This window comes from Solanum verrucosum, unplaced genomic scaffold (assembly GCF_900185275.1).
Source record: "Solanum verrucosum unplaced genomic scaffold, falcon-dt-bn FXZP01000051.1, whole genome shotgun sequence".
Taxonomy (NCBI): domain Eukaryota; kingdom Viridiplantae; phylum Streptophyta; class Magnoliopsida; order Solanales; family Solanaceae; genus Solanum; species Solanum verrucosum.
The window spans coordinates 3272507-3344595 of record NW_026020110.1 but is presented as its reverse complement, the minus strand read 5'-3'; the positions used below and the strand labels follow the sequence as shown (position 1 = coordinate 3344595).

The following is a 72089-nucleotide window of genomic DNA, read 5'->3' as shown; positions in this document are numbered from 1 at the left end:
AAGACAAGTCCTTAGTTCTCAAAATCACACCAGGTGAAACTTCAAGTGAAGAGGATGACATGGCCTATCTGACCAAGAGATTTCAGAAAATTGTGAGAAAGTATGGAGGGTTTAGAAAATAAGGGAATCCTCGTAGGATTGCATCTGTTAGTGACCTTTGTCACAAGTGTGGAAAGGCTGGTCATTTCATAAGAGATTGCCCAATGCTTAAAGTTGAAAACATAGAGTATCAAAGACCTAGAGGTGAAAAAGATAAGAGGAGGGACCTGATACCTCAGAAGAATGCAAGAAAAGCTGCAGCTGACTATGTTGTGAAGAAAGCTCTTGCTGTTTGGAGGGACTCCTCAAGTGAGTCAGGAGTGTCAGAATGCCCTGATGACGTATTAATGCTGGCGGTTCAAGATTATGCTAACATGTTTGATGGGTTGTTTGTCCTCATGGCAAAATCAGATGATGAGGATGATGAAGATAAGGTAAATCTTCTCGATATTAAACAAAACTTGAGCTTTTATTATGTTAGAAGGTTGAGAAATCTAGCAAATGTTTTGATTGTGTCTGTCATAGAGTTAACCACTGAAAAGGACTCTATGAACATTAGCCTAGATCTTCTTGGTGAAGAAAAGACAGCAACAACTGTTCACATATCGCTCATTGAGGAACATTTGACAGTTCTAGAAGTTGAAAATCTAGAACTAAAAAATCAATTGAGCATAATGATTGAGAAATCTGGGAAAAGAAAAGGGAAGGCCACTAGTTTGCAAGCAGAGCTAGAAGCAAATTTGAATACTGCTGAGACCAGACTTGCTCTAGCCTTGGAAAGAAACCATCTGATGGAGAGGGACCTGGTCCGTCTTAAAAAAGAACTTCAAACTTCTCTAAAATGGACCAGTTCCACCAAACTGCTTTCTAACATCACCAGTCAAAGCAACTACAACAGAAAGGGATTGGGTAGTTTGAACATTAATCCTCCTTACAATCCTCATAGTAAATATGTATCTATTTCTGACAATTTACTGTGGTTGCAATGGCCATCTGAAACGGGATTGCCCTAGCTGGAAGGCCTCACAAGAAAAATTTCCAGTCTATTCTAGACAGAAAAAGGTTCAAAAAGGGGGTCTTGCTCCCATGTCTAAGTCCTGGAATAAGAAGAAAACCAATCTGCTTCATTGGGCAAGAAACATTCTTATTACGCCCCTATCACCCTTTTGGGAACTCAGATTAAAGTGGGGTCCCAAGTCTAACAAATGATCTCTGTTGCAGATGGGTGAAGAAAGCAGAAGTCAGTGCTGGTTCATGGACAGAGGAAGCTCAAAGCACATGACTGGAAACACCAAAAACTTCATTTCACTCAAGGCACTTCAAGGCAGAGGTGTCTCTTTTGGCGATGGAAAAAGAGGGTATATCCTTGGAGTTGGCAGGGTTGGAAAATCTCTTGAAAGCTCCATTGAAAATGTGTATTATGTGAGTTGGTTAAAGAACAATCTTCATAGTGTTTCTCAGATATGTGATAAGGGAAACAAAGTCAAGTTCACATCAGAAAATTGCATCGTCACCAGTTTGTCTACCAAGAAGGTGATCTTAACGGCCAGAAGGCAGATAAACATGTATGTGGCAGCACTGGAAACAGTTCATGGAGACGATCAGACATGCCTAAGTGCTCAAAGTGCAAATGTCGACTTGTGGCATAAGAGGCTAGGTCATGTGAGCTCGTCTTTACTGAACAAACTGGTTTCTAGGGACCTGGTCCGTGGCTTGCCAAAATTGAAGTTCAGCTATAACATAGTGTGTGATGCATGTGTCAAAGGGAAGCAGACCAGATCCTCATTCAAACCAAAGAAGCAAGTAAGTTCCTCAAGAGTTCTTGAACTGATGCACATGGATCTGTGTGGGCCTGTGAAAATCTAAAGTCGAAATGGAAAGAAGTATATTTTGGTGATAGTGGATGACTACTCAAGATTCACATGGATTATGTTTCTCAAGTCAAAGTCAGAGACATCTGACGTGCTGATTATTTTCTTCAAAATGATCCAAACTAAGCTAAATTGCTAGATTGCAGGGATCAGGTCTGACCATGGAACAAAATTCAAAAATGTTAAGCTTGATGTTTTCTGTGCAAAAAATGGTATTAATCATAACTTCTCAGCACCTAGAACTCCTCAGCAAAATGGTGTAGAGGAAAGAAAGAACATAACTCTGGTTGATATCGCCGATATCGCCAGAACTATGCTTATCGAGTCAAAACTGCCTCAAAACTTCTGGGCTGAAGCAATCAGCACTGCGTATTATGTGACTAACAGGTGCTTGATTAGGTCTCTTCTAAACAAAACACCATATGAATTGCTGAACAACAAGAAACTCAAGCTCAGTTATCTAATGACCTTTGTTTGCAAATGTTTTGTGTTGAACAATGGCAAGGATGATCTGGGAAGGTTTGATCCTAGAAGTGATGAAGGTGTGTTTGTGAGTACTCATCCTCAAGCAAAGCTTACAGGGTTTTCAACAAAAGAACACTGTGTATTGAGGAAAGTGTTCATGTGGTCTTTGATGAAAGTGGTGATTTGAAGAGCTTGGAGATGAAGGACGATGATGATCTTAACGAGCTATTCAAAATCCAGAATAATATAGTTATCTTGGCTGAAGGAAATCAAGATTCCAATAGCACTGATCCTGGTCCATCCGAAAAGATAAATGAAGATGTCCAGCCTACTGAGGGACCTGGTCCGTCTCATGCTGCAAGTCAAGAAGAAACTCATTCTCCTGAGAATGATGACTCTAAAGAAGAAGAAGAACAGACGAATCAGCCCTAACCTTTGGTATCTAAACCTGGATGGAAGCACAGTTCATCTCACCCACTTGAGAATCTCATTTCCCCATTAAACTCTGGAATGCAAACCAGGTCCAAATCAAGAAATCTGGTTGCATTCTCAGCGTTCATCTATTCTATTGAGCCTAAGAATGTGAAAGAGCCCTGAAAGATGCTAACTGGGTCAATTCAATGCAAGAGGAGCTACATCGGTTTGAGCGGAGCAATGTGTGGTACCTGGTCCCCAAACCTGCTGACAGAACTATCATAGGGACCAGGTGGGTTTTCAGAAACAAGGTTGATGAAGGGGGTGTCATAATAAGAAACAAATCTAGACTGGTTGTTCAAGGATACAATCAAGAGGAAGGGATCGACTATGATGAAACATTTGCCCCTGTTGCTCGGATGGAGGCCATCAAAATTCTTATAGCTTTTGCAGCCTTCATGGGATTCAAACTCTTCCAAATAGACGTCAAAAGTGCCTTTTTGAATGGAGACCTGAAGGAGGAGGTGTATGTGAAACAACCACCTGGATTTGAGAATGCTGACTTACCAAATCATGTGTTCAAGCTGAATAATGCCTTATATGGATTGAAACAATCCCCCAGAGCTTGGTATGAAAGGCTGTCCAAATTCCTACTGAAGAATGGTTTTAAAAGGGGGAAGATAGACAACACTTTGTTTCTTATGAAGAGGGAACAAAAACTGCTAATCATCCAAGTGTATGTGGATGATATCATTTTTGGAGCCACCTTTGAACACTTGTGTGATGAATTTCCTACTCTAATGGAGAATGAATTCAAGATGAGCATGATGGGAATGATGAATTTTTTCTTGGGTCTGCAGATCAAGCAAACACCAAGTGGTACTTTTATTTATCAAGAGAAGTACACAAATGAGCTGCTGAAGAAGTTTCACATGGTGGACTCCAAACATATTGATACCCCCATGGGTACAAACTCAAAAATCGGAGCAGTTGAGGCTGATCCATTAGTGAATCAAACCATGTATAGAGGGATTATTGGATCACTGTTGTATCTAACAGCTAGCAGACCTGACATTGTTTTCAGTGTAGGAATGTGTGCACGATTCCAAGCATGTCCTAGGGAATCACATCTTAAGGCAGCGGATTCCGAGGTATCTAAAGAAGACAGGGGACCTGGTCCTCTTTTATCCAGCAGGTGACTCCCTTGAACTGGTAGGGTATGCAGATGCTGATTTTATATGATATCAGGTTAACGGGAAGAGTACCTCTGAATGGCACACTTTCTTGGATCCTCACTTATCTCATGGGGTATCAAGAAACATAATTCAGTGGCTCTTTCAACAGCTGAGGCAAAATATGTAGCTGTTGCATTTTGCTGTGCTCAACTACTATGGATCAAGCAACAACTTGAAGATTTTGGAGTTCATATCCATACTATTCCTCTCATGTGTGACAATACCAGTGCTGTCAACATGGGAAAGAATCTAGTTCAGCACAAAAGAACAAAGCACATTGATGTCAGACATCACTTCTTGAGAGACAATGTTGAAAAAGGAAATATCAACGTGCAGTATTGCAGGACATAAGATCAAATTGCAGATATTTTTACCAAGGCTCTCAGCAAGGATCAATTTGAGAGTAACAGGTTGAAGTTGGGAATGACGAATATGCACTGACCTAATCCCATCCAAAGGCAGCCAATCCCTGTTTTGGCTATGATCTGGAGGGCAGGTATCCTCATTACTCGTAATGTATTGTTTAAGTGAGATCAACTATGTACCTATTGCAGGTATACACTCATGAAAAAATAAAATCACAGAAGCAAAGAATGGTCAGAACCATTCAGGAATCAAATCTCATCTGCAGTTGAGGACTTAGTCCCTCTCAAGGTTAGCATCCTGTACATTTTTCTTAAACTGATTGAATGAGAACCATTGAGATCTCCACTTGTCAGTCATCGGTCTCTCTGACCGTTGTCCTATCGCTTTAAGTCCAAGCGATGTGTCTACTCAAGGACCTGACACATCGTTTCAAGTTCTTTTTATAAGACTTTTCTTCACTCCATCTCTCATCATTTCAAATCTCCTTCTCTCTAAAGCCTTCTGCCAAAAACCCTTATTTCTCTTTCTCTCTCACATTTTTTCTGTCACTCTTCATCTCTCTCTTTAACAAAATTTCTCAATCCCCATCTTCCCCAAAGAAATTTCTAGACTCACTAAATGAAATAGATCCAATTGCATTTTACACATCTCCCGACCTCTCCTTCCAAAATGTCGACCATCTCTCCGGTCAACATTGGTGAAACAAGTCCTCTTAATACCTAGTCTTCCTTAGACCTCAATAACGAACCTGGTCCCTGTTCTGTCATGTTGTCTGACCTCTTATTTGAGGGAGACCTTCCCGAAAATAAATTGTCTGAGTAAAATATTCTTGCAGCCAGTGAAAGCCTAGTCGTCGAGAGTCTAACCCAGATGAAGGGAGGGTTACTAAGTGAAGAAGGAGAATAGTTTGTGGACGATCTGCTTGGGGGTTCTCAACCAGTGTTTGACCAAACTCCTGAGTTTGGTGTGTACCCCTCGTCCGATTCTACTGACACTGACGAGGATAATCGTCCCCTCAGATGGATTGCTCAAAAGAAAATGGTCCTTATATCCTCAAAAGGAAAGGAAAAGGTCATAGAGGAGACACCTAAAATAAGGCCGTTTACTAGATCTGATTCAAAGAAATTGATGGGTGATGCTATGAAATCTAGTATATCAACAACTGTAGAAAGGCGCAAGAAAAGAAAATTGGGTAATGTACTTGTTGAGATACCCGATACTGATGTGGTGGATGTCTCGATTGAAGATTCTGAACATGAAGGTGTGGAAAAAAGTTCTAAAGAAAAGGGGAAAAAACAAGTAAAGAAGCCTAGTACGGGAAAGAGTCAGGGAAAGGAAAAGTCTAAAGCATCTGTGGCAAAAAGAGTTGTGTCCAAAAAGGGAAAGAACAAGAGGAAGAGAGAAACCTCTCCTGTCATCAAACCTGTCTCTGGAACGGGACCTGGTCCCTTGGGAAATGACGATGACCATGGAGAAAGCCAACAGTCAATTGTCAACAATCTACATCTCCAGAAGGTTCTAGGAGGCCGAGTGTTTGACCCTGACATCATCACCAAGCATGGGATTATTCTCTGTATGATCTCGTGGAAATCCAGTCGTGGACTCACTTGTTCCAGACCAAATCACTTGTTTTACATGAGGAAGAGGTACGAGAGTTTTACTATAACATTGAGTTTGAAGAGGACGGTAGCATAAACACCAGAGTAGGGGACAAAAGTTTGCATCTAACTGGACCTGTTGGGGAAAATACTGGAGGTACCAAGAGAAGGGACCAGGTTCGTCGTTGGAAAAACTTGCACTGAGGAGTTTGTCAAAAAATGCTCTAAAATTCCTAACACACGACGTGCTGGGATTCAAAAGAAACTCATGAAATAAGAGTACCAACTGTTATTTGAATTTGTCAACAAGGTGTTTCTTTCTCGAACAGAAAAGCGAACTGTAGCTTCTGCATCTAATCTGTTCATAATGGAGTCGCTTTGCAAGTTTGATCCCATAGATCTTCCAACCCTTATGCTAGAGCACATGTACAAGACTATGGTTGAACGCAAAGGTAAACATGGCATGGGATATGGCTACTTTTTGACCAAGGTGTTTTATCATCTGAGCATACCAGTGGGACCAGGTAAAATTTGAACTGCTAAACAATCCTTCACCCTCAGTACGCTGGTGGAATATGAGTGTATAGAAGGAAACGGAAATCCACTGAGCAAGGTATCTCAATTGATAATGGAACAGGATCAGCTGAAACATGAGTTGGAAGAGATGACTATGTGTGTGAGCAGCAAAGATGTTGAAATTGCTATTCTAAAAGCAGTGTTGCTCAAGGCACAAACAGAGGGACCTGGTACTGCAGAAGTTAGAGAGCTAAGGAAACAGAATGAGGTGCTCCTGGCCAAAATTGCTGCTCTTCAAGAGAAAGCAATCAAGGACAATGATGAAGCAAATACTAGACTCACTCTTATCATCAAGTCCCTTTCCCATCAGCCTCCTTCCTCATAGTCTTCTCCTGTGTTTTTATTTTTGTGTGCACAGTGTCCAGGGTTCTCAAACTCAGTTTAATTTAAATGTATTGAATGCTGATTTTTGTGCTATGATATTGATTCTTATTTTGTTGTGACTAATTTCTATCTCTTTCTGTTTTTTGACTCATGATGTTGTTGCCTTTGGCTGTGATCTTGCTTAACAAACGACTCGTTATGTTGATTTACTGCACTTTTTTTTATGATGCCAAAAGGGGGAATCATTGGTGCTTGTGCTTAGGTTGGTAGAAGGGTCTTGTTGACAGGGGGAAGAAATGAAGAAATTTTAGGCACTGGGTCTTGTTGACAGGGGGAAGAAATGAAGAAGTTGTAGGCACTGTGTGTATAGTTTGTCATCATCAAAAAGGGGGAAAATGTTAGTTCTAGTTTTGATGATTTGACAAACTCCGGGACCTTATAAAGGGACCTGATCCTGATCTGATCCCGGGCGCAAATATACACACAACTGCCTAGCTGGAAAAAGTACAATTGGTTGGTGCACAGTCTCCAACTGTGGTAGAAACCTCAGCCAATGGCATTGCCTCAAAAGTTGTGACTATTCTTCATAAAGATTATGTCCAAAAGTCATAACTCTAGTTTTTGCAACTTGAAAACTCTCAAGAACTCTTGCAAAGGCGAACAAAAGTGAAGAATCATCCTCAAGAACAACAGGGACCTGATAGAGCTGCAAGCTTGGTTGTCTTAGGATTATTTCTTCTGCACGTACGTTGTAAATATGTTCCTAAATCTATAAAGGATTTAGATATTGTTGTTTGTTGAAAAGTCCAAATCGATTAGAGGTAACGGATCGGTGGGCAGCATTGCATTGCTGCTTAGTCAAATTCTAAGTCATCTAGTGTTAGGTGGTTTAGTGGGCAATCAGTGTGTTGCTTAGTTGAAATTCTAAGTTGTCTATTGATAGCTTAGTGGGCAGTGTGACATCTGCTTAGGCTCTTCAAGTAATAGAGTTATTACTTGGTTATGAGATTAATAACTTCTTCTCACTTTGGTTGTAATTGTTGTTCACTTTTGCTTAAGGAAGATTAGTGAAAATAGTTGAAAATCCTATGTGACAGGTCATGGTTTTACTCCCTTGAGCAAGGAGGTTTCCACGTGAACTGCTTGTGTTGTGTTTTCGCTATTATTTATTCTGAGATATCATTCTTGTTGAGTCAAGGGACATGGTCTGTTGACTGATAGTGGACACATCTATTCTATCAACCAATCTTCAGAGCCTATGAAGACTCGACTAGCCACGAGTATGGTAAGTAGGAGCATCAAACCCTACATTAGTGAAACAATGTAGACATAAGTATGGATTAGTATATGAAATGTACCAAGTATGAGGCAATATGCATAAACATAGGCATGATCATATTGAAACGTTTGAAAGCTTTAAAGAAGAGATGACATGAAAATCATGAAAACATAGTCAAGTACATTAACATAAATGACATAAGAAAGTCTTTGAAGAAAACATAATCATTATGTGGGCTATTAACTTTAACCGATAATAAGACCATGGGAGCTATATCATGGAATTCGATATATCCCTCATAACGAAAGAAGGGGAATCTACTTGCCAAGGTAGAATATGTACATATCATCATTTGCTAAAGTGGATTCACTAATTAGGTCATTTAAGATAATCCTACGGGAGCACGTAGTTTGGGACTATAGGTTGCTACTAGAGACTACCCTATTTGAGCCTCCACGTTCAAGCCTTCTCGGTGCCAAGTCTAAATCCCAACGGAATAGATAAAAGTCAAATATCATTTTAACATAGGAAAAACAATGATTCATACCAATCTACACTTTTTAGATCAAAACATAGAATAACTTCTTAAACATAATTCAACACGGATGCGAAAATCTTTCACCAATGTGAATTCATTTATGAGAAATAACTTTCACTATCATGATCATCATACTAAGTGAGAAATTCTTTCATAATAACATTGGTACTTTTATTTTAAAGCATCTCCAAATCATTTATAACTATTTCATAAAAACATGTATATCTTCATAATTCATAATTCATAGTTCATGGGTTCATCATAGGATCATGGTTGAAAAAATAATTTAGGCATGGATAAATGCAATTTCAACTAAATATCATAGATTAACATCAAATAATGCATTAGAAAACTTAATCAAGAATAATCACTTATAATTGGATGAACCCACATTTATTGAATTGGAACAATAATTTGATAAATTGGAAATTGAGTTGGGAAATTGAAATCCTTGGGGACCCCATGGAGGAAAGGACTCCTTGGGTGAATACACACATACATTGATGTTAGAAGCCCAAAAAGAATGAAGGATTGGAGACTTGGATGAACCGTAGCTCTTCTCATTCTTCCTTAGTCTTGAGAGGATTTGGGGAGTGAATTTGGTTGTGTTTTAGGAATTTAAGAGTTTGGGGTTGAAATGGATGTCCAAAAATAAATGAGACTTCAGGATCAAACTTAAAATCAAGAGTCATCAAGTCTACTAGAAGGATCAATAATCCTACTTGTACTATCACATCTACCACTATATATTCTGGCCTTGCAAGCGACCTATTACAACACAAAAATGGTAGGTTGGGGACTTCCCAATTCTGTCTTCTTGTATAGTGATAAATACATCAAATTTGTGCCGACTCCCAAATCACACAAAACATTTACCATCAATTTCAGCTTAATGGTAATGTCAAACAATCTATGATCTTTTACCTTGGTTGACAATCTGATTTTGATTTGCGATGAACATTATTCAGTGATTGCTACTATAGTATTCTTTTCTAATCTTCTCTTATTGGTAACTACATCTTTCTAATACTTTGCGTACTTGGGAATGTCCTGTAACATATCAACAAGAGAAAGGTTAATGTTTACTTGCTCTAGTATATCATTAAATTTATTGAACGATGCCTCTTCATTCAACTTGATTATCCTTTGTGGAATGGCATATGTGGTTTAGCTACTATCAGTGTAAGCTGCTTCACAATGTTTTATTCTGGTTTTACCTCAATACCCTGCTCCTCAAGTGGTTTCACCACTTTCTTTCACAAAGTAATGTTGTATCAATAAAATATTTATCACATCGAGTGGTAATTACATACACATGCTTCAAATTTGGATCTATATATCTTGGCAAACCTTCTTAGGGTCTAGTGTACTGGGATCCAACAACTTGGCCCATTAGTCTTTCCAAATTCCAAATCCCATGTCATTATTTTTTGTACGTCTGTTACTCTCTGTTGTTCATCAATCACCTTCTTAATCATGGACTTGAGTCATCTATTGATTTTGGATGGACTCATCTGCGTTTTGTTGGTAGCCTTGCTTGCATCAACTTTAATTTCTACCCCAAGAGAATCTTGGGTAGAATCAATGAACTGATTTCCCACACTGAATCTCTGCATATCTGTAATGAAGACAAGAACCATCAGTGGATGACTTGCTTTAGACTTCCCGAAACCCTACGCTTAGCTTCGAAGATGTTTAATGGACTCATCAGTGCTCAAATTCAGGTTTACAAGCAGATGATCCATTAAGTTTTTCCGGTTTCTGCTTGTGGTGAGTCCTCCTTGCATTTAGATAACTTCAGTTATGATTCAACAAATTTTAACCTAGTTTAATTATGTTAGTTTTCAGGAAGTTCGGGGTCTTGTTTTGATAGGCTCATTCATTTAAGTTGTTTAGAGGCTTCAATAGACAGTCATTAGTAGGTCTGGCAAAGGGATCGGGATAGCCCGATATCAGCTCGAGACGTGGTTCTTCTAAATCAATGCCTAGAGTTAGATTTAATACAAATGATTCTACTTATGTTGATGATACTTCTTTCACTCCTCATTTTAATATAGATACAAATGTTGAAATTGATCATGAAATTTTAGAACGACGTTATGATAATACTAATTGGATGAAAATTTAGGTGATGAAGTAGAAATTGATTTGGAAGAAGATGAATTAGGTGAAACACCTACCAGTCCGGCGTGGACGCTCCAACTGAAACTACAACTCCAACTGAGAAAAATAGTCAATGTTCCCTCCCCCCTCTTGTACCTCCTACAAGGGGAACAATGAAGTATCAACGCCCTAAAACTTCTGTTGTGTGGTAATTTATGACTTTAGATACTGGAAACTCTCTTGCTATTTGTAATAAGTGTAAAAACACTTTATACATAGATGCGGTGGAGGTCAAGGTGCGATTGGGGGGGGGGGGTTAGATAGATTGTTGCTATCTTGTAGACCGATTGAATATAAGGCCGCCAAAGCTCTAGTATAAAAAAAAAATCAAATTGATGATGTTAATATTAATTCTAATGTTAATCAATCAATAGAGGGTTCTAACATGGTTCAAGGAACATTGGATCCTTCTAACCCCGGTGGTCCAATTACACAACGTAAATATAATAAAGAGAGATCGCGAAAATTTAGCTAAGACGGTTTCTATTTATGGTTTGCCTTTTGATTTTCCTTCACATCCCAATTTTATTAAATATATTCAACAAACTTATAATCCTTCTTTTAAAGGTGTTCCAAGAAATACAATTAAATTTGATGTTTTTCTATATGAAGGTAAACATTGTCAATATCTTCGTTGTTTATTTAGTCTATTAGATTGTAGAGTATCTATAACTTTTGACATGGGTCGTAGTATCAATGGACATGGTTATTTAACTGTTACAGTACATTGAATTGATCATAACTGGAATTTGCAAAAAAGAATCTTAAGTTATAAAGAATGTGTAGAGAAATAATATGGTGCTTATATAGCTTCAATTGTTTTAGGTATTTTAGATTTTTATATGCTTTGTGATAAAGTGCTGAGTGTCTCATTAGATAATGCATCTAATAATACCAACGATGTTACTAAGTTAAAAAACTAGATTGTGTCCAATTGATACTAATGCTTTTCCTATTAGATGTGCTGGACATATATTAAATTTAGTTATACAAGATGATATTTCATTATTTTACTGTGGTTGTATGAAAACAAAATATGTTCTTTTATTGTAACGCTCATAGACCTATTAGAATTAGGGAATTTAACAAGCGTTTTGTACTATGCGATATTACACCACAAAAAGTTCCAAAACATATTAAAACTAGGTGGAATTCTTTTTATGAAATGCTTTAAGTTGTTTATGAATATAAAGGACCCATGCAAATTAGTTTTAATGCCCATAATTCCGACTCAGTAGAAAGAATTTGTAAAGAAGATTGGGAAGAAACTAAAGAACTATTGAATTATTTTAAACTTTTTTATAAGGCTACAATCATGTTTTCTGGAATTTATTATCCTACTATTTCATCAATCTTAGTAAATATTTGTGCTATTTCAATTCAATTTGCTAAATACAAAAAAATTGAAAAATTTAGATCGTCAATTGAAGGTATGATGGAAAAACTTAAAAAAAAATATTTTTTTTTCGATTCCTCAAATTTATTTAACTGCGACTTTACTTAACCCTCAATATAAATTACGAGGTGTACAAGGACTTGTTCAAACTTTTTATGATAATTTAGAAATTTCAGCGAAAGAAGTTCCAAGTTGTGATTTTTGTAATTCTAGCATAAAAGTTCAAGCCAAAATTTTGTATGATAATTATAGAACTATGGAAATTAATGAAGGAGAAGTTGGTCAAACTTCTAATGCTAACAATAATGATGAAATTTATAATTTTATGCGAGGTTTTCTTGGTCTTAATTCTACTAACCGTGATGACTTTGAAGAATATCTTAATTAGTGTTTGTAAACAGTTACCGACGAGCATGACAACATAGAAATATTAGTCTGGTGGAGGAGACGTGGCAATGCATTTCCAATTCTTAGCAAAATGGTTTGTGATGTTCTAACTATTCAAGCTTCATCAGTTGCTTCAGAGGCTGCTTTCAGTGCGACAAAATTTCAAATTGGAGATCATAGTCATTCATTGGCAGAAGTAAGCTTGGAGACATCAGTTTTTTTTAGAGATTGGGTCAACGCCGAGAGGAGAAATTATAATTTGCCAAAGTTAAGCTCCAAACAAGAAGCTTTTATTAATTCAACAATTGAAACTAGTGACAGTGAATTAGAGGCACAAGAATTTCTATCATCATTGTCAACGCTAGAGGATATTACCGTTGATTTGATACTAGAGTTAGAATCGATTTTTATTGGATAATACAAATATTAGATTTACATACGAGAGCTAATTAAAACAGGACTCTTCCTAGAAGGTGGCTGCGTAGATTAATTACTCCTCTAATCTTTGTAACAAATATTAGATCTACATACGAGAACTTATTGAAACAGAACCCTTCCTAGAAGGTGGTTGCATAGTTTAGTTACTTCTCTAATATTTTTAAATTGTAACTTGTAAGTGTTGTAAGTTGCAATTAGATTTTATTTGAATAAATTAAAGGCTTTATTCAAGTCTTTTTATTCAACTATTGTCTTGCATTTAAATTTTAATGCATACATATATACTAAACTTACTTTAGAATTTGAAATTTGAACTTTCAAGATTTAAATTTCAAAGTTTAAATTTGAAACTTGAAATTTGAATTTTTTACTTTGAAATTCAAATATGAACTTTCAATTTTAAATTTCAAAGTTTAAACTTGAATTTTGAAGTTTCAAATTTAAAAGATGAAATTTGAAAATTTCAAAACTTAAGCATTTTTACTTAGCTAAAAAATGTTATTGAAAAAAATAAAAATAAAAATGTTATTAAAAAAACTTTAACTTCAAAACAACTAATAAATAAACAAAAAATTATTAAATTCCGCATTCCGCCCCGTCCCGTCAAACACTGTCCCATTCTGTTAATATACTGGGACGAAATGGGACATAATTTTGTCCTGGGAATCCCGATCTGGTTCATCCCGGGTCCGACTGAATCCCGATCAAATGACGACTCGTCCCGTCCCGTCCTCCTCTGTCCCGTCCCGACTTTCCGTCCCCGTCCCCTTGCCAGCCTTAGTCATTAGTCATAGACACTAGTAGTTTCAGTTTTATTTTACATTGTTGCTCAGATGCTTCAATTTTCGTTTATTTATAAATGACTATTTCAAATTTTAACTGTTATCCATTACTTTTATTCACGACTTCTGCATTATTATTGTACTAGATTTGGGAACGTGCTTTGCACGTTTATCCCAAAATACTTCATATAAATTTTGTATTGCAAAATCCATCATTGTTTCAATAGGAACTACATATATCTTTCTAATTAAAAAAATATACTTTTAACTATAAAATTGACTAAAAGTGCATAAAGTAAAAATAACTAACTATTGCAAAAATTCAATATTCAAATGAGGATACTAAAATACCACACGATAGGCCAATGTATACAAAGCAACAAACCATGGTAAATTCTCAATAATAATAATAACACAACAATAGAAAGTTGTACAATAACAACAAACAAGAAACATAAAGGTTAAACTAAACAAATAAAAAGAGACAAGAGAAGAGAGCATAGAGATTTTCTCATGTTTTTTTTTAATTGGTTTAAGCGGGTATATTATTGTGTCAAATGTCACTATTTATAGGATATCATTGAGGAACACAAAGAGTTGTCATAAATATGATATTAATCCATTTGAGATTATCGATAAGAGATGAGAGTAAAAAACATAATGAATATAATTAGTGGGTGTTACATTCATTTACATAATGATGAGTTAGTGATAATTTATGTATATTAATATGATGATTACTATTTACTATTTAATATTTAATTTATTAAACAATTTATAACATTTAAATGTAATGTTGAAATAAAATTGTAATCTAAGAATAAAATATGTAAAAGAATTCAAATATATTAAATGTGTAATGGAAAATCATTACGACTAATTATTAAAAAAATCATAGTAACTATTATGATTATGAAAAATCATCACTATTACTACGTGGAAGATGTAAAGATTGTTGGTTTTTTCTTGCTAATAATAACTGGCAATTTAATAATGTGTATTGAATTGTAAGTCTTGGAAATAGGAGTATTAATTACCATAATACGAACAGTCAAAGTTTATTGAATCCCAAAATAAATATTAAATGAAAAAAAATATTTATAAAAATTTCAAGAAAATAAATTAATACTTAAAGGGTAATTTCGTAATTCAACTTTTGACTTAGATTCTTCTCACTTTTAGTAATATATGATATATGATGATTTAGTCTTACAACATGCCAGAGTCTAGGAGTGGCAAACTAGCGGGTCAAGTTGAATATGAGTTGATAAAAAATGAGTTAAATAAAAATGGTTAAAATATTCGACCCGACTCATATTCTAAATGGGTAAAAACAAGTTACACAATGAATATTATGGGTATCCATATTTACCCATATTATTATAGGGATCATGTTAAAAGCTTCAAAAGTAAAATCTCTTACCCACTCTTCACCTTCTCACCCCCCACAAAAAAAATATTGAAAAACTTTTTAAATTTAACCTGCCCACCCCCACCCCACTCCCAACTCCAACTCCTCCCCCATCCCCACCCCCAATGCCTCCCCCATCCACCACCCCCAACACCTCAAAAGTTAATTAATTTTTTTTATTTTTTAAAAATTAAATTTATTTTTTACTACTTCAATCCCCTTCCCCCCACCCCCCTCAGCCCCTTCCCAAAAATTGTTGTTCAAAAAATAATTTGATTTTTTTCATATCCCACCAATCCATACCCCGATCACCTATACCTTAAAAAATATTAATGTCACTTTTTTTTCTTTTGTAAATGAGTCTCTTTTACCCATATTATCCATTTAACTATCCACTTTTAAATGGGTAATATGAGTTTGACTCGTTTTTAACCATTTTAAATGAGTTGGGTACCCAACTCACTTAAGATGGATAATTTGAATGGGTACCCATATAAATTACCCATTTTGCCATCACTATGCCAGACTAAGGGTTCACTTGGGACCCATAGTGGTTCTAAGTATTGGCCATACCCAAGGTATAGACTCAAGGCATGACAAATACTATCACATACCTCACAAAACAAGTGCACTTATTGTACTTGTTGAAATCGATTTTGTTCATACACTTAATTCATCAAGAGCTTGTTCATCTGGTTGATGCTATTGTTCATGGTACTGATGTGTGCCTGCATGCTAGTCATCCCATCAAGTTCTGATAGTCGTGCTGCTTTCTTTACTGGACTTCTATTGGACTCTTTCATCCACTCAAGATTTACTGCCAGCTAAGCTATTTAAGAGTTGTACCAATTCCTCATACATATTTTCTAGAGCTTGTCAATCTACAACAGAATATCAAGAAATATTTTAGAATCAATATCTGAACTTTCAATGGAAGTTTTTACTAGGACGTCGTTCGTCTGACGATGATGAGTACTACTATAAAAAAATCCCTTGAAGCAATCCCATGCTTGAGCTAAAGCTTCTACTATTTAAAACAACGATTGAATTTGATAAAGACACTTTTGTTAAAGTAGATACTCCCTCCGTTTCACAAAGAATGACCTCCTTTTCTTTTTAGTCAGTTTAAAAAAAAATGACCTCTTTCCTTTTTTGGTACATTTTACTTTTTGCTTTCCACGTGACATGTTTAAGAGCACAAGATTAAGGGCAATTCTGTACATTTGACATAAATTTAATTTAGCACCACAAGATTCAAAAGTCTTCTTTAATTTCTTAAACTTCGTGCCAAGTCAAACCAGATCAATCTTTTTGAAACGGAGGGAGTATTTATTACAGGAGTTGATAACATAGATTTGAGACCCAGGGCTACGACACTCTACTCATTACAATCTTCTTTAATTATGGTTGTTTAGCATGATTAAAATGTATATTTATTGTTGAATTAGAGGATTGATAATATGATATGATCTTTCGAGCCGTATTATTACATATCCATATTGGCCTCAAACCTCCACTTTAAAGTGTGGATGTGGTAAACTTCTCCGAATGCATGTATATAAGTTTTTGTATTTGACCCAACTAGGAAAAATTAGATACATTTCTGTCCTAGACACTAGTCCATTAGCAGATGAACCATATTCTCCTTAACATACACTTTATCTCGAACTTTTCTGTGTCCAGTTTCACTAGCAATTATTCATTTACTTTATGGATCGCGAAGCCACAAAATAGTAGAGTATAAGATTAAGAAAACAAAATATATATGGTAGAATCCGCTAAACTACTATTTGATCAAGAGAAGATTTTCCTACAATTGCCATAAACATAGGATGAGGGATTTTCTTCATTTATATTTCGATAACTCATAAAAGAATTCAGAAACATTAATGAAACAATAATCTTATGCTAAAGTTTAGAAGAATACTCTAGAATAATGACGATTGTGCTTATCTCTATGCTCCCACAATATTCTTGATTTCAATAGTGTTGAACACATGTTAAAAACATCCAAGGGTGATATTTATAGAATTTAAAAATACCTTGAGGGCACCACCTAGCTAGACTAGGAAAAGGGCATAATTTTCCTTAGTCTGGTTCCTCTCACACTGCAAGGCAAAGAGATTCGCCCTAGCCCTTGCGCTACGAGGCTCTCTACTTTTCCTTGCCCTTTCTCCCGGAAGGGGCTAAATATTCGATGAGGTGTAATTTTGACCCTTTTTCACTTTATACTTCTTTAAGCAAGCTTCTGACTTTGGTTTGGGCTTCCTTTTGAGTTTTGTCCACTTTTTACTCCATACTTGGTCAATTTCACCTACAATGCACAAAATACGCTCCATAAGATCAAAATCATATAATTGAGTGAAAACAAAGAGCATCAAGATAGAAATGACTCAAAACAATATGATCAAACGTAGGCGAAGTATGGCTAAAAAGTGTATATTTACCCAACATCAGTGACTCACTCTAGGCCTCCAACCTATATGGTTGGTCAGTGTACAAATAGTACCTTCTCCTACATAGACTCGCAAGCTAACGCTACTTGATCTAGTCATAAGCATTAATGTAAACATATATAAAGCACATGTTGGATTCAAATTCTTTTTACTTTTCTCTATTGCATGATTCTAGAAGAAGAATGGTAGTCATCCCTAAGTGTGATGTAGTCTCATACCCGCACCCCTAGATTGCTTGTTAACTCATGATTTCATTTCGATTTTAGATTAATTGTGATAATTGATAACCAAAGCTTTATATAAAGTTGGTAGTACCATCCTCCTAATTGTTCTAACTATTAAAAATGAACTACTTTAAAGTCCAAATATTTTGATAAAGAATTCTCTACGATAAACCATTCCATGTAGGATTCGACCTAGAGGCGTATCTAGAGGGGGTTCCGTGGGTTCATGTGAACTCATGCTCCCCTCTCTAAATTATATATAGTAATGTTATATTTTTTAAAAAAATATTTAAAAGTAGAGGTGTGAACCCACGTTAAAAGTAGCATATAGTAATACGATGATGATTGAGTGCACCTCTCTAAACAATGATAGAAATTTAAATCTTATATCTATCTTATTTTTGTTAGTTACATCCCTCCAAGTGGTTATCGGTAATTCTTTTGGCGTTTCAATCAATTCTTCTTTTATTTTTTTGCTTTAATATTTCAAAATTTTCAAGTGTTTGGCATTGGAAATTCCTAAACTAAATTAGCACGGTGAGATTTTTATATAATTAAATCAAATGTGTATATTAAAATTTTAAGCTAGTAGTATATATATGTTGGACCTATAATTTTAAAATTTAACGATTCAGTGTTAAGAACGTAAATATCAAACTGATCAAATTTATATCTTGGATGCATTTTTTCGTAATAGTGCACCCATCCTTCCAAAATCCTGGATACGCCTCTGATTCGACCCCGACTCTTCGTTGGATTTTTTTATATACTAACGATGATTGCTCACTCTTTGAATTGATTTTGGAGGGTGAATTGAGCATTATCAGTAGCCTATATAAACGTTGAGCATTCTCTAAAGAAAGTATTCTCCTTCAATATTTCCTAAAAATTGGTATCAAGCTAGTTTTTTCGTTCTTAATCTGGGTTAGGTGAAGAAAAAATATTGCATCCAAAACAAATGAAGGTGTTGATTCTTTAATTTTTCTTACTCCATTTTTTGATGGAAATGATTTTGAATATTGGAAGATAAGAATGAGAACACATCTGAAAGTTGAAGGTTTGTGGACTATTGTTGCAAATGACTTTGAAGAGCCAAAAAATTGCACAGGAGTCATGAATATTGTAATTAATGAAATGAGAAATCATGGTGATACAACTTCTGACCAACAAGTTATCAAAAAGATTTTAATTAGTGCCATAGAGAAATATGAGTTTATTGTTTCTATCACTGAGGAGACGAAAGATCTTTCAAAGCTTTCCTTCAAAGAGCTAGTTGAATCATTTCGTGTACATGAGAAGCGAAGATTTTTTCATGAAGATTAACCCAAAGAGACGACGTTCCAGTCCAAAACCAATGAGAATTCTCAAAATTTCTTAAAAAATCAACAAAAGAAGAAGTACAATTCAAAAAAAAAAAAAAAAAGTAGGATTGTGATGTTCTTCTAAGAATGTTGAAGAAAAAAGTGAGAAAAGTACTAGTTTTTTTTATAAAATTTGCAAAATGAGTACGTAATCACAATGCAGAAAAATGTTGGCACACAGGCAAGCCTAAATGCTACTTTTGTAAAAAAATTGGCCATATTGAGAAGGATTGCTAGCACAAGCAACAAGAGCAAGCAAAATTTTGTGAAGGCAAGGAGGAAGAAAAGGAAGAAAACATTTTCTTTGATTCTCAATCTGATGCTTCAGCAAAAAAAAATACTGAATGGTATATTAATAGCGGTTGTAGCAATCACATGACTAGAGATGAAAATACTTTCCTCTCAATTAATAGTAGCATCACTACTAACATGAGAATGGAGCCTTAGTTAATGCAAAAGGTAACAATTTCGATCAACATAAAAGGGAACGGTAAGTAAATTCATGATGTTCTTTATGTATCTGACTTGATAGAAAATTTGCTTAGTGTTGGTCAACTCATGGAAAATGTTTATTCACTTGTGTATATAGATAATTATTACAATATTTATGATAAAATTGAGTCAAATCAAGTCATTGCTGAAGTAAGGATGATGAAAAGAAACCTTCCTTTACAATTTCATTACAATGCATTAAAAAATGAAGTGGTAGATGATTCATGGCTTTGGTACAAAAGATTTGGTCACTTAAATTTTCATGGTTTGAAGCTTGTCAAGCAAAAGACATGGTGCAAAGCCTTACTGAGATACATACTGAGGTGGATCCATGTGAAGGTTGTATAATGGGAAAGGAACATAGAAAGTCTTTTTCAAAAGGGATGTCTTAGAGAGCAAGTGTACTTTTGAAACTAATCCATATCAACAATTGCGGACCACTGAAGAATCCAACTCTAGGTGATTAAAGGTATCTCCTTATCTTTATTGATGATTTTTCAAGAATGACTTGGGTTTATTTCTTGAAAAAACAATCAGAAACATTTGCTACGTTCAAGAAATTTAAAGCCTTTGTTGAGAAGCAAAACGACTGTGATATGAGGTCAAAAACGTATATTTTTATCATTATTTACCTCACATTTAATATTTATATTTGTCCCTTTTAAGCATGAATTTTATGGATTGTGCATAATAGTATATTTTATTTGTAGGATCTAAATTGGTGTAAAGATAGAGAAGTTTGGAGCTAAAATACATTAAAGATGGAAGGTTGAAGGTTGAAGAAAGAAATCAAGCAAACAACTTAATGAATTAAATTCAATATAATAATATATAAAATATAAAGTTGCAAAGTTCAAATAGGAAAAGAGGATGCTTCCACATGGCAGCAGTGGAATACACCTTCATATTGTTGAAGTCGTGCAGCACTGAGGCGGTCACAGTTCACGTGTACAATTGGCAAATCCAATTTTGTTCGGTTTTGGGTTCCTAATTTGATTTGGACTCAGTTATTTTATTGAGGATTTTCTACATCTATAAATAGTCTATAAAAATAATAATTATGGAAAGGTACTTTGTATGAAAAAGTTGTCAATACTTTTTAGGGTTCTTTTCTTCTTTCTTTTCTTAGAGATTAGTGATTAAACAACCTAGTTTTGGGGTTGTAGCTATGGATTGATTGTTGAATATTGAAGGTTTTGAATTAATTTTTGGTTATCATTATAAGTTACTTTTATATTCTTGTTTTAGTATTTCATGCTTGATCACCATAGAAATAAATATATTGTCTATTCTTAAAATCAAGAAAGGAGAGGTGTAGATAGGCCAGAGAATATAGAAAGTTCGATCATCCATTGAGTTGATGTGTGTTTAGGAGGGACGGCTGGATGAACAACTTGCTCGGTTACGAAACAGGATGAAATATAAATGCTCGCCAGCTAGACCTGCTATCTGATGAGTCCACAATTTGGACTCATTTAGGGCTTTATTTTGATAGAAATAGTGTCCTCGAATGCTTATTTTGTCTCAATATCTGATGAAAACTCTTAAGTTTCAGGTATTTGAAGTTTTAGTAGAACCATGGACACTGAGGCGCAAAAAGGAACAAAAAGGCTGGAAAGAACGAAGAAGCTGAAGCCTGAGCATCGCCAAACATCTTTGGCGATTTGCTGAAACAACAAACTCCGCCCTTTGTTCCAGTATGTGAATCCCCTAAAGGAAGAGGATCAAGAAGGCGATGAGAGGAGCAGTCGGCGCTTCGCCAAATAGTTCCGCGAAGCAGTACTATACCGCCCAACGGTCCAGAACGTGAAGACGCTGAAGGCAAACAATAAATGGCGATGAGAGAAAAGATGGGCGAGTCGCCGAATCACTCGACTAATTTCACCGAGCTATCCGCCATCACTAATTTCTAATGGCTATAAATACTAAACTTGTTATTAATTTTAGTAGTTCCGAACCATTTTTATATTGTTCACAATAGAATAGTTCTTTTTAGATATTTTTCTCTCAAGTTTGGAGAGGGTTTTGTGGGAGTCTTGAAGAGAGAAGGATTTCATCTTCCCCAAGTTGGAAGTGGGTCTTCTCCATTCTTCTTCCTTTGCTTAAATAAATGTTTAATTTCTTATACCCATTTGATTTTAGTATCATTTTAGGTGTATTTTGTTATTTCTTGATGTGTGGCAAAAAAACCCCATTCTTGGGGTGTGATTTAACAAATATGTGTTGATATTGTTGTTGGGTCTTGCTTGTTGATAGGCTAGATGTATTTTAATGGTGATTTCACCTAGTGATTGTGGTTTAATTCAATGGGTTTGTAGTTGCAAATACAAAATCACCCATGTGTTTTCGGCTTGCCCGAGAGGGAGGTCGCGAAACCAAGACCACTAGACTGATGGCCTAAGGAGTGGGTCGACATGAGGTTCAGCCTGAGAGGGTGAGCCCTAGTCCCATATCCTAACACTCAGCTCGAGAGAGTGAGTGGGGTAAGGCGTAGGCTGGTCTTCATGCGGCAGATGGGTGTCCGAGAGGAACCCATTTGAAATGGGGTAAGTTGCCTGAGAGGGATCTTATTTACATTTAAAGCTTAGCCTAGTCACTATTATTTTGCAAATTTTCTATCGAAAGCATGTACCGAACGATTTATCTCAGCTTGTATTGCAGTCACACCCCAAGAACTTCTCCCCATACTTGATTATCTTGTTATTTTTTTGTTGTTTTTACTACTTGTGACAAAACCCCCATTTGATATTTGACACTTTCGTGTCACCTCCTTTAATTTACTATGTTTTTGTTCGTCAATATCTTTAGCTACGACTAGTTAGAACGTAATTTTATTTTTCTATCAGTTCTCAAAACCACTCCCTTGGGACACGACCCCAACCTTTAGTTGGGTTACTATACTATCGACGATCGTAGACACTCATACTGTAGGTTAGTGTCGTTGGTCACGATAAACATCACTATCCCCGCTCAACGATATAGTTAGACAACTAATTGGAGTAGGCGACTAGAGGTCGAGAGACCCGACTCATACAATTAACCCTGTAAATCAATAACTTGATAACCAAAATTAGTTCATTGCCTGAAATGCGATACATGAAATTCGATATATGTTGTTGCCCTTTAATTTTCTAAATCACTATAAGAAATTTTATTATTTCATTCCTGCATTCTTTTCTTTACAAATAAAATTCAAACTCTTTTGACACTCTTAAATAAATAATAAGAGTAGTATAAATTTAGTAAAAATAATTAATTGACAAGTCATTTGGGTTCGATAATCCAGTTCTTTTAAGTGCCACTATATTACTTGCGTGACCACGTATACTTGCGTGTGCAACTGGGAGCAACAAGCTGCAGCATCAAAACCATTTGCACTAATAGAAGAGGTGAATATACAAAACAAAAATTTGAAGAATATTGCAAAAATGAAGACATTCAGAAGCAACATAGAATGGGGTACACTCCTCAACAAAATGGTGTATCTAAAAGAAGAAATAGAACAATTGTTGAAATAGTCAGAACTATGATGAATGAGAAAGGGCTACCAAAATATTTTTGGGCAGAAGCAGTACATACAACGGTGTACATCCTCAACAGGTGCCTGACAAAGGCATTGAAGCACAAGACACCAGTTGAAGCTTGGAGTGGAATGAAACCTTTTGTTAGTCATTTAAATTTTTTGGGTGTATTTGTTATGCTCATATACCTGCAGAGAAAAAAATTGAATGAAAAAAAGTTAGAAATGTATATTTCTTGGTTATAGTGATGTGACAAAAGGTGATAGGCTTCTCGATATCAAAACTAACAAACTTGTTGTTAGTAGAGATGTCATTTTTGATGAAAAACATAATGAAATTTGAAGAATAAAAAGGTAGAGATCATATCTTTTGATGTGTCAAATCAAGAAAAGGATGAGGAAGAAGAAGATGTCCCTCAAGGGGGAGAAATCTCAGATTCAGATGATGAAGAACTGCCTCCAAGAGGAACAAAAATGTTGAGTAACATTTATCAGAGATGTAACTTTTTCGGTGTTGAGCCAAAAAATTACGAGGCAATAAAGCATGATGTTTGGAAGAAATCCATGACAGAAGAAATTCGAATGATTGAGAAGAATAATACTTCGGAGCTTATTTCTATACCCAAAGAAAGAGAAATTGTAAGTCTAAAATAAATTTACAAAAATCAAACTCAATCAGGAAGGAAATATTGAAAAGCACAAAGCAAGGTTGGTTGCTAGAGGTTTCATGCAAAAACCAGGTATTGATTTTTATGAAACTTTCTCTCCATTTTCTCGTCTTGAAACAATTAGAATTGTGATTGATGTTGTTGCACATAAGAAATTGAAGATTTTTCAACTTGATGTTAAATCTGCATTTCTTAATGGAAAACTTGATGAATAGATTTATGCTGAGCAGCCTCAAGGATTTTTTATTCACAGAGGAGAAGAGAATATGTACAGGCTGAAAAAGCTCTTTATGGGCTGAAATAATCTCCAAGAGCCTGATACAATGAAATTGATTCATGCTTTCTGAAAAATAATTTTCAGAAAAGTAGAGAAGTAAAAACGAAGCTACTTTGTATGTAAAGAAAGAATATGTCAGCATTATCATTGTTTATCTCTATGTGGATGATATACTCTTTAAAGAAAATGATGTGAAGATGATGCAGAAATTCAAGAAAAATATGATGCAAACCTATGAAATAAGTTATCTTGGGTTGCTACATTATTTTTTGGGCATCAAAATTTCTCAAGGAAAGAAGACATTTTTATTTCTCAAAATAAGTATACTAAAAGTATTCTTCAAAAATTTAAAATGATGGATTGTAGGTCTATGGACATACCATTACTAGCAAATGAGAAGTTCATAAAAGATGATGGAGCAAAGAAAACTAATAGCTCACTTTACAGGAGTTTGATTGGAAGCCTGTTATATCTTACTTCAACAAGACATGACATTATGTTTGCTGCTAGTTTATTATCCAGATTCATGCAAGAACCAAGCCAAGTGTATTTTAAAACTGCAAAGCGCAATCTACGCTACTTGCAAGAAACAATGAATTATGGAATAATGTACAAAATTGGTGGAGATTTGGACTTAATTGGTTATTCTGATAGTGAGAGGGCTGAAGTATAGATGACATGAAGAGTACTTCTGGTTATGCTTTTTTATTTGGTTCAAGTATTTGTTCTTGGTTATCCAAAAAGCAAAGTGTTGTTGCTCAATCCATTGTCGAAGTAAAATATATCTCAACAGCTAAAGCTACTTATCAAGCTATTTGCTTAGGAGAATTTTTGAAGACATTGGTGAAAATTAAAAAAAAGAGGGATTGTTTTGTATTGCGATAACAAATCAGCGATTGCCATTGCCAAGAATCCAGTCAACCATGAAAGATTGAAGCGTATTTCCATCAAGTATCATTTTATCCGAGAAGTACAAGACAAAGACGAAATCCAGTTGCATTATTGCTAGACAAGAGAACAACTTGTTGACATCTTCACCAAAGCACTTCCTAGAGAAAAAAATTGCTATCTTCAAGAACGCATTGAGTTGTCAAGCAAATGCATTAAGGTGCAGTCACACCTTTGATTTTTAATCTTCCAATATTGTCTCTTAATTTTTCAAAAAGTCTTTTACGATTTTGTGATACATGTATCTAGTTATTTGTGCAAGATTTTTCATTTTATATTTTGAGTAATATAAATAGAGATGTAGTTGATGATTGTAATCATCTCAAGCAGTTGTAAGTAGCCTATATAAAACTTGAGCATTCTCTAAAGAAAATATTCTCCTTTTATCATATTATCATCATATCATATATTATTATAAGTGGGAAGCTCCAAAGTGGAAAGTTGAATTACCATTTTGCCCCTCTACTAAATTAAAATTTGATTAAATATAAATATTTTAATTACATAATGGTAGAATTTGAAGTCCTTAAGCCCTTTAATAATTAAATTATCAGTTTCTTGATAAATGAACAATTGATATTGCTTTTAATCGTAATCATAAATCTCTTAATGGAAGAATTTGAAAAGTTATGATATGGAAAGTCATTTATCACCTTAATGTAGAAATCAATTTCAAAATTAAAATTTGAATTTAAAGGGTCATTTCCTAATGATATTTAAAAACCAACTTACAAAGATGGAAGCTCACAATAGGAAATCGAATTAAGGAAATTGCACAATTCAACATGAGAAGATAAGAGAGTAAGAACTTGCAAGTGAGGATAACCAAAAAAAATGCTGAAAATTGATAATCAAGAAGAAAAAATAGCAGCAGAAAAAAAGAGAATAAATTTTATACATATGTAGTATTAAATAGTGAATAGTCTTATGTTGATATATTCTCTCTAACAATAACAAAGTTTTCTTTTTAGAGTATGAGGACTTTCTTTGCAATATTCTCAACTTTTGTTCTTGCTTTCGTTCTCCATTATAGAATTTTTCTTCCATGAAGCATTTAAAATTGTATGGGTGGTTGGACTTGAAGTATAGATATCAATTTAAGGTATATGTAGAAATTTTCTTATTGTGCATTTAAATGAGAACCATTAATCATTTTTGGTATTCATTTTTGCACATACTAATATATCATATGTTTGGACCTAATAACATAAAAATGTAACTCATTATTTTAATTACCAAACTAAATTTTGCAGGTTCATCAAATGTCTAATCATTTGACATACAATAAAGAAGTTATTTGAATACATTGATTGTTCATCGATTTTAAATTATATTTTTTGTTTGAATAGCTTGTGATACTGATTAAAATGTGATTTTGACAGTAATTCATACGTTTCACTGGCGTCCAGGACTAGTATTTCTTATAAGGCCAGAGTTGTTTCAATTGTACTTGGTGCCTAATTTTCTGAGTAAAAGGAACAAATTGTGGTTCAATTTCAAAAGGCAGATGCTCTTCCTGAACCAGAGGATATGCCTTGAATAAAACAAGAAAAATATCAGTCAATTTGGAAGGTTGTAGAAAGATATTTTCCCTCCAAGCTTCTTATCCCACCAAGCTTCTTGTCTAAAAATCAAGCTATAGCAATGGCATCCACTTTTTCTTCTTTACAAACCATTAATTCTTCAATAACCAATTTCCCTTGTGTACCAATTATAAAGAAACCAAAGTTGCATATTTCCTTGTCAAAAACGTCGATTTCTTCTCTTAGAGTAGAGTGTTGTAGTAGTAGTACAAAGACATACAATGAGGATGAAGAAATGGATAAGATTAGAAGGCTACAAAATGGATCGGATGTTCGTGGTGTGGCCTTGCAAGGTGAGAAAGGTAGAAGTGTAGATCTTACACCACTTGCTGTTGAGGCAATAGCAGAAAGCTTTGGTGAATGGGTGATTAAAGGGTTGAACAATAAGGAGAAAGTTGTTATGGTTTCTCTTGGAAAAGACCCTCGAATTTCGGGTAATACATTGAGTGTTGCTGTATTTTCTGGGCTTGCTAGGGCTGGTTGCATGGTCTTTGACATGGGACTTGCAACAACACCAGCATGCTTCATGAGCACTATTCTTCCTCCATGTCAATATGATGCCTCAATAATGGTACGTAGAAGAATTACTCTCATTGTTTATTTTTACTTCATGACCACAATGGACATTGCATTCCCTTTAAAAAAAAATTAAAAGAAGGAAGTGCATATTTCTCTATATTAAATGGACTTAAGAAATGACATTTGATAACTCTTTAATTCCAACTGACTTTTTTAAGATCACAAGATTAAAAAATATTTTCTTACTTGGATGCAGATGACTGCTTCTCACTTACCCTACACTCGAAACGGTCTTAAATTCTTCACAAAAAAAGGAGGTTTAACGTCAGTGGAAGTGGAGGAAATATGCGAAGAAGCAGCTCGTAAATATGCAAACAGGTTCACAAAAGTGTCAACGACACTACCGACGCGTCCGACTAAGGTAGATTTCATGAGCAGTTACGCGAAGCATCTACGAGATATTATAAAAGAAAGAGTGAACCATCCTAACCATTATGACACTCCCCTCAAAGGATTTCAGGTTCTTCTCTATTTTACTTATATCTTTTGTTTTATTGCATGTCCCTCACACAAACCTTATCTAACTACATGAGGACAATAGTGACCATAAAACTTAATTCATATCCTTTTTTTTTGGACTTTCTAACTCTTTCACCTCCTTTTTATTACTGCCTAGTCCACCATAAAATTAAAATATACTACATATTTCATTACACAACTAAAGTATAACTTACCTATATATTAAAAAAAAAAAACACCAAGTTACACCCAATTATATATGACCTTAGTTTAAAAATGGGTGGTCTTCAAATACTTAGCCATGGAGTGAAACTAAACATCAACCCTTTTTAGGAGGTCAGGTCATGAGGTGAGAAAGTGTTATGTTAGTCATGGGGACTTTTTTCAATTGCTATTTTGCTTCATTACTAAAATTGACATTTACAAAACTCTATGGACATCAATTTAATATAAAAATATTTTTTTAACATGAAAAATTATGTATCGAAATCTTAAAATTCGGTATATATATATATATTACTTTTCCCAGAATTGGCTTGAAAAGCCAGTCTTCCAGTCGTTTGTTCTGGGTCTCAAAAACAATATAAAAGATAAAATAAAATCATAAGTCAAATAAATGAAGGAAAAAATTATATTCATGAGTTTAACGCTAATATGTTGCTATCACTCTTAACTAAAAGAAAATATTTAATAGTTCATCGCTAATTCGTCGCTAATATGTTGCTATCACGGCGTAAAAATGATTTTTTCTAAATTTGAAATATTTTTTAATATCAATTTTTTTTTTTAAATTGACGGGGGTGGCCTAGGGGCGGGGTAGGGGTAGAGAGTGACGTAAAAATGAAATTTTTTAAATTTGAAATATATTTTAAAAATGATTTTTTAAAAAAAATTGACGAGGGGGGGGGGGGGGGGGTCGTGGTGTCAAGGTATGGAGTAGGGTAAAAAATGAAATTTTAAAAATGGGTGGCAAGGGTTGGTTGAGGAAAAAAAAATCTTAAAATTTGAAATATTTTTCAAAAATAATTTTTAATTTTTTTTTATTGTTTTGAGGAGTGGGTTTGGTTTGGGGGTAAGGGTAGGGGTAAAAAATATTTGAAATTTTAAAAATAAGAAAATTTATAAATTTAATTTATTTTTTTTGGATGGGGAGGGTTGAGTATGGGGTAGGGTAAGAAAAAATATTGTAAGTACTTTTGGAAAATGTTTTCTTTAATTTTTGAAGGGAAGTCGGTTTCCTTAAATTTGAAGAAAATGAGTTGATTTAAAAAACATTTAAAATAACCAAACATGAAAAAATTTAAAAACATTTTTCAGAAAATGTTTTCTTTCATACCAAACACACCCATAATCTTTTGTTAAATACCCTACAAGCTTTACTTGTGACTTGTGAGTAGCCCAAAAATACTTCTCCATTACTCTTGACATCAATTTTTTCTAGAGATTCCTTTCCATTATTATGAATAAAACATTTAGGGGTCGTTTGGTACAAAGATTAATAATGCAGGGATTAGTAATGCTGGGATTAGTATGCAGAGATTAATAGTGCAAGGATTAGTAATAAATGGTTTATTTTTATTAAGTGTTTGGTTCATTATTTCCCACTTCATCTTGTGTTTGGATTAAAACTTTATAAAAAACTTCTTTCCAATTATACCCTTGAATTATTATGTAATTGAGTTAAGGTAAATAATTGCTGGACAATATTATTTTTTTATGGCCTTCTAACTAGCTATGAGAAGAACATTTTTGTTGTCATGGTTGTCTTTTTTTTCCACTTAAATTATTTGAGGATAAATAATTATCATCTTAGCAAATTGTTCACTTACAAAATGTCAATTTTCAATTTAAAAAAGATAAACTATATATCACTTTAAAAATTGAAAAGGCGGTAAACAATAGTAAAATTGAATAAATCATCTACATTTATACATAAAAATTGCAAGTTGTAGTTTTAATATGTATGCAATTTTATTAATTGTTCAAAATAAAAATAAAATAATATATATATATATATATATTGTGTTAATTTGTATTGGATTTATTTAGTAACAAACAACTCTCTCTAAATAATTTGCAAGCTAATTTATAAATAAATTTACTAGTACAAATATAAAACATAAAATAAACAAAATAATTAAAATGATTTGAGAGATATTTTTATCTTTACATAGACTTATCCCATGGTATTATATTCTATGTATTACTAATACCTCCAAATAAAAGGTATTAATAATACATCCTATAATACCCCTTACATCCAAAGAATCTTATGACTTATACTTGGCTTTGTACATTTGAATAAATCATAGGAAATTTTTTCTAGAAGTGGTCAACTCATGCATCTATTAAATTATGTAACATGCAGAGTTATAGCTTCAACCCATTAATGACTAGCTGGATTGATAGAAATCATTATGATTATAGCTATGTATTCAAAGACCCATTTTTCCTTTCAGCCACTTTATTTTACTATGGAGCCCTAGGTATAAAGAAGTTTGATCAGAATCATGAGTGGTACAATATTATAGTATTAATTTTGTATTTTCAAACTCTGTTCCTTGGTTAGATCTTATGGATGTAAGTTGATTTCCTAGAATCTTTTCCAACTTTGTTACTAAAGTACTCCCTTGTCTCTAATTACTTGTATATTTATGCTTTAATAGTTGTCCCTAATTACTTGTCCATTTTGACAAATTAAGAAAGAACAATTTTTTTTACCTATTATGCCCTCAATTAATTACTTTAAAAAAGGTAAAACTTTTGAAAATCTTAAGTTTTTAATTCACCTGCTTCATAATTAATAGGGATAAAATGGTAAACTCATTATGTTTATATTATTTTCTTAATAAGTGTATCAATTCAAAAGTGGACAAGTATTTAGGGACATGGGAGTATTAAATACTTCAAAAGCATCTTTGTATGTGGTTGCAACTTCACCTGACTACTACTAGGTCCAGTTAGACTATAAGGAACTAAACAATGGCTTGCTTTGGGGACCAATATCTAAATTTGGAAAGAATTTTTTTGGTAGAAAATATAATAATTTCTTTTATCTTTTAATGTGGAAATTGTTGTGATGATTGAAATAGATTTTAGGTAATTGTAATATCCTTTCTTATGTGGCAATCTAGTTTGTTGCTTCATTTATATCCCAATAACTAACATGAACTCACATTATATCTATATCTATCTATATTATTTTAAAAGCATGAACTCCTAACTTGAATATTAAATTACTATAATTCCCTAATTTAGGTTGTGGATTTTTCGATGAGTTGTGACTTTTCCGATAAATTGTGACTTTTTCCAAAGGGTTGTGATTTTTCGATGAGATGTGACTTTTCCAATGAATTGTGACTTTTTCAATAAGTTTTGACTTTTCCAAAGGGTTGTGACTTCTCGAAAAGGTCATGACTTTTCAGATAAGACACAAAAAACACTTGGTCATACTACTCTTTGATGACTATAATTAGAGGAGCTTCCTCTCATTTTTCAACCACAATTTTTTTTTTAAAATCTTCTACTCTTCTTCTTGCATTTAGAATTTTTTTGTTTGATTTATTGACGTCGAGTGAGTTCGAAGTTTAGCGGATTATGGGGCACTATTCTGATGAAGTAAATCATTCTATCCTAATAGGGTATATTCCATAACTTCGAGTACTTGAGGAAAATAATTTTAATTATAAAATATTTATTTTTTTGCTTAATATATACATTAGTATGTAATGTTCCAATATATGAAGTTAACATGATGTAGTCTAATTTCATTTGTTTTTGTTAACAATTTCTCTTGTGATGTAATATATGTTTCTGAATATTTTTTTCCAAAATTTAATGAATTTTCATGATTTGTTTTTTTTAATGCTCAAGACAAAAGAATGAATTTATTTATCAATGCTACTTATGTGATTGAGATTGTCAAGAAATTTGCTTCAAAATAGTTATTACTATATAAACATTGTCCTTTTGTTTTACTTATTTACTATTTCTTGATATTTAAGTATTTTTGACGAAGAGAAGTTCATATGACTTGTAATAACGCAAGTTGAAGTTTGTATTAATTTTATTATTATTTTTTATTTGATAGCTAATTTTGTAAGATAAATATTTTCATTAATGCAAATATATATATTTGTATTTGGGTAGGTATTTTTATTTAAATTAAATTATTATATATGTCACAAATGTATTATCAAGTTAACAAGGTCTTCTAACTTCAAAATATATTATTTTAAAATATTTTGAGTTATTTTTATTTTAAAAGAAAAAACACTCACAACAAATGTGAAAATATGTGAATATATATGAATCATTAAAAATTAATTATTTACAAAATAAATTTTATATTCAGTAATATGGAATAAACATTTACATTTAGTCCCTACACTAAATTAAAATCTAATAACTAAAAAAAATAGTAACATTAATTAAAAGTCGTATTTATTTATGTACGTATAAAATTTATTAGAAATTCAGCTATTGCACGTTAATTCTTCAGTTATAACATTATAAATTCTCTTAGTTATTACTAATTATTGCAAATGTTGTTCACACCTTTTTACATTATTAGGTATAATATTATGAATTCCATAGTTACATTAAATTATATTTCTATCTTTCATCTTTCATCTTTCCTTATATTAACTTTTGACCAATAATTTTTCATATTATTACACCGCCCCTATATATGTGATATCATGTTGTTGTTATTTTTCCTTTGACGAATCATACTTGGTTGAATAAATTGAAATAATTTACAAGTATATGAATTATATCTTTATTGGGTGTAAGATGAATAGGTGATTATATATATGATTTCACACATAGAATATATTCTTTAATTTTAATTTTAGTCTTTCTGGTAAAAAAAAAAAAAAATCTTTCTCAGTTAGCTATGGACAGTCAAATAACTATCTTTGATTTATTTACACAATCAATTAATCGAGAAGTCAAGTATGAGAGCCAGCAACAAGAACGTCATCTTTTATGTTGTAACTGATAAAATAAAAATTAATATACAAAAAATAGTTCTAAAAGAAAAAATATAGTTATTCTCTTCACATGTTCATATGGCATCTAAAGAGTTTAACGTGGAATACACGTTCAAAACACATCTGGTTAGATGACAAGAAAAATACACAGCAAATATCATCTATAACGTAATATTAGTGAGATACGACTACTTACATGATTGAACTTCATCAAATTGAAATAAATATATACATTATTGTATTTAACTAATAAGAATTTTCATTGACGATCTTCATATAGGTTCGCGTGAATAAAAGATATAAATGATAATCCACATTGAACATTCACAAAAGAATCTGCAATATTATTTTGTGCTAAGCTCTTCGCCTAAATAGGTAATACTATTTACTATAACATATATTTTCTGAATTGGTAATCACGTGCAATGCACGTGTCAAAAAATTAGTATATATATATGTGATCAAAGATTGAAAATGCAGATAATTGTTAATGTTGGAAATGGATCAGGAGGGAGTTTTACATGGGGTGTGTTAGATCAAGCTTTATTCTCACTTTACTCAAATGTGATCTGGTTCAATTTACTGGCTTGATTAATTTTAAGGAGTGTACAATAGTACTACTGTTAAGATATCCCACTTCGGTAGATGGACGGAAATTTGATCTCCTTATATAGACAAACCTCTCTACATTAGCTAGTTTTTGGGATTGAGTTAGGCCTATGTGTTATATTTTTACATATTATCAGAGTCAGACTCATCTTGATTTGTTATTCCACCGATGATGGGGCCCTTATTTAGAAGTGTTCACCCTCAAGTTGAGGTCTGGGCGTGTGGTGTTAAGATTTCCCGCATCGGTAAAGAGATAAGAATCTGGTCCCCTTATATGGACTTAGACAAACCTCCCTTCATGAGCTAGCTTTAGGGTTGAAAATGCAGATACTTGTATCATTATTTGTGGCTAGTGAAATTGTTTTTTCTATCATTTATGTGATGAAAGGTTGAAAATGCAGATAATTGTAAATGCTGGAAATGGATCAGGAGGGTTCTTTACATGGGATGTGTTAGACAAGCTTGGTGCAGACACATTTGGATCTCTCCACCTAAATCCAGATGGAATGTTCCCTAACCACATCCCTAACCCAGAGGACAAAATAGCCATGTCCTTAACAAGAGCCGCTGTGCTTGAAAACAATGCTGATCTCGGTATTGTTTTTGATACAGATGTTGATCGTAGTGGTGTAGTAGATAGTGAAGGAAATCCTATCAATGGTGACAGGCTCATTGCACTAATGTCTGCAATTGTTCTCAAGGAACATCCTGGAACCACTATTGTCACTGATGCTCGTACAAGTATGGCCTTAACTAAATTTATTACAAATAAAGGAGGCCAACATTGCTTGTATCGAGTTGGTTATAGGAATGTCATTGACAAAGGTGTCAATCTTGACAAGGATGGTGTTGAAACACATCTCATGATGGAAACTAGTGGCCATGGTGCTTTGAAAGAAAATCACTTTCTTGATGATGGTAAAAATTAACTACTTTCTAATTTTCAATTATTTTAAGTAGGGACAAAGGACAAATATACCCCGAACTATCGTAAATGGTATATAAATACCCTCCGTCATACTTTTGGGACATTGGTGCCCCTTCCGTCCAAAAACTAGAACCTATATACCATTCACTCTAACGAAAGACTAAATAAGGATACGTGGTGCAATCTTATCCATCGGGTCAAGGGATAAAATTATGACACGTGTATGTCCGTTAGTATAAAGGGTATATATGTTCTAGTTTTTGGACGTCAGGGACACCAATGTTCCAAAAGTATGATGGAGAGTATCTACATACCATTTATGATAATTCGGGGTATATTTGTCCTTTTTCCCTTTTAAATATACTTCTTTCATGGTTCCTTTTTTATTTCTAGGTGCTTACATGGTTGTGAAAATTATCATTGAAATGGTAAGAATGAAGCTTGAGGGATCAGAAAAAGGCATTGGTAGTCTCATAAAAGATCTTGAAGAGCCATTAGAGTCGGCGGAACTTAGAATGGTTGTCCTTTCTGAGCCTAGATATGCTAAGGCAAAAGCATTTGAAGCCATTGAAGCATTCAGAACCTATATTGAGGTATATTTTTGATTAGTTGGTGAAAGAATGTGAACGCTTTCATAGCACATAATTGATTGGGAAAAATTTCTATATAACTTCCTTTCTTTCATCACATGTAAAAAAAAACCTTAAAGTTGTCTAACTCAGTTGTTGACGTGTGTAACCTCACTCATCTAAAAAAAAATTTAAATTGTTAGAGAGTATATATATTTGATTCTTCATTTGATAATGGACGACAATGAGATTTGACTCAGGTCTTTTGTATGCTCTCATACCATGCATATTAAAGTACATCTCATCTAAAAGTTGCTATATGGAGCGCGCATACTTTTATTTACTATATTAAGCAAATGTGTGTTCTTCACCTTTTAGCAAGGAAGTTTACCAGGATGGGAACTTGATGCTTGTGGAGATTGTTGGGTAAGTGATGGTTGTCTTGTTGACACTAATGATGATCCAACTGCAATTGATGCTTATATGTATAGGTAATAATTAATCTCATAATTTATAAGACAAAAATTTACAATATACTTTAAAGTATTGGACATTACCTAAGGAAATGTTGACTTATATTCAGGGCCAAAGTTTCATCAGAAGGAAATGAGGAACATGGATGGGTTCACCTTCGACAAAGTATCCACAATCCAAATATTGCTGTTAATATGCAATCCACAGTTCCTGGTGGATGCCAATACATGGCAAAAGTTCTAAGAGACCGGTACGTTCTTTTGTGCTACCTTATTTTCTTTTGTTGGGTTTTACCGCTACCTCTTTAATGGTTGATCCGTTTTATCTTGGGAGGATTTAATCTGCAACTTCGAGTACTTGGGGGATTAAATTTCTTAAGGACACATAGTGGGTTCTGTGGACTCGGATAGTTCTTTGTGTTTTCTTTTCATCTTTTATTATTTTTGGTTTGCTAATCTCAATACAGGAGATAACATCTTTTTGGTTTATCGTTTAACAGTTTGAATGATCACACATTTCTTATGTTTAATTAGGTTTCTCTTGCCTAGTGGAATGGACAAAATACTTGATGTCACTCAAATTGATAAGTATGCTACAAGTGGAAATCTAAGCTAAGATGCTTAAGTTCATGCTTCAAATTATGCTATCATGTGTGTCAATAATGTTCAATACACTCTATTCAATGGGAAAAAAATGAGAAACAAGAAAACAAGAAGAAGAAAAAGAGTGTGAAAGTGTATTCTTCCTTAATGGACTTGGATATTCGTATACCTTTTTCACTATTGCATATTATACTCGCTGGTGGATCCAGGGTGGTGGATCCAAGATTTGAAGGTTGTGGACGCTTCATTTTTTACGTTGAATTGTTACCATTCACATAGTATAAGTTTGAGAACTATTTGAATGCATCATGAAAAAGATTAATGAGGAAACTTTGTTTGATATTGCCATCACAAAAGAAGACCTCTAGTCACAAATTACAATTGTACTCCATGAATTTTTGTATGTTGAAATGGAAATGTGCAATAACAACATCACTTGAACTTGTGAATATCTTACGTTTAACATAGACAAATTAAACAACATTATAAATGTATAAAATTTATTTGTTATGTAGTTTATCGATGAAAAAAATTGTGATTCAGTGAAGAGAGTGTGGAGCATAGTTCAAATAATTAGAGCACGTAACTATGAATCTTTGTATCAAACTTTAGACAAAAAATAGTGTTATACTTGGTGATTTTTTTCATATTTTAAATACAAATTAATCACAATATTATTGCTTACTGTTGTGAATATCTTACACATTATTGTCACGATCCGAAATCGAGCCATGATGGCGCCAACCATAAACCCACAATAGGCAAGCCAAAATTCAACTACGAGTAATAAAAGTGAATAATCTAAAATAAAATTATGGAGAAGAAAAATAGACAAGAAATGAGGCCTTAATATAGATATATACATAAAGGTGTAAAATATACAGATGAGGCCTAAGAGTGACCAAGAAAGACAAACTATACACAAGAACCAACTCGGACATGGTGTCACCGGTACAAGAGCATCTAAGTACCAAAAGGACTATGTACAACAGTTCTTTCTAATCAAAATACAAAATACATAGATAATACTAAAGAGAAAAAACAATATATCTCAGGACACCAAGAGCTCATCACGATCCAACAACGACGGTCTCGGAAGATCTAGAATCGGCGGGGGTGGCTTGTAGTGGGTGCTGCATTAAAAAAAGATGTTGATGTGTAGTATGAGTACCAAAATACAGATTACTCAGTAAACATCTTAGGCTGACCGATCTTAGATAGTGACTATACCAATATAAGAGGCACGATAGTGCTAAGACTATGATTCAATAGATAACTGGAGACATACATGCCAACATTGACAGTGAAGATGACATAAATAATGAGCATTTTGACACCCAGAACAAGTAAATCTCAATCAGACACATAATGCAAGATGATGCAATGCACGTGTAGCCAATGCATAAAAGTAAAAGCCTGGTGAAATCCATCGAGACACTCGGAATGATCCCTTAAACTTCACAACTGATGAAATATAAGAAATTATAACTTGAAATAGGTTCTAGGGACGCCCGAAGTACTTCCTCTAACATAGAAGTATAAAAGTAAACCTCCTTTCTATCTGAAACTCTTATAAAATTAGTATTTTTCCTCGAAAATATTAGACCTCAAAAGTAAAAGTGATGAGTTTAAAGTAAATATTTCTTTGGAACAAAAACCTCAAACAAATGATGTATTTCCTTACAAAATTACAAGTTTCCTCGAGTAAAATCAACAACACGCTCCCTCAGATCCCAAAATAAGTAAAAATCATGACAAACACCATTTAAGTGTCTCAATTACACATTTCCCCGATGTTAGTTCAAATCATGTCATATGCAGATGTCGTACGCATGAGTGATGTACCATGCATTTATGCTGCTTGTAATGCTTTAAACTTGAGTTTTGCATGTATCTTAAGCATTTTTATGGCAAATTATCTATGTTTTACAGGAAAATAGATTTTGACAGTTCTGGTTGAAGATTATGGTGTAACAACTGAAGTTTGGAGTCCTACGAATCGATCTACGAGCCACAAACTTTTCTATAAGCCGTAGGAATGATTCGTATAAGGGATTAGAGGTTTTTGAATCTAAGTATGGAGCCACGAGAGAGGATTACGAGCCATAAGAACTTCTACAAGTTATAGATCCAAGTCGTAGAAAATCAAAAACTTTGGATTCCATTACTAGGACTACAATTGAGTAGGACGAACCGTGCAAAGTTCCGAGTTGTAGGACCTGCTTGTAGAAAAACTCCAGAGATATATTGAGAAATATTCTTCCATGAGAGGTGTCTACAATCCGTAGAAATACCTACGAGCCGTAGAAAAGAGTGTAGAATCTTATTTTTTCTATGTTTTTTAGTTTATTTTATTTAGGATTAGATGTCTATAAATAGTTGTCTCTTATTTATTTTATGTAGTTTTAACAGTTTGCTTTTTTTAATAGAATTAAGTTGTGAAACACTTTTCTATTTTAATTCTTGAATCATTGGTTTATATTATATCCTTGTTTATCCATTGTTACTTTGCAATTTCAACTGAAGATTCTGGAACTCACCTACTCTAATTGTAAGTTCATGATTTATCTTAACCAAATTAATATGAATTGTGATCACTCAAGCATGAGTAGTAATTCACAGCTAGGATTGTGAAAACCATGAGAAATTAATAAAGTAGACCTAATAACTAGTAATTCTTAAATAGTGATTATGCATGTATTTTTTTTCTTCACTTTTCTTGCTTTTTAATGAAGGACCATGTTAGAGGTTGTCTTATTCCTACTCGGAGGACCAAGGGGGTAACGAATGAGAAAATGAATTATGCAATGGAGATTTGAGGCTACCAACCCTCATTTTAATAGCTTGAACAAACCAAGGAATAGTTAATCTGGGGTCAAGGGTAAGGGTTAGCAAAGCATACACCCGTAGACAGACCAAGTTGCATGGTGAAATTCACTTATTTAGGTGATTATCTACTTAGGTGATACCTAACTTACCGACTTTTCATGCTAGACACTAGACAGGGTTACTACCCCGCTATGTGGAACACCATCAAGTTCCACAGGTTTGAGAGGTTCACAAGGCCTCGACCTCTTTATGTCCCAACCTAGTTTAGAGATTTCTATGAGTCCTATGCTAAGGCCTTGCCAAAAAAGAGAGAGGGAGTCATCTGAAAACCCTTGAATGAAGTTGAAGTCCGAGGAAAGAAAGTGTAGTGCCATGTCGGTGAAATAAACGATGTCCTCGGCACAAAGGGCAACAACTTGTATAATCTGCGTATGAAGCACGACCTAGACACCTTGAAGCGATGGTTAACCCCATTGATTTATGATATTACCCCTTCATGGATGGTTGACAGAGTAAAGATAGAGAAAAAGGATATGAACATCAGAGCTAGATATTGGTTCGAGTTCATCAACAGAAACTTAATGTCATCCCAGAACGAGTCAATCCTTTGGCACCCAAAGGTCATCCTAGTTGGTACCATTATTGACTGGAAAGAGATTCATGTCGGAGCCATTATTACTGAGGAGATGTTGATGAGAGCTCATCAGGAGCAGACTTCTCTCTCTTTCCCAATCTTGATCATACAACTGTGTGAGGCTGTCGGAGTTCCCTACCAGGAGAGGACAAATGTTCGTGTCACCCCTTACTCTTCCAACGACATTCGCAGGATCGGAGCAGATCATTTGAGAGATGATGCAGCTCGGAAAAAGCCGACACCACCAGACACCACTCTAATGGTAGATCCTACTATACTTGAGGCCGATAATACTCATCCTGCTCATTTGGTGGAGCCGTCAGGTACTCCTCAACCTTCTTCTATACCTTCTAGCTCAGCCACTCCATCCACCTCTTATGCACCTATCCCTACATCCCGGTCTCCCTTGACCTAGGCCTTGACATACCAGATGGGTAACCTTACCCGTTCTGTGGATGCTAGGGCGTCTAGGATAGAGAGGGATATGCTTAAGATTATCGAGAGAGATATTGAGGCAGCGATGTACCCAGTTAGGGTTGAGGTTGTGCTGAATAGAACTAATTTAGCATCATATGGGGAGAACCTCTTGAGCCAAATTATCCGTAACTTCTCACCCGTAAATCCTTTTCGAAGCATTGGTTTATTTGAATTTCCAACTTAGGCCAAAATCCTAAGTTTGGGGGGGGGGGGGGGGGTTGTGGAAAGTAAGGAGGAAAGAAAGTCAAGTGTAAAGTGAAGAAAGAAAAGTCAGACTCAACTTTGGAATTTGTTGCAAGAAGAAGGAACTCCTCCTTATTAAAAAAAAAGTGAGCAAAAAGTTTAAATTTGAAATGAAAAAGAAAGTGTGATGAAATAAAAAAGGGTGTCTAATAGATTGAAAAATAAAATAAATTTGAGGTTTGAGTCTCCAAATGAAAAGAATGGAAAGAACTTGAGAAGAGGTGAACATAAGTACAACAATACATTGAAAAGGTGAAGTCATTGAGGCAAATTGACCATACATTTACCCTCAAACCCATACCAACCTTAAAAGACCCATGAGATCTTGCATATGCTAGGTTGTGTGATGATTGAAAAATATGGACAAACCTATGGGATGAAGCTTGCATGTATTTCTCATTCGGGAGTCAGAGTTGTATTGATTCCTAAATTCTTTATTGATATGCTTTGTGAGAGACTTGATGTGAGGGAACTTGAATAATTTTGTTGAAAAAAGGTTTTGCATTAGAAAGGAAGCACTAGTGAGCTTGAGCTTGAATTGATATCGGCTAGTCATCACTTGAAGCTCTTTGATCATGATTGAGTGTTGCATATGCTTGATAGTAGTCTTTTGGTGACACTTTCATGTTAACTCTCATGAATGGGAATTGTTGTATACACCCTTGTTGAACTAATTGTATTCTTGATTTACTTGAGGACAAACAAAAGTTTAAGTTGGGGTGTGACGAGTGGTAGATTTTCACTCGTTTGAGGCATTTTTAGTTCAACAATTAGTGTCCTCAATGTCTAATCATGTCCAATTCTGATGATAATTTGATGTATTGTAGTCATGAAGGCTAAATAAAAATGCAAGAATGAATACATGAAAAAGAGGCCAAAAATATTAAAAGGAGTAAAAACTTCCAATTGACAGTCGCCTAACCAAAAGGGCGGATCACCCAAACGGCCTGACCTCGCCCTAGTTGACACTGTTCACAATTGAAAATATTCAAGGCAGTCGGCGGACTAAAACTGAAACGGTGATTTGTTGAAGCTGAATGGGTGAACTAAAAGCCCATCCCTAGGTGAGTGAATTTTGAGTAAAAATGAAAGCTAAAAAGGCGAACAAGGTGGTGATCTCAATCACCAAATGTGAAAGGATGGCTCAACCGAGTTTACCAAGTGAAGTTCAAACACCTGAAGCAAAAGAAGGGCTAGCTAAAGATCAAACGAAGATTCACCGAATGAGTTAAGCGAGCCTGACTAACGTCACAGAATGAGCCGTGTATGGAATCTTGGTCCAATTTTGGGGAAACTATAAATAGTCCAAAGAAGAGAGAAAATGTATCAGATTTTTGTATGATAATTTTGGAAAATTAGTTTTGAGAAACTTTGCTTGAATTAGTCTTTTTACCCTTTGAGAAACATTCTTAGTTTTGGGGTTTTCGAATACACACTTGTAATTGACAATTGAGGTGTGGAATCGAAGAGGGTGTTGACGATTATTGCTTAATTTCAACAATTAATGGACGGTAACATCATAGATATAATTTCTTTGCTTTTTATGATGTGTGGCTGAAAATTCCAAATCTAAGGGTGTGATTATGGGTTGGGTGTTGATTTAATTTAGTGGGTCTTGTGTTTTACCCTGTTTCATTGTTGTTCTTCCACGGATTTAAGTTATTTAATGGGTTAAGGTTGCAAACTTAATCCTAGTCTAGATCTTCGATTGATGTTTGAAAGACATTAATTGAAGTGGGTAAATAGCTTGATGCATGCAAGTTAGGGTTAATTTCTATAGTTTGCTCGAAAGAGAAATTGTGGTTTGATTCTAGTTGTCAAATCTGCTTGAAAGAAAGGTTTTAGTAAGGTATTGGGTTGATTTGTGATTCTCATAGATGAGAGCGAAAGGAGATTCTATGATATGATGCTTTGAGATTGAAAGAAGATTAGTATCATTGAAGAATACCCAACTTATTCATGGTAGTTTAGCATTCTTGAGCAGGCACATGTATCCGTCTTTGACATTGATACCAATCCCACAACCCTAGATCATCTCTTACTTGTGATATATTTGCGTTTTTTGTTTAATTGCAATCCTTGATTACAAATCTCTTTTTGTAAATTTGGTGGGATCATCCATCCAATTGTTCTAAAGTGCTACAATGAATAGGTTTGCATTCTTAATTTCCAAGTAGAATTCTTATCTTTCAATTATTCCTTGTGAGATTTGACCCAAACTCTTCGTTGGATATTTTTATTGACAATGTCTGCTTATTCTTCAATTGGTTTTAGGGTAATTTGAGCGTTACCAGTTATGGGTCTTGGAAGTGGCGATGTCTGTGAATGAGGAGAGTTTCTGTAGGGTAGGGCAAGATGTTTAGCACATTAAATTTTGGTAAAAAAGGTAAAATAGTAATTGAAATTTTGAGAGTTCATGCTTTTAAAGTAGTACAAAATAAATATATATGAGATAATTGAAATAGAAATCCAAAGAGGTTTGAATTATTATTTATTAGGAATTAAAAAAGGAACTGTTTGGGAAATTTGGGATCGCTTGGGAACTCCACAAGCCTCCTTACGTTTAAGCTCGAAGCAATCATGGCGACAACACTAAGATCGTAAATATAAGGTAGAGTTGTGTATTTGTTGTAGAATTTTAATTATGATCTTATATAAGGTAGAGTTGTGTATTTATTTTAGAACTCTGATTATGATTAGATGTGTGGATCAAATTATACATCGAATAAAAAAGAATGTAATCAGGTAAAGATACACCTACATATTCACAGACATGGCAAAGTCAAAGATATGATGCAATAAACATGTAAAGCAAGGAAATGACTACCTTGTTTAAGACAAATTGATGACAACTTCCCTCTTCTCATAAAGTTTGCAAGGTAATAGGAATCAAATGTTTCAATATATCTATATTATCATATATAAGTCAAAGTTTCTTTATCATCGTGCATTAATTCCTGTTTTGCGAAATTCGATATTTTTCGATCCTAAGTAAAAATATCAGAAATTACCAAAAGGGAGAATCTGTTGTCACTTATTGATTATGAATAATTCATATATGATCTTTAAAGCTATTAACTAAAAAAAATAAAGAACAATAGAAAGAATTATGATAACATATGCAAGAAGACGACTTGAATCACAGTCGAACAAAAAGAAAACGTAAAAAATAGAACCAATACAGTGTTAATAAAGAAAATAGAGTTGAGAAAGCAACGGGGTTGTATTGTTCATCGTAAAAGTTCTTGCCCACATTAATTCCTAAAAAAAATAAAAAAAATTACCAACATTAATTTTAGGAGACTTGGATATAACCAACAAGATCTCATATTTGAATTCTACATCATCTTGGCCTGAATTTGCTGACAATATTTTCACTGCTACTTCTTGTCCATTTTGAAACTTACCCTGAAACACAATATCATAACATAGATTATGAATTAAAACAATGGAATTATAACAGTATTCTTATTCCAATTTGGACGTTATACATTAAGGAGTGTATTTATGTGGAAAGAATTTTGTACTGTAGAAGCTGAACTTATGCAACAATGTGTAAACTTAATCAACTTAAGTATCATTTTTTAGTCCAAAAATAAAAATAAAAAATCTATCGACATCAATTCTCCATATATTTTAGGTCTCCTTAATTTTTCAAAATTATAGTCAATATTATTAAGAAATTAAATAATAATCTGAGAAAATAGTAAATGAAAGTCTTATTTATTACATAGTGTTTTAATGAAGGGCAAAAAGTTCAATCAACATTTCTAAGGACATTAATGCTTTTGATGTAGTATAGAATATAGAAGATAGATGGTGATAATTATGGTTAAAACTGAGAAATGAGAAAACAAAGCAGAAGTACGAAATCACGACTCACTCTGATGAGATATGGATAAAATGGGAGACGTTTGCTTGTAACACATTTACATTTACATAGGTTAGAATCTAATTCAGCAAAAAAAGGAGATGTTACCTACATTTTCCCCAGAGGTAGAATATCTCACTTGCTTACCTAACATAACCACTTTTCTGTTCATATTGGTTGGTGTGGTGTGGTGTAAATGCAAAACATGGTAAAACAGATTTTCACTCTCCAGAGTTGAAGTTGATGGAAATAAATTTTCATTTCCATAATCTGATTAAATTGTTGTCAGTGGCAGAAGCTACTACACCAGTGGGCCGTGACGCTGCTAAACTATTCACAGGTTCTTCCAGTACAATCATCATCTTGTTCTCAGCCATATGCCAAAATTCCAGGCACTAGAATGTACACAAGTTAAATCATATCATTAAAGAAGTCCATAAATCACAAGGCAAAGACTTGAAAATGTAATGAACATGCATGCAGTGTTGAAACAACCAACTTGGCATATAAATTGTGAACCTCCATGTATTCATGTAATAGTAAGCCAATGGAGCAACTCATAGAATTGATGACGTGAAAAAAAAAACTACTTGCCTGATCTGAACCAACCACTAATACAGAAGGGTAACAAGGATGAAATGTGCAGCAACGAAATCTTTTGCCTGTTACGCTTCGCTCATGCATGCACTCTTGCTCTCCACTAGAGCCAATCTTCCAGACTTTTACCATATCTTCACTAAGTGAAGCTAGATACTCACCAGAGCTGCTCCAGCATATACCCCGGATGATTGAGATGTGACCCTGCAAAGATGCCCCCGAGAAAAAGTTCATTACAACTCGAACAACATCCTAATAATAACTCAGAAGGTGCAACTCGCCGATTGGATACAACAAGTAAAGACATAATGCAAAACGAGAGTAGTACTCAAACTGTTCTCATCACTTACTCTAATATCATTCCACAGGTCACTACATTATGACAACACAGAAGCTAACACTCCTAAGGAAACTCTACGTTTGTGAGCCCATGAATATAGTCAGATATCAGGTGTCCAGAATGATCCAATCACAGCTTCAAGTCTTAAGTTCGTTATAATCTGAGCTATTTAGGGGAGAACTAAAGAAGAAACCTTCACTCGGCTTTCTTCCTTGCCTGTCATATGCAATGTGTTTGGTTCAACTAATTACAAAAAGAGAAAAGACAGTGTGGGGCAAATAGGATGTTGGACAAGTGGTTGTCCAACCGAATAATATTACATCAGTTTCTGGAAATAAAAAAAGATCACATAACATCAGCATAGGTGAATGTAGGGAAGACTTGAAGATCCAATCTGAGATAGAATTTTAAAAACTTAGAATCAAGATATGAAAAATGTAATTAATTTTTATATTTCTAAGCTAAAGATTAAACAAAAGGATTCACAAATAAAACTGCTAATGCTACAACCAGTCCATAAATTGTTAAAGCTTCCATAGAAACTAGACTAATAGTGTACCACCGGCAGTCTGTTCAGGGTTTAAAACTCAAGGAATGCAACTAAACATGAGTGTTGCACCTCGTTAAAAGACATAACCCAACACCTTACGGCACGAGCTAACCACAGTCATGCACTAATAATTTCAACAACTTAGTAAAAGGAATATTGTGCGAAAAATTTCCCAACCTTCAGAGGATATCTACAGATTTGGGTGGTCTCCACATCTATTAACAATACACCATCCGCATCAGCAGCAGCAAGATACTTCCCAAGATTAGGCTGAAACCTAACTTGAGTTGCACGAACCTGAAAAATTTGGAGCTGATAAGTCGTGACGTAAATAAAAGATTCTATTACTGAAATAGGGACCAGAAATATCATCATTTTGCAGCTTAACATACAAGACTGAGGTATCACATATAGGTTTACTAATACCTTTGACACTCCTGCACAACCACCATTCTTAATGTTCCAGTATCGAATTGTACTAACATTATCACAAGAACAGATCAGGTCCTCCTTGGTTGGATGAAAGTCAAGTGACATAACGGAGGCAGAATGGCCAGTAAAACTTCGTATTGAGTGGTCTGGCTGCAAGGATACAACAAACTCTAGTTTTGACAGGCTTGAACTCTACTTGCCAAAATTCATCAAAACAAATTAATCTAAGTGCATGTACAGATAATTTGACGGTGTTCTGTCAAAGAACAAATTCGTAAAGCCAGAAGTCAGGAGTTCACCATCAACAGTCTTCAAACAAGTTGGGGGGAACAAAGCACAATAGTTGACATTCATCTTAGAAGGATCATTGAAAGAACGGAAATGAGTCAAAAATATCTTTAAACCATGTGAAATTGAACAAAATGTACTCCGTAAATAGTTTGCTCCAAAAATGTCCCTGTTGTTTATAACTTGGCCAAAAATGTCCTTTTCCTAATACACACATTATTTCTTTTCCTAATAAAAATAATGCATGAACGTGTCCTTTAACTTGGTCTCAATTGGCATCGATGCCCTCCAACATTGAATGTACACAAGTAGACACTTAAACTTATATAAAGTTGAACAGGTGTCTACACACGTCCGACATGACATAGAACCAGTTTGGCTTAGCTTTAAAAGTTGATCAAACCAACTTTTAAGTAGTTTTCAGCCCTCAAGAGTGTTTGGATATTTTAAAAACGACTTAAAAAAAGTTAAAAGATAAAAGTAGGTACCCCCTACTTTTAATTTTTTAACTTACAAGATACTAAAGTTTGACTTATTAAAAACTACTTTTAAAAAGCTACTTTTTTAAGCTAAGTCAAACGAGCCCATAATATGCATCCTACCTGGCATAATACAAATCAGTTCAAGTGTATCACACCGAATTGCCATGTAGGATGTGTGTGTTCACTTGTTCAACTATATGCAAGTTTAAGTACCTACTTGTGCATACCCGAAGTTGGAGGATATGGATGTAAGTTGAAGCCAAGTTAAATGGCACGTTTATGTATTATGCTTTTTCTTAGAGAACCTTATTCTTTTGAAATCCGTTTAACTAATAAAAAAAGTTGTAACTTATCTTTTTTTTCATCTTAATGTTGTTTTATCAATTAAAATAGAATAACCTCATGTATTTTTTAAACTGATAATATAGGTCATATATATAAGATCATAGTAACCCCATCATTAATTTCATTTAGATAATGATAAAATTCTTTTTTCTTGATAAAATAGGAAATATTTTTTTAATTTTAATTTTTTTCCAAATTGAAGTAGAATAAGCATTAGCTAATATATTTCTTGGTTCGAAACTTGAAATGGAAAATAGCTCAACAATAACTCCATCAACGATATTTTAACAATATTTTGTAATTTGAAAAACAGTAATAATTTTTTTGTTTTTTAAGGCATTCTGATTGAAGTATCTTAACTTTAAAATCAAGGATTATATTAAGAAATGTTTATCCTTCTTACATTCGGAAAAATTAAGAAATAAAAATATTTCTTATTTTATTAGATAAAAAGAATTTTATTGTTGTATAAATGAAATTAATGATGGATTACTATGATCTAATATATATGGCCTATATTATATGTTAAAAAGGTATATGGTCAAAATTCTGGGAGAAGGTCCCATTTGAATGCAGATGAAAGAGAGGAAGGTTGTCCACTTAGGCATTCTTTGCAATGCAGATGCAAAATAATGGATCTCTGTAGTTTCAGCTACACTGATTTGTACAGGATCTGAATTCACATCTACACTGAGTTTGAGCAGAAAATTTCTACACAACACGCAATGATTCATCTTAGAGTTTTATCAGGATGGAAGAGTAATATCCTATCATCCAAGAAATGAACACATAAAAATGACTTACATTATGAACATCCCAAATTTTGATTGTCTTATCAAGGGAAGATGAAGCAAGACGTGGTAATCTTGGACCAAAGCGAACATCTGTTATTGCATCAGAATGCCCCTCAAGTATATGCTTTTGCGCTCTTGAATCTGTGCACCATAGTACAACCTACGCCAGAACACATCAGAAATAATAATAACTAAAGGGACCTGAATACAGAATTCAAGAATATAACTCCCTGTTTCACTGCTTTTCAGACTCTCTTGAATACAAAACAATTTATCATCTCAAGTTCCTGTATCAATACCTCTTTATCCCCACCAGTTGCTATCAGCTTTCCATCAGATGAAAGGTCACAGCAATTAACTGCACTGGAATGAAAAGTCCCAATTTCCAAGAACGTAATATCTTTATTGCAAAAGAAAAAAACAAAAGTAAATAGCTAGAGTGGCAAGTGTCCCATCAAGAAAAAGCCAGTATAAAGAAGTCAGCGTCAGTTAAAACCTTTACTGGTGCCTAAGCACCTAGGGATTATGCTTTCAGTATCTGCATTGTCAGAAAGGAAGGACTCGGCAGAGTTATTTGCAAACATGTGGTTTATAAGAGGAACATCAGCCTGCATCCCACACATATTTGATTAGTCTGACTATGCATCAATAGAACCACCATCTCTTAATTAGGAGAAAGAATGAGGACATTTGATTGATATCCTTTTGATAAAATTAGCAGCCAGTTTAAAGCCTTCGCTTGTTTTGGAAGCACTAACCAAACACTCCATGCGCAGATTCACTTTTGTATTGAAGGAAGTTTGGCTTAGCTTTCTCCTAGTGTGTGAAACCAGTTGAGTTAAGATATCAAGTAAAGACTTCGCATGAAAATTGAACATCAAAAATTGATATAACCCATAGTTGGATTAGCATTTCCTTTGTACCAAATTCACTTCTCACAGCATATCTGTCTACAATGTCTATTATCGCATTACAAAAAAAAGGACTACTAAAAGAGAGACAGCCAAACATTTCCCGATGCAATACTACTTTTGTGGCATCAATTAAGGAAAATCAGAGTAAACCCCTTCCCTAGCATATTATCCTAAGTTGACATATTGATTAATATTATTAGATCAGTTAAATAATTGGAAATGAAGGAGCAACTTGTCAATTGGATCCTTGTTTCACGGAATCCTCAATAAACTGTAAGTATAGGGGCAGTAATCCTTACCATTTGAGTTGATATCAATGTAGCTGAGCAAACAACATCATTGCCATACACACAACCTTTAGAAAAATTATCATCATGAAGCAATGCAGGCATTGATACCACATCTTCCGCACTGGATATAGATGGTGTAGAAGGCGCTGAACTTGGTAACAGACTAGTGTTATATGCAGTTCCTAAGCTGTTAGTCTGACCTGATGACATTAACTGCTTTCTCTTTTTCGTAGCACGTTTCTTTGAAGTAAACATGAACAATGAAATTCAATGAGGACAAGAAAGCACAAGGACAAATATATACACTTCTCTATACTTGTGCATATGTAAGAATATGATGGGTTGTCATGTCAGATAACAGCCAAAAATATATATCAGAAATGACATCAATTGAATAAGTAATACAAAAATTTCACTAAGATTAATAAAAGTAGGAAACCAAGGAAAGAAAGAGCAAAGACACTCTCCAAATATTACTACTGATGTGAACTCAAGGAAATTTGATGATGAAGCTAATCTGTAAGTCTTAGTAAATCTCATAGAGCTTTTTTTTTTCACAATTGGCAAGTATAAATCTAATAGAGCTCTTATCGGAATTTGTTTTTTTTTTGATAATGGTAACTAGCTCTTATTGGAATTTGTTAAGTGTTTCACATTGGTTAAGATAATGGGTTATTGTTCTCCTTAAATGGTCTTGGAGAATCCTAAATGCATGAGCGCTTTTGAGGTTTAGTTAGGTTCAAGGTTCATTTTCTTATCATCGTAACAGAGTTGTTGGAGTCCCACATAGGTAAGTTAAGGTATTTGGTCTCTTTATATGGTCTTGGACAATCCTCACCTCTTAAGCTAACTTTTGAGTTAAGTTAGGACTTAGTCCCAGGGTTTATTTCTTTAACATGGTATCAGTGTCAGGCCCATCTCGATTCATTGTTTACCTGATGTTGGGCCCCCGTCCTATACTGTCCACGCTCCAGATGTCCATTCTGGAGGGGTTAAGAGTCCCAAATCAGTGGGTTAAGGGTATTTGGTCTCTTTATATGGTGTTGGGCAATCCTCACCTCTTGAGGAAGATTTTGGATTGAGTTTTTATGGTCCGTTTTTAGCTTGTAGGATTTTCATCTTCCATGCTCCAGATAACTAAACTTGGCCGGGGTGGTAGATAAATGTTCTCACATCAGTTAAGAGAATGGGTTGTTGACTCCGTTTATGATCTTGATCAATACTTACCTCATGAGCTATCTTTTGGGATTGAGTTAGGCTCAATGTCCATTTTCTGATCTGAATTTATATTGGGTGGTCGACACTTGTACAATCAGCTATTTGAAGTCCCCCATCGAAAGTAAAGAGTTACGAGAAGCAGGAAGAAAACCACTACATTTTCAACCAGTTGTTTTCATTCCTTAAGGCTTACTCTGCTGGGTAAAGTAAAAATGTTTGGAATTCGTCATGGCACTCATTACTTCAACATTGTAGGAATAATTGATCAATGATAAAAAGATTTTTTTTTTAAAAAAAAAAGAAGGATGAAAGAACAAAGATATATTTATAGAAAAGCGAATAGTATGAGTTAAACTGAAAGAAGAATTAAAACAGAAACTATTTCACAAAGTGCTCATTGGAAATTAAATGGGGAGAGGGGTGCAGGGTTTGTAGGAATGTAATAAATTTGAAATGCATTACACATAACAAGCGCACCTATTATTCTTATATGAACAACTTATCAACAGCTCTAGTGCACTGGACATATAAGGGGTCTGAGGTCAAAGCTAACCTGATCATCACCTCTAGAGGTGTTGGACAAGCTAACGTCCATGGTCGTGCTGCCAGTAGCAACACTCTTATCTTGCTGTTGGCTGCTGGAACTTGGATTTTCTGGATGCTTGCAAAAAAAAGCAGGCTGTTGACCTTGTTCCAGACTTCGATTGATGTTCTGCACTTGCTGCATAAACTCGTCATTTTTTTAATACTTTTTTACAAGAATAGATAGTCTCTCTAAAGACATCAAATGCAAAGTACATCAAGTATAAACTGGCACCTTCATTAGCATAGCTGAATCTGAACGAGAGAAAAGCGGGAGACCCACTTGAACTGGCAAATTTCTGTCCACAACTATGTTCGCAGTGAAGTTTGATTGGTCACCTTGACTTATATCCATATACTGGTCACTAAGAAACATTAGAATTTGTTGCTGTAGCTGCTGTTGGGAGGGATGAGACAGGTGGACTGTAGAGCTTTGCTGCTGAATTAGTCCAGATTGAAGCTGTTCCAATCCCTATTTATGGGGAGATTAGTCAATGTATAGAAAGTACTCCGTCTCATAGTCAATTGTAGACTAGTTCTATGGAAATTTCCAATTATAAATGACAGCTAAAAGAAGCAGAAAAAAAGGTTCCCATTTTCCGTTTGACTGCTTCTGGTTCAAATAATATTTTAGGGTACTCACATAATTATACTCGCTAAGTTCAACTACAAATGAAAGCTGAAAGCAGCAGGCCAATTATGCTTTCATTTTCATCTGAATGCTTCTGATCTTCTCATGGTTCAGAAAACGTTTAGGGGGCTGAACAGATTACACTCATTAGAGTCTTCAGTTGAAAGTTTTGGCTATGACTACAGATGAAAATATATGCAATTGTAAATTAAAAGAAATACTTTCACATTCTTCGGAAAAAAACATATCTTTGGGATCAAGTGATACCACTGCTCCTCTGGAAACACCTAACATATGCTCATGTCCAACATCCAGAGCATAGACCAGTCAGAAGGTAAGTTATTAATGGATAATATGTGTTATCCTTTAGTTAGGAGCTTGTTATTAGTTTCCAATTTTCAAGCTTTCTTCTGATTCAATATTATCTAGTTAGTCTTTGGGTTTATTTAGAACTTTCAGTAGTTTCCTATATTCTAGATTTCTTCTGCACTGATCTTATCATATTAGTTTGTCTCAACTTTCATGTATTTGGGTTCTGTAAACGTTCTATACAAAGAGCATGTTGTTCATGAATAAAATATCATATTTTTCGTCTACATCTCAAACCTTTATATGATATCAAGCGCTTTTTTTCTCCTTGTTACCCACCCAGCACAAATGGCACTCTCTGTTACCAATTCCGGTGCACCAAATACCACCACCATTGTTCATTTCAACTCAGTTACCCAGCCTTTGATCAACTTGCTGGCAGACGTAAACTTATTCTCTCCCTCGAGAAGGCACAAATGTCCATGCTCATGATAGGACAGGACACAATGTCTATCGACATATAGATGGGACTATTCCTGCTCCCATCCAGACCACCACAGAAAACAACCAGACAATTACCAACCTCGATTACATTAATTGGTTTCATCAGGACTAGTTGATACAAAATGCCATTTTAGAGTCAGTTGACCCAACTCTTGCTGCCACTGTAGCCGATGCAACCACCGCCAAAGCAACATGAGATTCCCTCCACACTGCTTATGCCAATAAGTCACTGTTAGAATAGGAATAGGTTTATACAATCCTATTAGAATAGGAATATGTTTATACAATTCTATTAGAATAGGAATAGGTTTATACAATCCTATTAGAATAGAAATAGAAATAGGAATACTAAATAGTATCCTACTTGGTAAAGGATTGTATTCTAGAGTCTATAAATAGGGTCTCAATGTAATAATGTAGACACAACAACAATTCAATAATATTCTTTTCCTATATTTCTCACGTGGTATCAGAGCCTCTACGATCTTGGTAGAGAATCAAAGAGCTTCCGCTGCCGGCGAGCAGCTATTACCCATATATGTCGCCCGTCTGGCCAATGATTATGCTTTTCCATATTTAATTTGCGTAGCACCGTGCCATCTTTCCGGTGACTCTTTTTTTATAATTAATTTGTGTAGCACCGTGCCATCATTCCGGTGACTACTTTCTCATATCTGATTTGTGTAGCACCGTGTGATATTTTCGGTGACTATTTTTTCATATTTAATTTGTGTAGCATCTGCCATCCTTCCGATGACTACCTTTTTTTGCATATCTGATTTGCGTAGCACCGTGCATCTCTCCAGACTACTTTTCATATTTAATTTGTGTAGTACTGTGGATTTTTCCGAACTACTTTCTCATATCTGAGTTGCATAGCATCATGTGTCTTTTCAGTGACTCCTCAGATTTGATTTGCATAGTTCCATTCGTCTTTCCGGTGACTCCTCAAATTTGATTTGCGTAGGGTTGTGTCATCAGTCCAACCCTACCCGTATAATTTTTCTTTTTCAGTAGGGTCGTGTCATCATTCCGACCCTACCCATATTATTTCTCTCTTTTAATGGGGTCATTCCATCAATTCAAACTATCATATATAATTTTTATTTTCTAGTTGGGTCGTGACATCATTCCGACCCTACCAATATAATATTATTTGTTAGATTGTGACCACTTTTAGCCATCAAATCTAATACTCCGGCATATGAGCATGTTCCAGCTAGTTTTTCGGTGACTTTAATATCGACTCATCTATTGATTCCAACATGATCCATATACTTTATACTAGATTTTTAGCACTTTGTTGCTCAGAGGGAGTTTAGTAGCCTTGTATGTCGATTATATGAGTCACTCTATGGTCTGAAACAGTCTTTGCAAGTTTGGTTTGGAAAGTTCCAACACTGTAATTTTATCACTCTGTGTTTTTTATCGGCATTATGCATCAAATTCAGTACACTAGCTTGAGGGGGAGTGTTAGAATAGGAATAGGTTTATACAATCCTATTAGAATAGGAATATGTTTATACAATTCTATTAGAATAGGAATAGGTTTATACAATCCTATTAGAATAGGAATAGTAATAGAAATAGAAATAGGAATACTAAATAGTATCCTACTTGGTAAAGGATTATATTCTAGGGTCTATAAATAGGGTCTCAATGTAATAATGTAGACACAACAACAATTCAGTAATATTCTTTTCCTATATTTCTCACACAAACTCTCATATTGAGCTTGCGAGATCGCCTTGCACATCTCACCAAAGAGAGCCTTCCTGTAACAGACTATCTCAACCAAGTCTGACTCCCTGCGATGAACTTGCGACTGCAGGAGCTCCTGTCACCAACACCGAACTCACTATCAAAATTCTCATGGTCTTGAACCAGAACATCGAGAAATATCAGCAGCAATTCGAGCAAATGACACCCCTACTATTTGAATACTGACCACGAGTTTTTCCTCAAACACAATGCTCTGTCTCACACCCTCCACCAAAATTATTGTTGTTGTTGCTCACATACCAACTGTCAAACAAGGACCAACGCCACCAACAACAATAGGTCTCAAACCGCGTTCTCATCCAGACATCGTTGCACCGATCTGCACGACAACTTAGTGTGCCAGTTGTGTGACTGAATTGGACACTCTGCTCGAGTTTGCTCTCTATCTCATAATCATTTTCAGGAACGAGCCAACTTTGTTGGACAACAAATCCAGCAGCCTGTCCCCCCCCCCCCGGATAGTCTATACAGGGGCTACACACATGCCCAAAGTCTCACAACCACCATTAGAGACTAGAATGGTCCAGAAGAAATCACAATGGGAAATGGTAACACCATACCGATATCTCACACCGGTAACCCGGATTTATATGCATGTAATTTTTTCACTTTTAATCATCCAATATTCCATTGCAAACAATTTCTCAATTTTTATCGTAACAATAAAACATACATTGAATCTAAGTTGCTCGGACTCGGGTGCAGATGTCCAATACGGGTGCAGATCTAGAGGTTGGATCCTTCATGATCTAATCTTTAAGATTCAGGGATATGGATCCATGTATGGATACGGGTGCAGGGATTCATCTAAAAATAATTAAAATATCTAAAATTAGAGTTATAAAACCTAAATTATGTGATACTATATGGAGAACTTGAGGAAAATCTTGGATGGAGATTAAAGGAAAAGGAGTGACATAGAAATTTCTATATAAATGGTATTCTATTTTCTTCAATTTTACCTTAGCTTTTGTATTGATTACATAAATCATTAAAACTGTCCAGACTTTCCCCATCGATTTTGGTCAAAGTACTCAAAATCAATAGACCAAATCGTACACGGATCCCACATCCACACCCACACCCATGTCGTGTCGACACGGGTGCGGCACCAAAAGTGAAGAGTCTGAGCAACTGAGCATTGAATTCTTTCATTCTATTATCACGTGAAGATCTAAGTATAGGAGCCACTAGTTCAACGGTGGAGTGAGGATGCTTTACGAATGGCCGGCAGACAATCAAGTATGTTTAGATCTGTGGCATCGGCGTTTGTGTAGTCAACCTTCGGAAATTACCAAACTCTTGGACCTCCAAAAAGCAAAAGTCTGTCTAACCCTCATTCACGGAAGCTAAGTATCGATCTATTGCTGCTTCTGTTTATGAAGTCAATTGGCTCACAAATTTGCAAAATGAGCTTCACTTTTCACTGTCTTCTCCACCAGTAGTCCTCTGTGACAGCGTTATCACAACCTACATTTGTTCTAATCCAATTTTTTACAGTAGGATGAAGCACGTAGCTACTGATTTCCATTTTGTTTGTCAGCAAGTTCAACAAAAAGCACTTGAGGTTTGTCGCCTTCACTCTACTGATCAAGTTGTTGACGACCTCACCAAGCTTCTTTTGCTTATAGCTTTTCTGCGCCATTTTCACAAGTTGGGGCTCATTCCGGTCACCCTCAACTTGCAGGAGCATATTAATGAGTAATATTTGTTATACTTCAGTTTAGAAGTTTGTTATTAGTTTCCTATTTTCTAGCTTTCTGCAGATACAATATTATCTAGTCAGTCGCTTGATTTATTTAGGACATTCGGTAGTTTCCTATATTCTAGTTTTCTGTTGCAACTTGCACAGAATCTTATCACATTAGTTTGTTCCAAGTTTTATGTATTTCAGTTCTGTATCAACTCTATATAAAGAGCATATTGTTCATGTTCAAAATTATATTGCAGAATCATCTCAAACCTTTTAGAAATATCATAGGCTTTGAATATCTATGACCAAAATTGCAGTTTTCACTACTAGCACAAATCTTTTCTTATGTTACCCAATCAGGGAGTAAATTTCCAAAAGAGTCTTCATCTTTTTATAAGTAAAAGAGCATATTCTAATTTCACTCTACTGATAGATTCAATCATATCTTTGTTACTTTCCTATACCACAGAAATTGAGAGTTGGACTTCTTTTGAGAAATGGTAAAGTATATTATTAATATAGCACCAAGAAAGTACTGTCAAAAGTATTTACAATATACCAAAAAAACACCCATTCCTATTCTAGAAGAGATTCTATAAGATATATCACTGCTTAGCCATCATTAACAAAGCACTATTTAGTATTTACACCAAAAATAAAGAAAAAATAAACAGTTCATTTTGATCTTCTGAATGGAGTTTCGGTTGTCTTAAAGCCTGAATATTTGACTTCTTTACTATTACATTTTGATGGATATTTGAGAAAGTACACATTATGACCTTACCATCAAGGGCCATCCTTTTAAAAGTAAACTGTTCACTCCATGATCTGATCCTGAACCAAATAAGAATGTGAATTAGGTAGGCCATTCTCCTTTTTTCCCATTTTCTCTTTTAAATAAGGTGGAGGAGGGGGGACGGGGGCTAGACTGATAAACAACATACAACTGTAAAAACAATGGTAGAACAAACTCAAACTGTCTGGATGAACAGTTAATAGTTAACTTACGTTGGATGAATACCATCATGGTCAACCAATTTTTATTTACGTTAATCAGGAGTCAAATTTTCAAGAAAAAATGCCATTAACTTTTTCGGAAGAAATAGTAATAGTCTTTCATAATTTCATGCTACAATTGATCTTCACAATTTCATTCTACAGTAGTACAGTGGTCTACATAATGTTTAGAGCACTCAATAAAGATTCTTACAGCATCATGGGCAATCCCCATTCAAAAGGATGATCTAGCCCGGCCAGGTACAGTATTGACAAGTTTGATTGTTTGAAGTAAATTTGCCTTCATTAAAAGCCCTCAAAAAGGAAAATCATATGTTCAAATGCTCATCACTTCGATAAAGGCATTGAATTGCTAACTGTTCAGTGTTAATACCAGAAACTTCAGTGAGTGAATTACCTGACTCAGCAGCTTTGTGACTCACAGCAGGAATCATCATATTTGTTAAGCTCTGGTCCAGCTTCAGACAACAGAAAAATTAAGCAGTTAGAGTGAAATGTTGGTATCAATTGCCTTTCCACATTTTTTTAGTTGAAATGTTTTTTTTTCTCAGCTTTCTTAGTATTTGGCTTATATGTTTCTCTTTCTCTTTTCCTTTTTATATTTGTCTTTTGGAAGGAGGAAGGTAGTTACTTGCGTAACTGGGAATTGATGAGCTTGATCAGCTAGTGGAGGATAAAATCTCAAATTATCACCAGGTAAACTGTGTTGCGTTTGCCTGAAATAAAACAAACAATAACACGAAGGTAAAGAGAAGTCCTGCCATGAAAACACCATCAGACTCAGCTCAAAAAATGTACCGCGAAGGCTGGTCTCTAAAGGTTTCCGGTTTTGATATGCAGCTGTGATTTGCATCTAAATGCTGACCAATATTATCACTATTCCTTGGATCTGTGGGTTTCTAGAGAAATAAAAATGACGAAAGAATGATTCAGATATGACTGCTCGAAAATAAAGGTAGGAATGAGAGAACTAGTACAGCAATTATTAAAAAAATTAGTTTTGAACACCTTATTGGCCACTGATATGGGAATTCTCTGAACTTGAGGGTTACTTTCGTACACCCTTTTGGTTAAAGCATTTGTTGTCCCTAGACTGTGTCTTGTCATAGCCTCATTGGTAGTCCCCCTCAAAAGCTGAGTACCATAACCTTGCAGTTGTTTTTGTTGGATAAGCTGTTGCATTTGATTAAGCTGTTGAGCTTGGACATCCTTCCGTTCCAATGTATTAATCATTTGAACCTGCAAACCCAAAATCAGCTAAGTAGGTTAACTTTAAAACTTTGAAGAAACTGGCATTTGACAAATGCAAACAACAAACAAACAATAGCATATCCAGTGTAATCCACAAGTGAGGTCTGGGATAGTGTGTAGGCAGACCTTACCCCTACCTGGGAGGTAGAGAGGTTGTTTCTGATAGACCCTCGGCTCAAAAAACTAACAATAGTAAAGAAACCAAGGCAAAATACTAAACAAGGCATGACAAAGCATACTGAAAATGAACAATAACTACAACTAAATAATATGATAATTAAAGTACAAGGAATAATAAATAGTAAAAGAAATCGAAGAAGCAAGAAACTACAAAGAGTAATACTACGACTACTAGCATGGAAAGATAAGCGAGACAACACTCAACTATCTACTAACCTTCTACCCTAATTCATGTCCTCCATAATCTCCTATCTAAGGTCATGTCATCTTGTCATCTGTAAGCTGAAGCTACATCATTTCTTGTCTAATCACCTCTACCCAATACTTCTTCGGCCTACCTTTACCTCTACCGAAACATTCATTGAAAACCTCACACCTCTACACTGGGAAATCCATGCATCTCTTTTTCACATGTCCAAAGTATCTCAATCTCGCCTCCCGTATTTTGTCCTCCACTAATGCCTCTCAGCTTGTGCTAGATATCTTCATTTATAATCTTATTTGTCTTAGTATGCCTACACATCCAACTCAGCATCCTCATTTCCGCAAATTTCATCGTCTGAACGTGAGAGCTCTTGACTAGCCAACACTCTACTTCATACAACATAGTTGGTCTAACCATCACTAGGTAGAACATTTCTTTAAGTATCGGTGGCACCTTCTTGTCATGCAACTCTGAATGCGAGCCTCCATTTCATCCCCCTTGTATCAATACAATGTGTAACATCATCTTCGATCCCCCCATTTTATCTTGAATAAAAGAACCAAGACCCTTGAAACTTCCTTTCATCTTTGATCTCCCCATTATATCTTGAATAATAGACCCAAGATACTAGAAACTTCCTTTCTTATGATGGTTTAGGTATCAAGCCTCACTTGCACTCCAGTCTAATGTGTTACGTCACTAAACTTACATTTCAAGTATTTTGTCTTGGTCCGGCTCAACATGAACCCTTTAGACTCTGGGATTTGTCTCCATACCTCCAGTTTAACACTAACTCAGTCGCGAGTCTCATTAATCAAAACTATGTCATCTGCAAATAACATACACCATGGCACCTCACCTTGGATTTGTTGCGCCATACATAAATCACTAAGGTAATTAAAATTGGGCTAAGAGTTGATCCTTAGTGCAACCCCATCACAACTAGGAAATGTTACTTGGATTTTGGCTCTATCATACATGTCCTTAATTGCCCTGTGTATGCCATATGTATGCCTCTAGCCTCTAAGCACCTCCATCGAACTTCTCTCGAAACTTTATCATATGCCTTTTCTAGGTCGACGAACACATGTTTAAGCCCCTCTTCCTCTCCCTACATTGTTCCATCAGCCTCCCAACAAGATGGATGATTGTTGTAGTTGAACTCCTCGACATGAATCTAAATGCATTCTCGAAAACAGGCACACCCCTCCTCACATATCTCCTTTTTTTCAAATAGGGAAAGCAAGTCCTAATCATCAGGTAAGACGGGATAATTAGAACACAAAACTGCCTAAACAATGAAACTGTATCAACAAGAGTAATCACAACTTCATCGAGAAGCCACTCATGGCACACCGAATCTCTTTCACTCTCCCCCAAACTTTCATGGTATGGTTTAGCAGCTTGATACCCCTATAGTTGTTGCAATTCAAGATGTCCCCTTCTTCTTGCACAACGACACCATTGTACTCTTCCTCTATTCTTCAGGCATTTTTTCATCTTAGAAATGACATTAACCAACCTAGTTGGCCATTCTATACCTACCTTGCCTGTGCTCTTTCAAAATTCCATCGCGGTCCTATGCATCCTTCGAAACACACCCTTAAGCTTCTCAATCTTTTTTTTAAAAAATGGCTTAAGCTTGTCAACCTTTATACACCTACAATACCCAAAATCATGATGCCTCTCAGAATGCTCCAAATCTCCCAACACAATTTCTTTGTCCCCCTTTTTGTTCAAGAATCTATGGATATATGACAGTCACCTCTGTCTAATGAGTGTCTCTTCCACCAATACTTTGTCGTTCTCATCCTAGATATACTTCACTTGGTCCAAGTCTCTGGCCCTCCTCTCTATCGCGTCTATCTAGCTTTTATCCCCACCTTTGTCATATAGTTCTACATACAAACATTCAAAACTTGTCGTTTTTGTCATCATAACTGCTAACTTAGCCTCTTCTTCGTCATCTTATGCCATTCCATATTTGCCCCCTTTTCCTCCTCATCCTTACTCTCCACCAACTTCACATACGCCATTTTCTTTGCTTCTACTTTCCTTGGACGTCCTCATTCAGAAACTAATGGACACACATAAATAGGTGAAACAAGTCGGTTAGGAGAAATAAGAGTTAAGAAAATAACAGTCTGTAACACATTGAAATCATACCACATTGTAAGATGCAGTAGTGCTTGAAAGAGGGGTCTTGAACCGAGCAATGAAAATATCCCAAAATACTAACCACCATTCAAGAAGAAAACCACCTGGAGCATCTATAGCTGAAAAACAAATGTTTATTTTATGAACCAATTAAAGTAAAATTGGAAAAGGCATTGACCAAAGTGGCATTTTTGTAGATGTATTACCAGCACGATTAGTGAGAAGTTGTGCTTCAGCTTGAAATGTCCTAGCAGAAGCACCATATTTTCTCTTCTTAAGATAATCGTGTATATATACATCCAGCCTGTTATTATCAAAATACGGAGGAAATATATTACATACTTAGACTCTATAGGTTTCAAAGCAGTGAAGAAAGAAAAATAGAAAAACAGTAAAACATGAGCATATGGCAAGATCAAGCCGTCCCTGTAGCAAAAGCACTACATTTTCTGTTAAACTAGTTTGTACATGCGGAGAATTTCGTCCCTTTCCATTAGAACAATACTGGGGTTAGACGTAAACCCACAAATAAAGAAATCAATACAATACAATACAATACCCATTCAGAAGAGAGAGAAATTGAGACCGTAACGGCTAAGAACCAGAACGAGATTCGACAATAGCAAAAACCCCAAATGAAGGTGAGAACATCCCCACATCAAAAAAAAAAATGTATACCCATTAGAGGAACACAAGGTCATCAATTTATTTTCAAACAGCATAAAATCTCACATTTTATCAGCTTCCATGTTGGAATGAGCAATGATGCTACTCTCCAAGAGCTACTCTGAAGAAGAATGAATGTCTGCTTGCTTTAGAAGGCATGTAACATTTTCACTCTCTGCACACTACCAGACAACAAAAAAAGGGGGAAAACAATCCGTAGTATAAGTTTATATTAACATGCAAACTCCCTTGAGAAAAATGAATAAAGGATGTCAAAAAAAAGTCTTCAAATTAATTGAGATTACCGGTGTGTTTGGTATGAAGGAAAATGTTTTCTCGAAAATAAGTTGATTTTTTATTTATTTTTTCATGTTTGGTTGGTGAGTAGAAAATATTTTTCGAAAAAGTTTTTAGTGTTTGATTTATGAATGAAAAATATCTTTTATTTTTACTAGAGTATAAAATAATTTTTGAAATTGAAAATATTTTTTAAAAACAAACTTAAATTTTTTTTTTGGGGGGGTGGTAGGGGGTGGGTGAAGGGGGGTCGAGGGTACGGGTGAAAAATTGAAATTTTGAAGTTGAAAATATTTTTTAAAAACAAACTTAAATTTTTTTTTGGGGGGGGTGGTAGGGGGTGGGTGAAGGGGGGTCGAGGGTACGGGTGAAAAATTGAAATTTTGAAGTTGAAAATCTATCTATATATAAAAGGAGAAGAAAAATGACACATGTCAACACCACAAATTTTCAATATTTTAAATAAATTTTAAATAATTAATAATTAATAATTAAATAAATATAGACACATATCAATAATTATAATTAGAACGACACATGTCAACACAATAATTTTTTTTATTTTAAAATTTAACTAATTTTAAATAATCAATAATTAATTAAATAAACATAGACACGTGTATATAAAATTAAGTTCAGTAAGCACATTATACACAAATGCACGTTTCATGTTATTAAATGCGGTAATTTTGTTACACATATTAAATACCGTCTTTATTATTGAAATGACAATTAATTAAAAGTCTATGTAAAATAATGAAAAAAAATCAACTAACTACCTACTAACTTCCCAATTCTATCTTAAATTAAAAAATTGCTGGAATATTTTTTTTATTATAAACTAATTTAAATTTTTTCAAATTATTTTTTTAGTAATTAAAATTCTCAATTATTAATTGAAAAAAAATCAACTAACTACCGACTAACTTTCCAATTCTATCTTAAATTTAAAACTGCTAGAATTTTTTTTTATAAACTAATTTAAAAAAATCAAATCAATTTTATAGTAATTAAAATTCTCAATTATTACGTTTAACAAATATTATATATATCAAAAGACAAGAATTACTATCCTATTTTTTAAATCTACCGCCTACAGTTTTTCACTCTTCTTTTCTCTTTGTTCTCTTTGTTCTCAAATCTCAATAATGGTGAAGAAATGGCTTGATACATACTCATATTGATCTTCTTAACATGTTAATTGGACAAACTAATATTTCTACAACAACACTTCTTTAAAGGTATAATGTCAATTTTCTCTCTAAATTTACTTTCATATTTTTCTTAATAGTTTTAAATTTGAAACTTCTTGCTTTAGTTTTTACTTTGACATTGATAGATATTTGCGAAAAATTTCAAGCAACATTTTTGGATTTCTTTCTAAAAAGTTGAATTGCTTAAAATTTAATTTTTTATATGAATTCAACCTTTTTATGGAGTTATTTTAAACTATTTGGAAAATAGTTTTGCAAGGATTAAATTCAATTCGCCTTCATAGTTTATGGAGTATATTATAATGCATTTATGATATATGTAGTTTTGTAAATTTGCGATGTTTAATAGTTAATAGGACTTCATGTGAGATCTTCGAAAATAGTAATTAGACTTTTATTATTTATGAAAATTTAGGTTGTATATCTCTTTCATATTTGTTTTGTTTTTATTTATTTGTTTGATGTTTGATTCCTTTTTTATCTATCTTTATTTTTCTTTTTTTAACGGATTGTAGCCATAGCCTCATAGGATCAGAGGCAGTGACTTTGTTGACACTGCGATATGCAAGGCTTTAGTGTCAAAGGGTACAGAGACCATAAGTTTGAGAAGGTATTTGTAAATTTGACTGAGTAGTATAATATGAATTTCAATTATTAAAATCAATATGTACTAATTTATGTGATAGATCTTATACATTTTTTGTTTATTCATAATAATCCATATGATTATTCTATCCTCTTATGCTATTTTACGTATTATGAGTTCTCAAATTTGAGTATTCTTACACAAGTTCGAACATCTCTCTTACTCGGACTCATGAATAGATCAAGTCACTTGGATAACAATCATGTTCATTTCTTCATCATACACTTGAGTAGATTGAATGAACACAAATGAACATTTGCATTGGTGAAATCAATGTAGAAATTGATTGTAGGTTATTGTTACTCTAATCAATATATGCTATTTCTTAATATACTTGCAATTCATCCAAAGCAATGAAGGCATCGGATTATGAGTAAATTAAAATATACTAACATTTTACATTTATTTGTAAATTTATCTAAAATCAATTAAGACTTTTGAATATTTCATATATTATAATTTAAATATTAGTGTTACATTTAACTTTGTTGCAACAATGTTATCACAAATTTTGATTATATAGATGTTCAAGGTTTACATTGGTAAGAGGTATACGATATCAATCCTGCAAGAAAAACTTTGGTGTTATTATTGTGCAGATACAACACTTCGTATTCAAGAAACATTTCACTTGCTTTTTCTGTAAAAAAAAATTAAAAAAATTATCACAAAAAATAATACAAATTGTATATTATTTAGAGCTTCAAATTACTATTAGTTTCCTTTGAAATTTAAGTAATTAGATGATACAACAATAATGTGCAAAAATCAATTTTTTTTGGGGTTTATTAATCAAATGTTATGCACATGACATTAATAAATGAATTTAAAAAATTATAGTTTTAAATTTCATGAAATGCTTGATTTTTCTTTATTTACAAGTATGTTTTCAAGGCTCATATCAACAAGAGATTTAAGATAATATAAAATTTATCAAATATGATTTATTTGATTAATTGTTTTTTCCATGAAATGTTCTCAATTTTTTTGTTAAAGTTATATCTAAGATTTTGTGTTACTTCGCAGAAGTTAACAGATATATTATGAAATATAACAAAATTTATTTAATGTGTTTTGGGTAGAAATAAAATAGATCAAAATTCGATTTTTGTGAAAATTAAAAGCAATTATTATATGTACAAATTGAAATCATGACATGCTTGATTTTCTTTTGATTATAGATAAGTTTTCAAGACTTATATTGATAAGAGGTTTACGATATCAATCCTCCAAAAAATAATTTGGCATGATTATTGTGCAGATATAATAACACTTAGTGTTCAAGTAAAAATTCACTTAACTGTTTCTGTATTAAAAAATCATCACAAAAAATAATACAAATCATATATTATTTAGAGCTTCAAAATTACTATTAGTTTCCTTTGTATAAAGTAATATCTACATTTGAAGAAATGACCAATGAGATCAAGGTTGATAAATAATATTTTAAAATTGAAATAATTAGATAATACAACAATAATGTGCAAAAATCGATTCTAATATCAAGTCATTTGGTAGTTTTAGAACAAAACTAAAACAAAAGAAAAAAATTAATAAACAACAAAATTAACTATTTGGAAAAAATTTAAAAATCTCATGCTACAAAATAAATAAAAAAATAAAATAATTAATGAAAAAATAAGAAAAAGAAAAACATTAACAAAGACATAGCTATAAATACGTAGATAATTTTTTTCAAAAAAAAAATAATGATTGAAAACAAAAACTAATCTAAAGCATCTCCTAAAATTCCTCACCACTTACCTAGCTATCCTTATCTCTCAAAACTCAATTATATATTTTAATCTTCTACCTATATAATAGGAAAGACAAAAGTGTCACACATCACAAAACAATTCAATTCAAATTTTGAGTTTATATAAAATGAATTTAGTATTTCAAATAAATATTATGTAATAAGAAAATAGCATCAACATATAATTTTTTAAATTATAATTTTTTTTTTAAATTTAAAATATTGTAAATTTGTATTTTGCAAAATATTGCAACATTCATCATCAGAATAATTCTAAAATTTTCAGTTTGGATATTTTTTTAAAAAAATTCTCTCCAAAAAAATATAATTTTAATTTGATAAATAATTATGTAAAAAAGTTGTCAAATAAAATTGCCAAAAACAAAAATGGGTAGTAATATTATTTTAACAATTTCGAGATTTTCTCAAAAAAAAAAAATCTTAGTTAAAAAATACTAACAAATTACAAAACACCTATATCATGTAGTGTTCTCTTTTATTTCTCCCACTTCGTATAGACTTTACTTATATTACTTAATTTGTAGATTTATCAAACCTTTTAATCTTATCATTAAATAATATAATTTCAACTCTTTTTTAGAGATAAGGTGATTTACATCCTTATTGATCTCAACTACATTCTTTTTTAGAGATAAAAGATTTGCAACTATTCTTAGTCATATTCAAATTAAAATTATATCGAAAAATAATTTTTTTAAAATAATTTTATCATAGTATCTTTTGTTTTAATTGATAAGTGAACACCATTTTTTTTATACATTTTTATTTTATGAAATTGTATTTGATTAAATAAAAAATATTTTATTTTGTAAGATTGAATGAGAGATGAGTGTGCTAAAGAGGTTGCAACATGCTTTGAAAATTATATTTAGATTTAGCTAAAACTATCATAAATATTTTTAATACTAGGTTTTAGATTGATCTATTAATTTAAGATTTAATTAATTAGCACAGGTATCAATTCAACACACGCCACATATGTTATCAATCTTCATTATACTAGAAGAAGAAGAATTGTTAGTATAATGTTTAGTGTCTTTGAAGAAAATACCCTCATTGCACATAATTATGGTGATTTTTTGTTAGCATAAGTGTATATATGAAATGAAAACATTGTATATTATTATACATGCACTTTTGTTACTCAATAATAATTTGTATTAATTATTTTAAATCTAAAAATTATTATATTTTAAAATAGCCGCGCAACGTGCGGGCACGTATACTAGTATTTTTTAAAAACAAACTTAAATTTTTTTTGGGGATGGGGGTGCTGGTAGGGGGTGGGTGGGGGTGGGGGCCTGGTAGGGGTGAAAAAAATGAAATTTTGAAATTAAAAGTATTTTTGAAAAACAAACTTAAAATTATTTTTTGGGGTGGTGGGGAGGGGGGGCTGGTAGGGGTGGGTGGGGAGTCAAGGGTAGGGTGAAAAAATGAAATTTTGAAATTGAAAATAATTTTTAAAAACAAACTTAAATTTTTTTTTTGGGTAGGGGTGGCGAGTAGGGGGTGGGTGGGTTGGGGGAGGGGTCGAGTGTAGGGGTGAAAAAATAAATTTTTGAAGTTGAATATATATTTTAAAAACAAACTCTATTTTATTTTTATTTTTTTGGGAGAGGGGGGGGGGGCTGGCCTGGGAGGGAGGGTGGGTGATCGAGGATCGGGATGAAAAAATAAAAATTTGAAGTTGAAAATATATTTTAAAAACAAACTTGATTTTTTTTCTTTTTGAAGGGGATTGGGGGCTGATAGGGGGGTTAATAGTGGAGCAAATGGGGGGGAGTGAGGGTAGTGGGTGGGGGGTAAAAAAATAAAAAATTGAAATTAGAAATATCTTTTAAAAGCAATTTTTAATATTTTTTTGGGAGGGGGTGGGGGTAGGGGTGAGGGTGGGTAAAAAAATTAAATTTAAAAATAAGCTTTAATTTTTTTATTTTTTGGGAGGGGGGCTGGTTTGAGGGTAGGGACAAAAATAAATTGATTTTTTTAACAAAAAAATAATTGTAATTTGAAGTTGAAAGAGAGTTTTGGAAAATGTTTTCTTTAAGTTTTGAAGGGAAGTCATTTTCCTTAAATTTGAAGAAAATGAGTTGATTTGGAAAACATTTAATCCAACCAAACATGAGAAAATTGGAAAACATTTTCCGAAAAATGTTTTCCTTCATACCAAACACACCCTACAACTTTAATTAGTCGCTTAAATTGAGATTAAAAGCTAAATTTCGTGTGAAATTTTATAAGATATAAAATAAACCCCAATCCCGCTATTAGACAACCAACTACGGTAACACATCACTAAATTAGTACTTGATTAATTAATAATCTCTATAAAATAATATTTTCTTCTAGTTTCGAGTTGGGTTAATAGAAAAAATCATTCATTTCGATAAGATAATATATTTTCAAAAAATGCCTATATAAATATATGACCTCATTAATATTATAAATTAATAATTCTTAAAAGTAAAAATATATCTGAAATAATTTAGTGAAATATGATTTTATTGTGTTCTTTTTTTGTTAAAATTTAAATCTAGTTGAAGCACATCTCTAACTTTACTTATTGCATCCAAAAGTTTTGGTGTTGTCTTTTCAAATTGCACCATAAAATTGTGAAGAATTCTAAATGCGATAAGTGCTTCCTTACGCGTAATTGGTTCTAAATGTATTGTATCATCTTCAACTTTATCATCAACATTGTTTTTTTTAATGGCATCCACAATTTCTTCGAAGCTCTAGACGTCTAACCATGTATCATTTTCACCCATCCAACATGTTATTAACGTCCACTGCGGTAACCGAGACAATTAATCATGATCTCAAGTTCATGAATGACATTTTCACAAGTGCGTTCATTTAAATTCTCTAAGATTTCATTCCGAACGAATTTTGCAATGCCGAAACACTCTTTAAATTAATAAATATTAATTTATCAATTAAATAATACCTCTACAAAATAATAATATTGCAGGGTCCACCTATATTAATTTAGTGAGGTATGTGACATTAAAAAATAAAAGACGACTAACTATTAGAACCAACCACATATTTATATCAGTAAATTCAATATTTGAATTATTTCCAAATCTTCTTCTCTCAAGTTCTTTTTTTTTTTTTTTTTTTGTCTTAGAGGGTGTTTGGATTGGCTTAAAAGTTGGTCAAACCTACTTTTAAGTCAGTTTTTGACTTTGGGAAGTGTTTGACAAATATAAAAAATAATTTAAAATAAGTCAAAAATGACTTAAAATAAGTCGGGGAGTGCTTGGCAAAGTAAAAAATGACTTAAAATATGTTTTAAATGACTTAAAATAAGTAAAAAACCAAAAGTAGGTCTCCCTCTACTTTCTATTGTTTGACTTAAAAGTCATTTCAGTTTGATTTTTTTATTTTTGACTTAAAAACTATTTTTTTAAGCCAATCCAAACGGGCTCTTAGTCTTCGTCTTTACCTTTGCCTTTTTGCTTTGTTTGAGACACTCAAGAAAATTAAATGAAAGGTATCAATTAAGTTTGGGTTTTGTTTTTTGTGACACTTTGACCAAGAAAGAGTCAAATCCACTTTAAAATGTAATTAAGTAAATCTGGGACCAAATTAACATTTTCAAAACTTTCTAATCTTTTATAAAATACAAAAAAAACACTTCATTTTTCAACTTTTATAATTCTATCCAAACCATTTTAAAAAAAAGTAAAAGAAAATAAAATTTTCTCTTCTTCTCCGTTCTCTCTTCTCTTCTTCTTCTTCTTCCTTAGAAAATCCAAAAATTCGACTATCAAAACAAATATTCTCCCCCATTATCTTATCTTCCTCCTCATCTCCGGCCGTGAGCCTCTTTCTGAATTGAAGATTGTGTTCAACTTTAAATGGGTAAGTCATTTTTTTGAAAGATTTTACAATTTTTGAACAATACTAAGTTTTTTTCTTGGGTTAATGAACAATAAATCGTTCTATAGATGTGAAAATTGAATAATGGTGTAATGGTACCTACTATTTATTGTTTTTGAAAGAAAATCAACAAACCCAAAAAAACCCTAATTTTGAGGAAATGTATATGTATTGTTAACATTCAAGGAAAATTCATTTTTTGTTGCTTTTGTTGTTCTTTTTGTGACCATTTTGTTCATATGATTTTAGAAATATAGTCTTGTTCAATTGTCCAACATATATTTCATTTGTTGAAAGATGTGTCGTATGTTGCTACATTTTAGTGATATGTTGATATATATTCCAACAGAGTTGTCATATGTTGGAACATATCACATATGTGTTAGGGCAACAAAATGGTCATCTGTAGTAACAAAAGATTCATTTGTGGCACATGAAGATGATTCATTCATGGCAACAAAAGGTACATCTGTGGCAACAGAATATCCATCTGTGTCAACATAAGTATAAATTGCTACCCATTGTTATTTTATAATCAATTGTAAACTCTCAACCTTTTTTGATTTACCTTGTATATGAAATGATACAAGAAACTTCATCCATGACAACAGCTCAATCTTTTATTGGTGTTGCTTCCTCTTCTAACATCAAATGCTCTTTTTGTCTATGCAAAGAATGTGAGTAGCAACATGATTATTTTATTAGTCGTGTTAAAGAACTCACTGATATTTTTAAGGAAATGACTTATAGTATTGATACCCATACATTCAAGAAGATTTCACAGCTTTTGAAGTGTAGGAGGTTGAAAAAATCTATTTCTCAATCACTATCTATAATTATAATTAGTGAAAGAAAAAAACCAATGACTACTGCTCCAGTATCACACTCAAACCCAAAAGGCAAGGAGAAGGAGAAGGAGAAGGAGGAGGAGGAGGAGGAGGAGGAGGAGAAGGAGAAGGAGAAGGAGCAAGAGAAGGAGCAAGAGAAGGAGAAGGAGAAGGAGAAGGACAAGGAGAAGGAGAAGGAGAAAGTGAAAAAGAAAAAGAAAAATAAAGAGAAGAAAGTCGAAGTCGTTAGTTGTGATGTGAAGCAACAATATTCATTTGAAGGTTTTAACATTGACGGCGACGGTCCAACTGAACTAATGTCATCCTTCTCGCAATGGATAAACGAGGGTCTTTACAAGCATTATGTAAAAAAGTAAAGTCCTTCAACTATTATTAGTATTTCTTCTTGTTGTCCACTAAATAATTATTTATAATGATTACACAATTGCAGAAGAGACAAGGACGATCACTACTTAGCCAATTGCTCGGATCTTGAGTTCAAACAACTTGATTTTGTAGTTGTATTTTCAAAGAAGAAGGACTGGTTCTACGTAATGTCTCAACTCAATAAGTGCTAGATTGATGAGGTAAATCCATGCCCACTTTTATCTTTTGATTAAGATATGAATACATACAAATAATTTGATACAAAAATACACTTGTTGATGCATCTGTGCAGCATGTTGATGTCATTTTATACTATTTGCGGAAGAAGTCAAAGCAACAGAGCCATTCTAAATATCGATATACCACTACTAATTATTTTTTCAAAACATACATTGACAATGCCAATGTTGTTCCTGAATATGAGAATAAAATTGTTGGCACTATCAAAAGGTTTGGTATACCTGGTGGATTGCCTTGGCACCTCACAGATGAGGTTTGTGTCCCTGTAAATTGTAATGGGGAGTTTCATTGGGTCTTGGCAGTCGTTGTATTGAAGGAACTGTGCATAAAGGTGTATGATTTGATGTCCTTATTTAGGACTAACAGAAAATTGTGCTCCGAGATTCAAAAGTTGTCTACATTGTTGCCAAAGTACCTTGAATCCAGTGAATTTTTTTTTATCAAAAAGACCGAACCAACTGGTCAATTCTTGAAACTTACCAAGGAAAGAACAAATCTCACCCATCCGAAGTCATACATGTTACTGGTATTGCCCAACAATCAAGTAATAGTCTATAAGTATCACATTATTTTTTTGTCTTACCACTATTGAAATGTGGTGTTAATAGGTTTATTATATTTTCTAATCGATGACATACCATGCAGAGATTGTGGACTTTTTGTTGCTGCATACGCTGAGTTTTTGAGTGATGGACTACAAGTACCGTATGATGGAATTAGTTCTGAAACCCTCCGCATGAGATATGCTTCACTCCTATGGAATTATGGGATTTTAAAGGCTCGGAGTGGCTATGTTAGTAACAATGAAGACCCACAGAGGCCTAGACCTAAAAAAGCAAAGTTCGATGAAAATGTTGTGGTTACCACCATTGATTAGATTGATGGTTATGTATACCATTGTGAATTACTTTTTTGTTGATAAGTTGTATAAAACAATTGGTGAAGTGTCCATTTTTGCTGATAATATTAATATTAATGATTATTATTATTATTATTTTTATTTTGTTGGAACACATGTCAATTATGATGGAAAGGAAGAAATGTGGTGTTTGTGGCAACATATATAACCTATGTTGTAAAAAACACCACAGAATTATCTGCATGTGCCCCAACAGAAAGGATACATGTGGCAATATATGTCACAGAAAGAAGATATGTGGTAACATATGTCACAGAAAGGAGATATATGGCAACATTATATTGTCACCAATTGTTCAGTTTTGCTAATAATGTTAATATTAATGATTATTAATATTATTTTTATTTTGTTGGAACAAATATCAATTATGATGGAAAGGAAGAAATGTGGTGTATGTGGCAACATATATAACCTCTGTTGTAAAAAATACCACAGAATTATCTGCATGTGCCCCAACAAAAAGGATATATGTGGCAACATAAGCCACATTTGAATTCAAAAAAATAAAATTAAAAAGATTTAAAATAATCGTCCTTTCATTTTTCCCTCTCTCCTCTCCTCTATAAAATGTCGTTTCATATTCCAAATTTA

The 72089-nt window shown here is 33.7% G+C and overlaps 2 protein-coding genes across 2 annotated transcripts; one reads left to right on the top strand and one right to left on the bottom strand.

Annotated features, from left to right (window-relative positions):
• The first annotated feature begins 26676 nt into the window (after nt 1-26676).
• On the top strand, nt 26677-36515 carry LOC125825326 (uncharacterized). Its single transcript, XM_049504670.1, has 7 exons — nt 26677-27382; nt 27587-27850; nt 33854-34370; nt 34774-34973; nt 35328-35440; nt 35533-35673; nt 35957-36515. The coding sequence occupies exons 1-7, from the start codon at nt 26873-26875 to the stop codon at nt 36036-36038; spliced, it is 1827 nt and encodes a 608-aa protein (XP_049360627.1). The 5' UTR covers nt 26677-26872; the 3' UTR covers nt 36039-36515.
• Nucleotides 36516-44316: 7801 nt separating this feature from the next.
• LOC125825397 (transcriptional corepressor LEUNIG-like) lies at nt 44317-69615 on the bottom strand. The gene is made up of 19 exons (XM_049504742.1): nt 69593-69615; nt 61373-61408; nt 60847-60944; nt 60650-60759; nt 57856-58086; nt 57646-57746; nt 57479-57563; nt 57245-57305; nt 56615-56664; nt 51147-51383; nt 50883-51059; nt 49121-49351; nt 48404-48515; nt 48207-48307; nt 47918-48067; nt 45993-46148; nt 45744-45863; nt 44674-44880; nt 44317-44474 (listed from the first exon to the last, which is right to left on the bottom strand). Exons 1-19 carry the CDS (start codon nt 69613-69615, stop codon nt 44337-44339), a joined length of 2424 nt encoding a protein of 807 aa, XP_049360699.1. The 3' UTR covers nt 44317-44336.
• Between the last annotated feature and the right edge of the window lie 2474 nt (nt 69616-72089).

What these genes read in the sequence shown, in the direction of transcription:
- LOC125825397 (XM_049504742.1), bottom strand. Translation starts at nt 69,615, where the DNA reads ATGGATATTCTGTTGCCACAGAT. An exon ending in CCATATCAGTGGCCAATAAG is followed by an intron (nt 57,747 to 57,855) that starts GTGTTCAAAACT and finishes TTATTTCTCTAG; the next exon opens with AAACCCACAGATCCAAGGAA. An exon ending in GTTGTGCAGGAGTGTCAAAG is followed by an intron (nt 45,864 to 45,992) that starts GTATTAGTAAAC and finishes CAAATTTTTCAG; the next exon opens with GTTCGTGCAACTCAAGTTAG.
- LOC125825326 (XM_049504670.1), top strand. Translation starts at nt 26,873, where the DNA reads ATGGCATCCACTTTTTCTTCTTTACAAACCATTAATTCTTCAATAACC. An exon ending in CATTCAGAACCTATATTGAG is followed by an intron (nt 34,974 to 35,327) that starts GTATATTTTTGA and finishes TTCACCTTTTAG; the next exon opens with CAAGGAAGTTTACCAGGATG. An exon ending in GCAAAAGTTCTAAGAGACCG is followed by an intron (nt 35,674 to 35,956) that starts GTACGTTCTTTT and finishes ATGTTTAATTAG; the next exon opens with GTTTCTCTTGCCTAGTGGAA.